Below are 64,619 nucleotides of genomic sequence, written 5' to 3' on the forward strand. Positions count from 1 at the left end.
AGGCTATCTGACCATTGAGGATATCACAGCCAAGTCTGATCCTGTTCTCACCAAAATCCACATACATCCACTTTCCAGCAGAAGTCACTAGATAGTGACCACGAGTGAGAACCTGGCTGATATTTTCCCCTCCCTGACACAGGAACACTGAGCTCAATTGTAACGTCCCTGCTGCTATCAGCAAAGATTGGGGATTGAACCCAGAACCTTCCTAGTCTTTATGGTGTAGTTCCACACTAGATAGGGAATTTACCAGTTGAACCATTGTTATGTTTAACAGTAAAACAACGCAAAATATACCACCACAAACAACCCATATTATTTTAGCAACATTTTATTTAGCAGTGCTTTCAATTTCAGAAACTGTGGCTTTGGAGTGTTTAGCTCATGTATCATTTTCGTAAAGTTTCAGTTTTCTTCCAGGAGGATAGTAAAATTACAAATAGATTTCGAAACAATGGCTAACTCATCTCTTTTATGAATCCAGAAATTTAATTTCATAACAGTCATAACTCATAAATATTTACCATAAAGATTTTTCTGAAGCTATACTTCAAAAAAAATTATGAATTTTAGAAATTCAAATTCAAATCCATAGCCATGATTGATTTCTCATAATTTTGCATAAAATCATAGTAGTTGCAATAGTACAAAACAGATTTTCAGTCGGTCTCAGTACAACACGGGATAGATGTCCAGCACTTACATCTAACAAATGATTCACCTGCACTGACGGTATAATGTCCACTTTCAAACAAGGAAATAACAGTGATGAAAAATGTACTCTCTGCCTATTTACTTCTTGCGAGCAACAGTATCTCTGACTTGTGTTATGCTGCTGAGTAATATGCTAGGGACCAGGCCCAGATCTCCTGTTACACATTTAGGGGAAAGATATTATGATATTTTTCTTTTCAAACGTGTTTACGATTTCACTTCAAGCAATTTCACTTCAAGCAATGACCAGAGGGAATCCTCAGGAATGCAGTTATATCAATATACATAGCAACCACAGCAATTCTTCCCCCTTCTCCACCATCACCACCCATTTTCATTATGTTAGAGAGATACCTGAAAATTAATAATTTCTCATATAAAAATTACCCATTTTCCAAATGCACCATGGATTTTGATTTGAGTGGGGTAATATGTCATAAAAAGGTCTCAATCAGAGGGTATCCAGAGATTCTATCCTTACACTACCAAGAGAAAAAGCAATGTAACAAATTAATATTAAACACATTTGACAGCTTAAAGTTTTCGAGTCCAACATCAAATGTTCACTAACGTTCACATTTTCCGCACACCCAAAAACTCACAGCAAAGTATTTTCATACACTGCTATAGTACTCATTTATTTCAGCATCTCATTCATATTTAATATCGAGGCACAATTTAGTTGGGAATATTGTTTCTTTTCAAATAAATTTAATTTTTTAGTTTCTGATGTATTAAACCCCACATTACTTTGAAAAATATTATTGGCATTTTGGCAAACATTTCCTTTAATAATATTAGCATCAAGAAGGAGCAAGTATACTGGTGATAGTCAAATATACATTGTTCTGTAGCATATAAATGTTAAAGAGACTATATCCCCTTTGTTAGTATAAATATCATGAAACTACATTTAAAAGTTAACCCCAACTACATATTTCAGCCTTGTTGATATGAATAAAAATCATGTAGCATGTTAATTCAAAATATTTTTGTTGTTTTTTTCTGACCAAACCAGTAGTTAATATATTGATCAGTATTTTAATGTTATCACAATATTCTCTGACACGTAATGGCACGTTTCTCAGTCGACTGCTCATTACTGCAAATGAACTCCACAGAGGTATGAATCATGCTATAGGAGATATCTACTTGAGCTGTATTTGCAAAATATTGCTTATTGTGATATGTAACAGAAAACATATAGAGGCACTAAGGAAAATTCGGCCTTTGAAGGATTCTGAACTATATTACTACTTGAGATGTCTAAGTACTTAAAAAGTAGATATTCCAAAAATATAAGTCTGATGGTTATAAAGCATTGATTAAGATGAGGGATATTATCTCTTTAATCACTACTCAAGCGCTAACGGCCATGCAATCAGTTATTTTTGGATTACTGGCCTGAGTTGTCAGGTGTTTGGAAGTACATGCAAACAATTGTTTTCCCAATGATGTGTAAGCAAATTTGAAATACATCAAGTGCCCCATGGCAACAAAGGAAGTTGAAATGATTACAAGAATGCCAAATGCTTCTGGATTTGGAGCCAATATCACCATGATAAAATGCACTAGGTCGAGAAGATAATTCATGGAATCCTGTACGCCATTAATGATGCCCCGTTCTGATTCATCCACGTTTTCTTGAATGAGCTGTGTGACTGTTAAGTCAAAGGACCAAAGCCCTGAGTAAAAGGTAAATAAAAGTCACTATTAGCTTCACAAATTAAAACAGGTGCACAACTCTACATGGAGTGAGAAAAGGATAGACAACCTATGAATTTTTTATTGTGCAAACTATGTGTAATGTCTATATAATCTCTCTCTCTTTCTCTCTCACGCATACACATATTTCACATTAATTAGGTTCCTATTACTTTATCAAACTTTTCTGTCATTTATGAACACATCATTTGAGGGGGTTAATGGCCTACTCCTGCTCCTTTTCTTATGTTCTTATCATTGTTCAACATTGTGTGCATTTTTTCTGATTTGTTCTATGAACTTTGAACTGTCCAAATAAAATTGTAGCTATGTCTCCATATGTATGTTAAGAACATTTGTTTTTAGCGACAGGAAAAGGCAATCAGGCCAAAGTTTGTCCCCCTTCATAGATTACCGTGTCTATTTACCTTCTCACCATAACCATCATTCCCTTCTTTCTCCATAAATATACCTAATGTCTCTGGAACTTATTTATACTGTCCATTTCAATGACCTTCCCTGATAATGTATTCCAGAACTCTACTATTTCTTGGGAGTAAAACTTCGGCATGATTCCCCTACTTACACCCAACATCCTAATTTTAAATAGTGTCTTATTGTTCGAACCCTTCATCATAGTGAACAATTTGCTGGATCAATTTTGTCAATTCACTTCATTAGATCACCTCCGTCTTCTCTTTTCCAAACAAAACAAGCACAGCCTCCATAATATTTATTCATAATTTAAATTCCTGTTACCTGGAATCACCTTTGTTGCTCAACTATATATCTCTCTCAAGACCAATAATATCTTTCCTATGATGATATGACCAGAATTACACAATCCTCCAGATGACCAATACCTTGTACAGAAACAATGCAACCTGTTTTGATTTTTATTCTGTCCTTCTGCTTTCGCAACTCTATTTATTTACCTTTTTTCGCTGCTAAGCACTATGCTGATAGTTTCACAGAATTATCCACTATGACCTCTAGATCTTTTTCGCCTTGGAATTACATCGTTACACTTAAAGTTTTAGTACACTATTTTAGCAGAAATTTTAACCTGCTCGAAATAAAAGCACTAGCACTTCATGTTAAAATAGAACTTAATATATTAAGTGTTAGTATGCTAATCATTGCATAGCAATTTCAAGGCCTTTGTGAACAACATTTTATACCACTTTCCATTTAACACATACTTGCTCTTTTGGTCTTTTGTTCCCATATTAATTATTTCCAATTATTTTACACTTATCCGCATTGCATCTGTCATCTACTGGCATCCCCAGATAGAATATCTAAATCCTTTTGAGTCTGGTTGCATTGTTCCTCATTATTCTATTAGATTAAGTTGAAATAATGTCACATATCAAGTGTATTGCACATACGTACGTAATCACAAGGCCAAGGTTAGCCAGCCTAGCAACTCAGATATTCCTTGACCTCTGTCCAAAAAGCCATGTAGTTTGAATTTTTGGTCTGCTTCTTATTTAAACATGATTGTCTCAATTGGTTGAATTTTCAGTTCTCAACCAGTGCTAAATGAGACATTCTGTCTCACAAGGAAGGAAAAACTAATCTAACTCATGCTAGTTCCTGCTGTCTAATCGTGGCACAAATTCTGACAAGTCCATAGTTTAGATTTTCATACCCTCCTAGTGCAAAAGGGTAAATGGGAGAGGCAATGTGATATTTTGAGTTTAAGTTTGGGGCTAAGAAGTTCTCTTTTTGAAGTAAAATTTAACTAACCTACAGATCTCTATAGTTAACCTTTCAGCTGAGTTTCATACTTACCAACTCTAGCAGCAATGATGCCAGCGAAGAGCAAACTCACTGAGATGTAAGATTCTGGTTGAACTTGCTCATCACTTGTGGATTCATTTGTTGAGTTGGTATATCCGACTGTAGTGAATAGCTGAGGTTCCATAGTTGGTATAACAGATTCGATCAAGGTATTCGCATCCATATATCTGCTGGCGAACTCATCAAAAGGTGATACAGATAAATCCAAAGGGCTTCCAGGCATAAACACGGAAACTACACACAAAATCAGACATGCAAACTGAGCCACACCGGAGATGAAGCCTGTGCGGATCAGGCCACATTTTCGGCGAATCCATGTAAAGGCAACAGTCCCCATAATTCCAGCAATAGCCGAGGCCCCCATCAGCAAGCTAAGAAAAGATCCACTCAAACCTTGGGTGTAGGCATATCCAGTTGTAATACAGTCAAAACCAAGGACGGTCATGTAGAGGAATGCGAGGCCCAGGCCAGCCCAGAATATAGGTTGGTTGTAATAAGCTACCCACCCATCCCTTAACGTATAGAAAGGCACAAGAACTTTATCACCACAACTTTTCTCTTTTTCTTGTTCCAGTGTCTTCACATTCATCAGATGAGCACCTTCGGTTGGATAGACTGATCCTGGTTTTCCATCAGTGTTTGTTTGGCCATACTCAATATCTGGAAACACATAACATCTTCAATCAATAATGAGTGGCAGTCTCATATCAATCTAGGTGGAAGTAGTGATCAAACTTCTCAGAACACACAGCTGGTTTAAATTTCCCAAATTTAATCAGTTTGCTGGACTACTGCAAAAGACACTCCCATGTCAAATGCAACACAGTTTTAATGTAAAGATCTCTCTGCTATGCCTCAACAAAGTCTCTTGATCCCAATCTCTTCACATACCAGTCATCCTGATGATCAACTTAGTGTCAATTTGTGCCACATTATAACCAGTTTTGTGTTGTGGACACACCTGGGCTGAGTCCGTCCACACTCGTTTCATGTGGAAACCTTACAGTCAGCACAGAGAATGTTATCTCTTCACTCAAATTCAAACTGAAATTTCAGAAGCCCACTTAAAGATTGTAACAGTACCTTTTCACATTTGTTACTGTCAACTATTTATCCTTTTAGATTTTTTTTACAGGATAATGTTGGCAGATATGACATGAATATCTACTTAATTTTAAACAATGAAATATAATAAAAATGTATTAATAAATGGTCAGACATATAAGTACAGTAACTCAAATCAAATGAAAAGACAAAAGAAGGCTGGTAACTTATTCCTAGGCCTCTGCAGCCCTTGAGGCAAATGCTAAGAGTGGTGATGGTGGACTCTCCTTCAGATTTGCTTTTCTTTCATTTGGGGAGGTGAATCATCATATAATCAAATCTGCCAATTAAATCCCAGGAATAGCAGGCAGGCTGGGAACAGGTTGGGAAGAAACTCCAATCCTGCAACTCGCGGATGCAATGCCTTATGCACCAGCAGGCTGTTCATCATATTATTGTTCCTAACCCTTCAGAGAACATGCTGATAATATTTCATATTTCTTTTATAAACCAGGGTTTAAGTCTCCTTTCAAATAAAGTTCATGGTATAGATTGTGATTGACTTAAACAAGTTAGATTGGAACTGCAGTTTTTGTTATGACTTATTACAGGAGAAAGAATAGAATTCAACAACAAAATAAAGCCTACACAATCATGTTAGGGAAATAGAATAACTCACATTAGTGGATACAGCATTAACTGTTGTCTTTCAAACTAACTGGCCATTAGTCATTGACAAGTTATTGAGTACCTTTTTGTTTATTCAGTGGTTTCATCTCCTGTTCATCCACCTTCTGACCTGATTTGATGGCCAGTGCAGGTGTTCTTTGGTAAATTTTCCACAGCAAATAATATTCAAGACACATGGAGCAGAGATTCCAACCAGAGATAAATCCACAGCCAATTACCGGGGAGCCAAATGTCATTATCTGTCCAACTGCCATCGGAGCCAAAATATTTGTCACCTGATCAATTCTGCGAACTGTGGCATTCATATCTATAGGAACAGAAAAAGACTGCAGTGTTTATATTGTCTGGACATAGAGTGGGTTTGTACGTCCGTTCGTTAATAACAAAAGAATACTCTTAATAATTATAATTGTAAACTCTTTTCATATTTTTATTTTACAGGCAGTTATAATTTCATTTTCTGGTTTTAACAACAATATTCAATAACATTATTATAGTTTCTTCAAATATGTTGATGAAGTAACTGTAGGTTAGATTGAGCTTTATAAATATGGAGAAGCAGCAGTAATGAGCTGGTTTACTGCTTAAAAATGACTCTGCAATTATGGATCTGTATAAAGGCCTTTAATAAGTAAGCCTTTTGTGATAATATTATCAACTTTATTGCTTTAGATATTTATTCCTCAGTAGCAACCACCTAATCTGTCATTATAAAAAGAATTTGATCTATATTTTAAGACACAAAAAGTACTTGCAACTACTGACTTTAAATAGAACTCCCTCATATTAACCTTTCACTTGTGAAATGAGGTAGAATTTAGAACATTTTCTCTTGGTATGAAAGGGCTCATTTAATTTGCCTATAAAATCACAGATGATAAAATAGGATTGTGATCTGAAGCACTTTGAGGTGTTTCTATCTTGAAAGGCATAAAATAAATGTAAGTATTATGAGCCAAAGCATTTCTAACAACCACAAGTGAATATACTTCATGCAAGCTAAGATTAAGGATTTATTCGGCCCTGAACCCCCAGCCCTACATTCCATCATGCTCATCTTCATTAATTTTCTAATCGTGTCTCAAGATGCCAAAATAAACATTCTATGTCACTTTCAAATAAGAAAAATGTTTTTAATCATATAAAAGTTTATAATACAACTATTGAACAGTAATAAAACTTGTAAAATTATTAAACAAATAATTCAAACAATAAACATGAGCATCTCAAAGCAGAATGCACAGTTCAATGAGTGAACATCTAAATAGAGACACGACATGAGCTTCTAAAACAAACGTGTACTGCAATATATGAGCGCTTAAAAATCCCAGCAGCGTGTTTTTCCCCATAACCAGCCATAATGGTGGTATAAGGGCTATGTGAGGAAGCAGACAGCAATGATGGACAGAGGACTAAGGGAGACTTGAATGGGGGGGATTGGTGTAGGCACAGGAACTAGGAGAGGATCGATGGAAAGCAGCAGGCCACAGAAAACATTGATGGGTTGAGGGCAGGCAGCAGGTAGTACGGAACAGGCAGTGCAGGATTTAAGTGCACCAGAATGTAACTGTGAAAATATACATGAAGTTCCAGGCTCAGTCTCTGCCAGTCAAGGAAACTTATGCTTACCTTTACTTTGTTTAGAGGAGGAGGGAGTTGGAAGAGTGTATGATGGTTATTCTACTAAGATTGATGCATCAAAGGAGTAAGCATGTGCAGTTCACTCTAAACTGTAACATCTTGCTAATTTGTCAAATGTTATACAACTAAGGTTGAACATCACGAGATTGCAACTTCACAGGTCAGTTTTGAACCTTCCTGTAACGTTCCAAGCATGTGTCTAGATTGACTATGCCTTAATCCAACCTTGGCTTCAATAACTCCTCATTATAATGTTCTCCAATAAACCACAAATTCAAATAGAACACCTAATATTTATGATTTGTTCATTAATTGAGAAACCGCAGAGAAACTTTTTCTATAGTGCACTGCTCTCTGCTCAAGATTGCAACCCAGTCAACCCTCTGTGGTAGACATGGTAATCTGATACCTGAGCAAGGCAGATCTACAGTGGTCCAGGGAACTGCTAACAATTCACCAACCAGCCTGACGTATTAATGGGATTTAGAGGGATTCACCTGTCACTGAGGGGCTGGGTTTCTTATGTCTATAAGCCAATGACCAACAGAAAGTGTTAACCTAGTTGAACAAGCATCTGGAAACTTATCAGCTGACTAAAAAGCTTTAACATGCTGTGCATGTGGGTCACTCTCAACAACAAACTTACAAGAAACCTCACTAAGACCTGTTCCTGTTATTTTTGGTGAAAATGTTTAGCCTGTTTCCATATCTCCCAATCTTTGAAAACAAACACTGCTCTATGAATTTCTATGAGTTCATAATCAATTTCACTCTTTGTGCTCATAAAACGTCAGTGCTGGTAGTGTAAAGTGCTCACTGGTATGCACGTATCAGTACAAGGTTTTTCTATTGGGCATACTCCAAGCTTTTATTAGTTATACTAGGACAAACTAGAGGTCAGACAGCGTGGTGTGACACTGCTTAGACTATGAACTTCCACAAAACAGATGATATGTCTAACCATAAATGCACTAACTTGCTTGTTCCTTGGTCTAATATTTTAACATCTCTTAAAGGATTACATTTCACTTGAAGGGGAGCTTTACTCGGGAACAATAAGCAGCAGAATGGAGGCCATAGACAAAAGGAGTATTCCATTAAAGGATGCTGCCCTCAAGATGTTGCTTCAGGAGGTTGTCCTCTTCACAGTAGAGAGGCATCCTCCTATCACAGGCAATATCCAATATGCCTGGGTAGATGTGACCAAGCAAGTTATTGCAATTTTCCAAATTCACAGGTCGTGGGAGACCATGAAAAGAAATTCTGCACTCAGGAAGCTTGCCAAAGTAAGAATATGCTGATTTGTCCAGTCTAGGTATATGAATGTAGGATGCATTACACAACATGTCGTGGCTTTCAAAAGGGAATTGGATAAGTACTTGAAGGGAAAAAATTTGCAGGGCTACAGGGATAGGGTGGAGGAGTGGGACTCGCTGGATTGCTCTTGCTGAGAGCCGGCACAGACTCGATGGGCTAAATGGCCTCCTTCCGTGCTGTAATCATTCTATGATTCTATGTTTGTTATTGACTTGGTGCAGCTTCACTAAGGCAGTACACAAAGGACTCAGGCAACTTTTCTGTTGTGTGGAAGTTATTGGAATCTATAATTAAGGATAGAGTGACTGAGCACTTAGAGATATTTGAGCTGATTAGAGAGAGCCAACATGGATTTGTAAATGATGGGATATGTCTAATGAACCTAATTGAATTTTTTAAGTAACTAAAGTAGTAGACAGGGGAAGGTCTTTGGATGTAGTTTATATGGACTTCCATAAGGCATTCGATAAGGTTCCACATAAGAGACTGTTAACTAAAATTAAACCTCATGGAATTGAAGGCAAATTATTGACCTGGTTAGGAGATTGGTTCGGCGATAGAAGACAGAGAGTAGGGATATTGGGTATGTACTCGAATTGGAAGGAAGTGACTAGTGGTGTCCCATAAGGGTCTGTGCTGGGGCCTCAACTATTCACTACATTTATTAATGAGAGTCACATATCCAAGTTTGCCAATAACACAAAGATTGGTGGCATAGTAAGTAGTTTAGAAGGGAGCATAAAATTACAGAGACATTGATAGATTAAGTGAGTGGGCAAAACTGGGACAGATGGATTTCAACACAGGTAAGTGTGAAGTCATCCATTTTGGAGCAAAAAAGGATAGATCCAAGTATTTTTAAATGGTGAAAAGCTAGAAACAGTGGAAGTCCAAAGAGATTTAGGGGTCCATGTACACAGATCACTAAAATGTAGTAGTCAGGTACAAAAAATAACTAAAGAGGCTAATGGCATGTTAACCTTTATTAATAGAGGGATAGAATATAAAGGGGAGGAAATTTTGCCGCAGCGATACAAAACCCTGGTTAGACCACATCTGGAGTACCGTGTTCAGTTCTGGGCACCGCACCTTAGAAAGGATATATTGGCCTTGGAAGGAGTGCCGTGCAGATTCACCAGAATGTTAACAGGGCTCCAAGGGTTAGATTATGAGGAGGGATTACATAAACTAGGCTTGTATTCCCTGGAATATAGAAGGTTAAGGGGTGATTTGATTGAGGTTTTTAGGATTTTGAAAGGAATTGATAGAGAGAAGCTTTTTCCACTGGTGGGGGTGTCTAGGACAAGGGGACATAGCCTTAAAATCAGAGCCAGATCATTCAGGAGAGAAGTTAGGAAACATTTCTTCGTGCAAAGGGTGGTAGAAGTGTGGAACTCTCTCCCACAAAAAGCAGGAGATGCTAACTCAATTAATAATTTTACATCTGAGATCGGTAGATTTTTGCTAGCCAAGGATGTTATGGGATATGGAGCCAAGGAGGGTGGGTGTAGTTAGGATACAGGTCATCCATGATCTCAGTGAATGGCAGAACAGGCTCAAGAGGCTGAATGGCCTACTACTGTTCCTATGCTCCTATGTTTTCAGTTCTTTCACAAATGCACGTTCATGCCCACATTGCTGCAGGGAAAATTTTGTTGCTGCCACCTGAATATATTTCTAGTGATGACGCACATAAATCTTGAAATCTAAGACCACCAAGCATGACGTCAGCAAAATATACATGGGAGCTCCATTTTCATGGGCTTGTATTGGTGGCATGTAGTCTGGACACTTGAGCGACATTGTCTATGCAGTGTTCTAAATGTGCAGGTGTAAACAGAGTGCAGGACCAGGCATAATGCAGTATTAGACTTGGAACCACTTCCATCACAAGAGGCAGGCAGTAACACCCAGCAATCAGTCACTACACGTCTTCCTCCCACTGGGGAATCACTAGGTTTGTAGTTTTACAAAGAGGTGGCACTGTGGAGAGATACATCAAGCATGCATACACTTCACATATTATTAGGGAAGAATAAAATGGGTTTATTTTATTTTAACTATGTCCTGAGAGTTCCCTTGGGATGGAGCAGAATAGTTGGCAGCAGAGCATCAAATCGATATCCATGGCAGTTGAGATAAGAAATGATGGGGATAATATTGGTCGACTCACTGCAAATGTCAGTAGGTCTGTTTGTACATTGGGCGTCACGGCACTTAAGTCACCTCCTCAGTTAGAGACTAACTTAAGATTCTTCCTGTCTGAAATTGGGGTTCAGTGGGTATATCTTAAGCTTTGGTCTCAGTGTCGTCCATGGCCATTTGTTGGGATTGGGCCTCCACTTTCACCTGATACATGTTAATGCCTCTCTGTATGGTTGTTTTGTGCAATATGCAACAGAATACTATTCGTTGAGACCTTGGCGATACAGTAAGGACCACACCCCCCTCCACCGCCGAGCTGTCCAAGCATGAGAACCTTTGTGTCAATATGTCGATGATATATTACACTATGATCCTGATGGACACATATGCCTCATTATATCGCTGTTCAACTCTTATTTCTAGCTGTCCAAAGAGGGTCATGTGCCAGGATGGAAGAGGGTCATGAGCCAGGATTGAAGAGGATATCCTTGTTCCACAAGGAACCATACATCCAGTCTTCCTGCCCCTTCAAATAATGATGAAATGTTAAGACTGATATAAAATGAAAGTGTAGTGATTACTGCCAGGATAGCAGGCAACCATATGCATAATTTTGTGCATATGGTCACAGACCAGCTGCACATTAATGGAATAAAGACTGGGGAGGAGCCTGTATTGCCCTATTGTGGAACTTGTCTGAAGGTTGACATTGCTGATTGATTAATTTGACATACATCCATTGCTGTTGCTTGAAAGAATCCAGAAGATTCTGGATTCAGAAGTGTTAAAGGCTGTGGTCACCTTGACAACCTCCAACCAGTGCCAATCCTGCTGTAGAACATATCTGAAAGTGTATGTTGAAGAAATGCCATAAATCCATAAAGATTGATAGTTATAAAGATAAATATAGACAGGTTAAATATTCTGTGAAACACAGAGGCCTGGATTTTAACTTGGATCCAGGAAGAGAGCGGTGGGGAACTTTATAGGACGTCAAACCCGGAAGTGAAGTTGGTGGGTCGGAATCTGCAATCGCAATTGAAGAATAACATTTTACTTCCGGGTTTCGTGCCTAGCAACCAGCCAGATTAACAGGCTGGCTGCCTGTCGGGCGGGAAAACAGCCAGGAGTGAAATACGAGTCTTCGAGGTTTGTATGGGGAAGGTCGTCAGGGATCGGGATCTTTGGGGGTTGAATGGAGGGGCCGATCGCGGGGGTGGGGAGGTAGGTGAGAAGTCAGAGATCATTGGGGGAGTGAGAAGTCGGAGATCGTTGGGGGGGGTGAGAAGTCGAAGATCGTTGTGGGGGGTGAGAAGTCGGAGATCGTTGGGGGGGGTGAGAAGTCGGAGATCGTTGGGGGGGGTGAGAAGTCGGAGATCGTTGCCGGGGGGGGGTGAGAAGTCGGAGATCGTTGGGGGGGTGAGAAGTCGGAGATCGTTGGGGGGGTGAGACGTCGGAGATCGTTGGGGGGGTGAGACGTCGGAGATCGTTGGGGGGGGTGAGACGTCGGAGATTGGCAGCTCTCGGACATCAGGGTCTCGGAAACTGGTGGTGGGGTCTCGGACACGGGGTGGGGGGCTCGGACATTGGGAGGGGCGGGTTGGGATCTCGGTCACCAGGGGAGGGGGGTCTCGGACACCGGGGAGGGGTGTCTCGGACAACTGGGTGGGGGGGGAGGGACGGGGGAATCTCTGACACGGGGTGGGGGGGGGGGGGCGAGTATCTGACACCGGGGGGGGGGGGGGGGGCGGTGTTTGGAGGAGTCTCTAATGGGGGGGAGGCTCAGACATAGCGGGGAGGAAGTCTCAGACACCTGGAGAGGTCTCAGACATTGGGAGGTGGATCTTGGACACCGGGGGTGGGTGGGTGGGCGGGAGGTCAGTTATCGCGAAGTGGGGAGGGGAGAGGTCTCGGACACCTGGAGGGGTATCGGACATTAGGGGATCCCCTGACACTGGGGGTGGGGACTCTCAGGCACTGGGTGGGGGGGGAGTGGGCTCAGACACCTGGAGGGGGGGGGAGGGGGTCTCGGACATCAGGGGTGGGGGGGTCAGCCGATTGCAACACGTAGGCTTGTTGGGCCTGGAGGAAACACTTCTGCTCCTCCTGGCCCACAAGCAGTGTAATAAAGGCACTTACCTGATGATCCAGCCGCTCTCGCCTCCTTTTCACTGGCGAGATTCACGAGCCCTAGGAAGCCCTCGTTGGAGGCGTTAAATTTAAAGGTCGGTAAAATTCAATTCAAAAAGACCCAATTAACGTCTCATAAGGACCCGGAAGTGGGCGTGTTGGAGCCAGGTTGCGGACACGCTCGATAAATCAATTATTTTAATTACCCACCCTCTCCCATCCCACCAGTTCTTGGGGGTTAAAACTCCCCCCAGAATGCCATCTGTGAACTACACTGTTGGGGTTAAGTAACAGACTGTAGAATTCGACTGAATGTTTGAGTTAATTTCACTCAATTATCTTCAATGAAGAGGAAGACTTTTACCTTCTTTGAAATTTTACCTGCAGTTATTCAACTCCTTCAAGAGATTGAAGAGATTGGAACAAATCCATGACAGTGCATATTGTACATGGGCTGTTAGGTGAAGTTGAATTGATGGGCCGATTGGCCTTTTCTCATTCACATTTTTAATATTCTTATTCACAGAATTAAAAATATAATGGGACTTGTAACATATTGGGAATGTCTCTTGGCATCTTTATTTACAGAAGAAGGAAGATCAGAAACAGGTTGGAAAAAGTAAGAAATAAGTTCTGTTTTCCTGCTAATTTCAATTCTTCTTATCCTTATGCAAGATATTACAGTTGGGGGTTCAATTCAACTTTGGAAAAACGGGCATGGTGTATAATGGGCGGCCAATCCACTACCGCCAGATTTGTGACCCCGCCAAAGTTAAATTTTACCCCCTGTGTGTCTGGAAATTAGTTATAACTGAAAATCTAAGTCATTTTCTGCTACCTGGGTGCCTCTTTAAAAATTACATCACCCTCCCCAGCTTAGATGTTTTAATAGGGAGCCTCTTGTTCTTTCAATAATATGCACTCATCTTTCTTAAATTATTCTTTGCCACTATTCTAATGTTCGTAAAATCAAGTTTCTCCATTGCACAGAAATAAAATGGTAATTTTGAGCCAGTGAACTTTCAGAGTGGCCAATTATCACTTCTTGTTTTCATAGGAGAAGAGCAGAGCTTTCAGGAGTTGGTTTTAACAGTACTGCAATGTATATACTTTTTAAAATTTAAAACTCAGGACACATGAAATAATTAAAAAAACAAAGAATTCTGTAAGGGAAAATATTATACATTGGTATTAAAGCCTAACATTCCAATTAAAACATTTTGCTGCTTTAAACATGTTCACTGAGGTCATACTAAACAATGTCTATTTTAGGACTGTTGTAAACTGATCTGTCACTATCTTTGCATTGCAGTCCTGTACTTAGCATGCTGAATGTGTGATCAGGGCTTTTAAATCTAACCTCATATTAAAGTAAATTAATATGGGTTATTTCATGAAGTTTGAAATCTTCTAACTTTAGAACAAATTCCGATTTACAACTGATTATTTTCTCTTTTCTCTCTTCCTCTTTTCTTGAAGGCGACAACCTTTGCTGGGGTGCAGTTCCATGGGGATATGGGGAAATGCCTCACAGCTAAACCCAATCCTCTCCTCGTCTGACATCTACACATGCGCACTTTCCAGCAGGGATCACTAGAGTGTGTCCAAAAGCAGGAATTATGTCTGATTTTGCCCTCCTTAGCCCAGGAGTGCTGAGGCCAACTGTAGCTGCCATCTCAGCTATTAGCTTACCCAGGACCAGGAATCAAACCTGGTCTGTATGGCTCCATTACATTCTGACTTTCCCAACTAAATCATTGTGGAACTAATATAACTGAAGTAAAAGGGGCTGTCTGGTCTATAATTGCCAACTCCCCTGCTAAAAGAGATCACCGTGGCTGTTTCACACATTGTGTACCTAGAACAGTTGAAACAACAAACTGCAACTTTTAACAATGCGCCATACAAATTCATTAATGATTATCCTTGAGTAAATCTATTGGGAAAGACTAGGACCTCGACTTGCAGTATAATTGATTTATTCTTTACAAAATGGTGCGAGATAAAAAAAAGAGGGGCCCTAAACAGAACATGATATCAAACAGTGCTGCACGTAACACTCTTGGTTGCACTAATCTGCAGATTCATCAGAAATGGTCAAATGTTTCTGTGCAGTTCCAGAATGCATGGTCTTCATGCCGCATTAGCATTAAAGAGTGCAGCATTGTGTTTTACCTGCCAATCTGCTTCTGTCTTCACCTGCAACGACAACAATCCAGTCTCTCTGAATTGTGATTCCCATAGCAGTGCTCGCTAGATTTGCAATGTTGGCAATGGTAATGACCAAAATGTAGCAGACCGTCTATAAAAATTTAAAAATAGCATTAGAGAAACAGTTGATTAAAAGACCCATGTTTATGTTTTAAAATGAATAATATCAATATTATATTCTGGATTGCTTCATTGAATACTAGTGTGGTTTCAATGAATGACACTTTTACGTTTGTGCTTTTGCTAACATGAGAAATATTAATTCATATTGAGGGCTTCACACAAACAGGTCAGGCACCCATGCATTTCCTGTTGATGTCTCTCATAGGGTTAACAGGTTTTGTTACTTGTAAGGCCTTCCAATTTAGAAGGCTCAACACCACTCTAGAGGAAGGCAGCATGATTTAAATAAAAGAACAGAGCAACCCAATCTATTACCATCAGCACTCTGTACAATTAAAGAAACCAGCAGAGATTTGGATCAATGATACAAAAGGCTGTTAAAAATATAACTTTCATCCGAAACTCATCAAACATTCTTACTGCTTGTGGCATGTTAGGATTCCTCCAGCCACCTTTAATAGTCCAACATCAACAGTAATTTGGAAACGTGCAAGAGGCCTCTGACAATGTATGCCTTTCAATTTAATACAAGCAGAGTAAGCTAGAATGACTTTTTATGTCAGTGTAACCTCTCTCGTGACCTCCACAGACAGCATTTTGTAATGACTGGGGAAACTGCTAGTTTGCTAAAACACTGGACAATTGACAACAGTTCTAAATGTTAGTCTGCACTTGCATTTACTATGTTGTTAAACGGTACAATGGTCTAAATAAGGTTGATTCAAAACAGTAAAACAAAAGTACTGGAAAGTATTAGAAACAATTTAAATGATCACAGTCACTGGTCTCACAGCTCTTGATGTCACTAGGGCAAAGACATCATCGGTTCTCAACGTTTAAATATTTACAAGTCCCCCATCTACTTGCGGCGGGCGGGCTTGATGCTCTCTAAAACATGGGCGTTAAAATGGCGGAGGCGCGAATGCCGTAGGAATACATCAGGTAGCGCTTGGCTGCCATTTTAACCCCCTCGCCTGCACCTTTCCTGCCGGACAGGCAGAGTTAACATCAGGGCTTACATTGTTTGAACTAACATATTGATGTATGTGTGTATATACATTAAATAAAACTATATAAGTCACCAAAATACATTATTACAGTCAAGGACTGGCACAGTTGAAAATTTCAAAACTGAAGCATTGAAAATTAATAATGAAAACTTACAAGTAACCATCCATGGAACATGCTGTTAAGAGGAGATTTAAATAGGAAAACCATCATCAGGATAACACCACAAATGATGACTGAGACATTCTGAACAATCAAGGATGTTTGGGCAACTATCTCAGGATTGAAAAAAGAATTAAGTTAGTTATATTGAAATGAATTGCAATTGTTCACAAAATGATTTTGGAAAATAAAAATCAATCAATATCAGTGCAGTGCTACTTGGCCACAATTTAGTTACTTATACCATGTCTAATGTTTCACAATTTTTATACACCGATCAACAAGTATAAATAAAATATCTTGTAAGTTTTCAGAAAAATACAACAAGGCTCTTTGGGAGTGAAATTCCTCTGTCAATAATTTTACTGAAAAAGCACAAGTGCAGAATGGGATTTCAGTAAAATTATCAACGGGAGGAATTTCACCCCCTTTAGGACTACTTGCATTGAAAAAACAGTTTTATGAAATCATGCTGCCAGCGGGGAACTTCACTGGGAGCATATATCAGGGAATTATTGTTACGCTTCCTCCCCCCTTCCCCACCCCACCCACCCCCCCTGCAGATTTTCCATACATTAAGTAACAGAAAAGATGGTAATAGATCATCTGATTCCTTTATTTATGGTTTCACAATAAATATATAGGGTGAGACTTTGCCCTTTCCGTATGATTTTCCCCCATGTCTTTTCACTACCCTACTTAGCTAGTTCATGTTTTTCTATATGGGGTAATTTTAACTTTGGGCGATAGTATAAACGAGTTGTTTAAGATCAGTCAGTTGTTATACTCCTCACCCTATTTTTGAGAAACAAGGTTCTCATGATACAATATAACGGCAATTGCAATGAAGGGTGGAACTGTCAACTTTGGCGAGGGCGTAAAACGGGCGGTATCGGATCAGCCACCCATTATACAACACGCCCGATTTTCCTTTCCATTTAAGTCAATAACTCTGAGATCCTACAGTAATCGTCCAGCAATGTTTTTTTTTGCATCGTACTGCTGAATAAAATGTGCATCTTTAGTGGCCTAGCACCATGAATCTCTTAGATACAGAATTATCATAGTCACAAACATCAAAAATAGAAGTGTTTTTAAACTGACTGACCACCATAGCTTTCATCTAGACATGTTGTAACAAAGATATTGCATCGCCTGAGGCGTGTTTACTGTAAAAATCACAAATGATACACTGCCATATTCACTTTTATAAAATAGGCTGCTGTGTAAACATAAATGTGGTTTTTCTTGTCAACCAGAGAATCATAACAAAATCGTGCTGGCACACAGCTTCTAAAGCTTAGGGAGTAATTTTAACCCCCAAGGACGGGTGGGTTGGGGACGGGTGGGAAGGTAAAAATTGTAAAAATGTAAAACCCAACCCCAACCCGCCCACTTTAATGGAGGCAGGTCAGGGGATGGGCGACCGATCCGTTCTCGGGAGGCTGGTCGGTGAGTAAAATCTTTTAAGGAGGCTGCGTGCCTCCATTTTAATAGATTTTTTTATTTTTAACTCTTGGAGGCCGGGATTCCCGGGACTTCTGATTCTCCCACGTAAGAGGAGGCGAGAAGAGGCGGGTCAACAGGTAAGTGCCTTTATTGCACTACTTGTGGGCCCAGAGGAGCAGGAGGGTTTCCTCCAGACCCAACAAGCCTACCTGCTGCGATCCGACACACTCAATTGGCCAACCAACCCCCCCCAGGATCTGTCCACGGCCCCCCCCCCATCGATATCCAACCCCCCCCCTCACCATGATGTCCACCTCCACTCACCCCCGAAGTCTCCATACACAAAAATTGATTTTTTAATTAATTAATTAAAAACATTAGAAAATACAAATTTAATATACAGATAATAGTGATAAATCCAGTTAACTATACTTGTAAATAGACATTGATAATTCATCCTTGGGATATCCGATCTTTGTTAATCATGGAATAAACTGGAGTGAATGTGAGGTTATCCACTTTGGATCCGAGAAAGATAAATCAGAATATTTTCTTAATGGTGAGACACTAGGAGCTGTGGAGCAGCAAAAGGGATTTAGATGTCCATGTGCACAAATCACTAAAAGCTAGTGCACAGGTACAAGAAGTATTCAAAAAGGCTAATGGAACGTTGGCTTTTATCTCTTAGGGGTTGGAAAACAAAACTGAGGAAGTGATGCTTCAGTTGTACAGAGCCTTGGTCAGACCCCATCTGGAGAACTGCATTCAGTTTTGGGCACCAAATGTCAGGAACGATATATTAGCTTTGGAAGGGGAACAGGACAGATTTGCCAGAATGGTACCAGGGCTTAAAGGGTTAAATTACGACGACAGGTTGCATAAACTTGGCTTGGGTTTAGAAGGTTGAGAGGTGATCTAATTGAGGTCTTTAAAATGATCATGACAAAAGGATAACGATAACTTAAAATGATAAAAGGATTCAATAGGGTAAATACAGAGAAACTATTTTCTCTGGTGGAAGAATCCAAAACAAGGGAGTATAATCTTAAAATAGAAGCTAGGCCACTTAGGAGTGAACTGAGGAAACATTTTTTTCACACAAAGAGTAATGGAAATCTGGAACATACTCCCCCAAAAGGCTATGGATGGTGGGTCAATTGAAATTTTCAAGACTGAGATTGATAATTTCAGTTGGGTAAGGTTATCAAGGGATATGGAGGAAATGCAGGTAAATTGAGTTGAGGTACAGTTCAGCCATGTTGTAATTGAATATCAGAGCAGGTTCAATAGGCTGAATGGCCTACTCCTGTTTCTGCATTCCCATAATAGAATACTGCAGTATTATTTAAAGTTATCCACATTATTGTATACTTTGCACTACATGGTCCCATAGCAATAAATAGAGAAGAAATGGGCTTTTTCAAAGCTGTACAATTAAAAAGGATGTACTACAGAGGTGAAGGTGCAGTGGACTAGGCCATACCTTTAAGCCTGGGGTTTTTGTCCACCCAGTCACCAATGATAGCTCCCAACAGTAGGACTGACCCTGCCACTACCAGTCCATAGACAGCAGTCAGAAGCAGACTGTTGCCGTAAAGCTCCACCAAAAACACTGATACAGCAAAGTGCCACATCCTATCTCCCTGTAACAAAACACAAAATCCATTTAGCACAAGTCAAAAATTAAAGGTGCGTTTTTTAACAAATGTTTATTCATCCACTTTCCATCTAAAAAAGTCTTCATTTTTGATTAAAATTATTGTTTCTTAAAATTTAAATTTGCTGAAGAATTAATTAGGATAGTGCACTCTCAGTGACACCAATTTGGAGCTGGTCTGCAGCCAAGTGATGCGTTCAGTGCTTATAGTCAGCTAGCTACATCTGTTACTGACCGTACATTATCCGTGGAAACTGGGGCAGAGTGTGGGCAGGTACAATGGAAGGGTTGTACCTCCCCCGAACTCAGAGTAGGTTAAAAGGCAGGTCCAGTAAGGGATGAAACAATGCACGTGTACCTCTTGTCTTCTGAAGATGTTTCATCTTCACTTTAATATTTGGGGGATTTGGGGAGTAGGACGATCATTTTTAAAAACATAATTTATTAGGTATGTTTGTGGTGGTTTAACTACTACTACTAACACCACTCAAAAAAGCTTTAGTGCGGCTTCAAAAGTCACCTCTCCGATGGAGATTGCTCTGTAATATAACTAATTACAATTTTGCCTCCAATGGTAAGCTTGCGTCCAACGGAAAGTACCACCAGTGACAAAGTTAAATGGCTCTCACTTTAGGTAAATAGCTTCAGGCTAACCATCTTGGCTCTGATCACAGGCAAGCTGGCCTCTATGCACCTTTTCCTGGCATCAGGGAACATCCTTGCCAGATTCACAAAGTGTACTAACAGTCCATGCATGACACCTTGCACATGAGCAGTTGTTCCACTGCTGCTGAGTCTGCCTTTCATTATAAACGGCACAGATCTGGCACAAATAGAATGGAATAATTTACCAAACCATGGTACTATTGTCTCACAGACGCTGAGACTCCTCTCAGGGGATGGTTTTCCAAATGCCTCCCTGAGGGAGAGCTTCATATGAGGCAAACATATGGGTCTGGCTCCCAATACTACAGGATCATACTGGCAGTCATTTTATCGAGGTGATGCAGGTCAGCAATATATTTTCCCACCGTTGGCATAAACAATCCTTCCTGTAAGTGTCAGCATGGCTCAATGGTAGCAATGTCACCTCTGAGGCAGAAGGCTGTGGGTTCAAGACCCACTCAGGACTTAGGCTGACACTATAGTGCTGCATTATCGGAGGTGCTGTCTTTCCGATGAGATGTTAAACCGAGGCTCCGTCTGCTGCTCTAGGTTGATGTAAAAGGTCTCAAGAGCAGGGAATTCATCCCTCAGCCAACACTATCAAATAAGTCATTAATCTCATTGCTGTTTGTGGGGCTTTGCTGCGTGCAAATTGGCTGTCATGTTTGTCTAAAAAACAAGTGACTATACTTTAAAAGCAACTCATTGACTGTGATGCACTTTACGACATCCTCAGGACATGAAAGGCGCTATATATAAATGCAAGTCTTTCCTTTTTCCCCCAACACTAAGCTAGATATATGGGCAGAACTTAAAGTTGTGATTGCTTTTGAATTAGTGCAGATGTGAGGTTGTTTCAGTGCTTCTGCATATTCTGAACAACCCTGAATTATAAACAAGGTGAATTCAGAATGCTTCACTACAACTGTACTGTGGAACTGCTTCTATTGCATTATAAATATGTTGAATATTTTATTTAACTGAAGTGAAAATCAGGTTATCTATACCAACTCAATATGCCACTCTACATTACCACTTGAATATGTCTAATATCTCCTATACTCAAATAATAATATAATTCCTGTATGTGTCACCTCCTGTTAAACTGTGCCAACAAAGTTTAATTTTTTTCATAAAATTATTGTTTGCATTACACCTGGACTTTAACACAAATTATTTTGCTAAATATTTCTGCTGCTATGTTATCTTGTAGTAATATAGATATCAAACCTAGGCAAAATAAATATGATTTAGCTCATCTCAAACATCAGTGCATTATAATTTTAAAATGTATATTTTCAGCAGGAGCTGTTACTGGCAGTGTTGCCTTGCTACTTTCAGTGGTGTAGACCAGTCAGGCCTATTTCTGGAAGATATCCCTCACTGGAGACATGCAACACAGATTAGCGGAGGCTATTCTGCTGCATTGAACTAGAAATGGAGCTAGACTGTTAGACCTGGGAAAAGAGGCCCATATTGCAGGCAGGCAAGGCCACAGGAACCACTAAAGCAAACAATGCTATGGCCATAGCACTTTTTGCCTTCAAATAGTCTGCTTTACCTCTTGAAAGAGTCTTCTGCACCACAGGAAAATAGTCCTGCCAGGCAATTGCAATTATGACATTTTCTGAGTGAGAGCCCAGGTGCAATGCAGACTGTGTAGATCTCCACGCAGATAAGAAAAACATTTTAAGCAAACACCCACTAGCTGTTCCTTTTTTTGCCAAAAGATAAGATTTGAGGCAAAACTAATAATTATAAAAAGAGAAAAGGCACAGCACGGAAAAAGCGGCAAATACAAGCAAAATTTAAAACAAGCTTCCATAAAGAAACTAGATTGAAACACAGCTAAAATTGTCCAAAATAAGAGGAAAAGAGAATCGGAAAAAGTTAAGATAAAGGAAAAAAAGAGTTTTGAAGAGCAGATGAAAGACAATCCACCAAGATAGACTCTGTTGTGACCATTCCCATTACAAAATCCTTCCTGTGCCTTGCCTTTTGGGTCTGAATGTGGAATTAGGTTAAAATTTGTTGGTGCCTTAAAGTCTCTTTTTCTTAGGAAGAGTTAGAAAAGAATAAAAGAACTTGCATTTACATAGGGTCTTTCACATCCTCAGGGCTTCCCAAAGTGCTCCACAGTCAATTAATTACTTTTGAAGTGTAGTCACTGTTGTTCTGTATGCAAACATGACAACCAATTTGCGCACAACTAAGTCTCACAAATAGCAATGAAATGAATGACCAATTAATCTGTTTTGGTGGTGTTGGTTGAGGGAGGAATGTTGGCCAGGAACTGGGAGAACTCCATGCACTTCTTCGAATAGTGCCGTGGGATCTTTTACATTCACCCGAACATGGAGACAGGGATTTGAGTTAACTTCTTATCCAAAAAACAGATCTGATAATGCAGTACTCCTCAGTACTGCACTGAAATGTCAGCCTAGATTATGTGCTCAAGTCCAAGAGTGGGTTTTGAAGCCACAACTTTCTGATTCAAAGGCAAGAGTGAGCCAAACTGACATTTAGGCTACTGTATGTTAATTGTATCAATAATAAAAAATTAAGATTGAGATGCAAAGTAAAACATTTTTGGTTTAAGTGTTCAAGGGCTTTTGAAACTGAATAGTGGTTGGAGTTCCTAAGTGTAGCCAAATTACTAGGAAATGGGATGGAATACTGCGTTGGTATATTCAGTCAGGCTTACCACAGCCACAAAGCCACCTTCTCAAGATGACTGAAATTTTCATTTCAGTGAGAGGTTGGTGAGTCCTCTCCTCCTATGAAGTCTTTCCTGACCACCATTCAGTCTTCCATCCCAATTGCTGCCTCAGACCTGTGGTTCCATAGACTGCACCTGAATTTCACCTTTTTAATTTCAGTTTACATATTCCATAGACTTGCATCAGAACACCAGGTTCGGACAACAAAAGACCATCCAGTCCATATCTTTCGACCCCTGTCCAGGATTTTCTCCCATTTAGTTTCTGATTGTTTCAACTAGGTCACATTATCTGTACTTAGAAGCCACCTGTTTCATACCTGGAAGTGTGAACTGATTCAGTTCTATATCATTACAGTTATGAAATGTCACTGGGATAAGATTTCCTCTGGTCCCTATGTGCAGCTGCATTATAAATGAGTTCGTGAAGATTTCCTCTGTTCACCGTTTCTAGCAAAATCCTAAAACACATTCTGAAAGAAACACAGTTACAATTTCACTGGAAGTACTGAACAGAGAAAATCTTCACACTAGTCCATCTACGATGTTGCAACACAACAGCTACCAGGGGAATCCTTACCTCACTAACTAGTTATCATATGATGGGAGCAAAACATAAATAATGTAAGCGGCAATCTGAGCTTTGAAGCCGAACTTACCCACGTAGACAGTCCATGGCACAGGTAAATAAGAAACCCGGTGGTCTTGAAGTATCCCACAAAAGAGGCTGTAGTTAAGGAAGGACGACAAAAGTGTGTAAGTTTCAAGTTACATCAATTAAAAATATAGGCCAACTTAACATACTCCATCAGAACAGTGATGTTTGTTGGTTGAATATATTAAATATTCTCAAATAATCACTAAAAGTTGCATCAAAAGTTCAAGTGTAAAACTGTCCAAATAATGTATGGCCAAAACACTTACCGCAGCAACCCTTCTTATTAGCCCTGGTTTCAGTCTTCTCCATGTTTAAAGGTAGTTTTCGTTGCCCTTGGCGGGTTATTTTCTGTCCGATAATATCTCTTACTACACTAGGTTTGTTTTAAAATTAAATTATGTTTTAAAAAATTTCTAAGAAGCAGTTTCTGAAATAGCAAGCGCCGCTGGTGGTTTTATTATTCGGATTTCCAGACTTAGCTAGCACTGTAGCTGAAGTCGGAAAAGTGTTGTCGCTAAAATGCAATGTTAGGTCTGAACCCGAACACTTCCATGAGACCAGCCGCACGGTCCGGGTCCCAAATTCGAACAGCTCACATCATTTGGGAGTTTTGAAAGCTCTGTTCAAAGGTATTTCCTGAGGAGAGAGCCCGGCCCCGTGACGTGCATGTAGACAGAAAACTCCAGCTAGCTGATAACGGAAGCCATCCAAGTTCGGAGCTGGAGCCCCAGCACTGCACAGAACAAATGTACAGTCACTGGATCAGCACTACTCCCCCCCCACCGCTTCCGTTTTTTCTTACACACGTATGGCTGCACCAAGATGGACCGGACCTTCAAAAGCAAAATACTGCGGATGCTGGAAATTTGAAATAAAAACAGAAAATGCTGGAGAAGCTCAGCAAGTGAGGCAGCGTCTGTGGAGAAAGAAACAGAGTTAATGTTTCATGTCAAAGACCTTTGATCAGAACTGGAAGACGTTAAAGGTGTTAACGTTTTTGAGCAAGTACAGAGCCAGGGGAAGTGGGGGGGGGGGGAATAAAAGGGAAGGTCTATGATAGGGTAGAGGGCACCAGTGATTAAATGATAAAAAGGGATAATGGTGCAAGGTAATGGGACCGGTTAAGAAACAAAAGATTGATCAGGAGTAGCTGTAAATGGCAGCAGCAGAACCATTACCAGCACGAGCTGACCGAAAAAATGGGAGCAGTGGTTATGATCTGAAGTTATTGAAATCAGTGTTGAGTCCGGAAGGCTATAAAGTGCCTTATCGATAGATGAGGTTCTGTTCCTCGAGCTTACCTTGAGCTTCATTGGAACAGTGTAAGAGGCCGAGGACAGAGAGGTCAGAGTAGGAGTGGGACAGGGAATTAAAATGGCAAGTGACCGGCAGGTCAGAGTGGAGGTGTTCAGCAAAGTGATCACCCAGTCTGCGTTTGGTATCCCCAGTGTAGAGGAGACCACATTGTGAGCAGCGAATACAGTATACTAAATTGAAAGAAGTACAAGTAAATCACTGTTTCACGTGGAAGGAGTGTTTGGGGCCCTGGATGGTGGGAAGGGAGGAGGTGAAGGGGCAGGTGTTGCATCTCCTGCACTCGCACGGGGAGGTGTCGTGGGGAGGAGAGCAGCTGTTGAACTTTACACTCTGTGTCAAACTACAGCTGAGTACTGCAAGAATAAGAAAAGAACCAGGATTGTAACATCACCAATAACATCAATACTTTGGTATGTGAAACAAGCAAACCATCAGTGTATGTGGAGGGTATACACGTGTATATATTAAAATATATATATATATTTGCTGCTTGTGGGACCTTGCTATGTGCAAATTGCTGCTTTTTCTACAACAGTGACATTTCAAAAGTACTTAATTGGCTGTAACGCACTTTGGGATGGCCTTGAAAGACACTATATAAAAGAAAGACTTGCATTTATATAGCGTCTTTCAGGACCTCTCGGTGTCCTAAAGCCATTTACAGCTAATGAATTACTTCTGAAGTTGTAACGTAGGAAACACGGCAGCCAATTTGTGCACAGCAAGGTCTCACAAACTGCAATGTGATAATGACCAGATAATCTGTTTTAATGATGTTAGTTGAACGATAAATATTGGCCAGGATACCGGGTAAACTTCCCTGCTCTTCTTCAAAACAATGCCGTGGGATCTTTTATGTCCACCTGAGAGGGCAGATGGGACCTCGGTTTAATGTATCATCCGAAAGACGTATAAATGCGAGTTCATTTAAAATATAGCTGGATGCTAAAATAAGAGTTTGCTGAGCTTCCTTGGATCAATTTTCTTGTCATCTCTGATATATCCCTGTGTTGTCATAGAGTCATAGAGTTATACGGCACGGATAGAGGCCCTTCGGCCCATCGTGTCCGCACCGGCCATCAAGCCCTGTCTACTCTAATCCCATATTCCAGCATTTGGTCCGTAGCCTTGTATGCTATGGCATTTCAAGTGCTCATCCAAATGCTTCTTGAATGTTGTGAGGGTTCCTGCCTCCACAACCCTTTCAGGCAGTGAGTTCCAGACTCCAACCACCCTCTGGGTGAAAAAGTTCTTTCTCAAATCCCCTCTAAACCTCCCGCCTTTTACCTTGAATCTATGTCCCCTTGTTATAGAACCCTCAACGAAGGGAAAAAGCTCCTTAGTATCCATCCTATCTGTGCCCCTCATAATTTTGTACACCTCAATCATGTCCCCCCTCAGCCTCCTCTGCTCCAAAGATCCCTCGGCACAATTTAGATAAGAGCAGGGAAGTTCTCCCTAGTGTTCTGGACAACATTTATCCCTCAACCAACACCAAAAACAAATGGGCTGGTCATTTATTTCATTGCTGTTTGTGGGACCTTGCTGTGTGCAAATTAGCATCCAGCTATATTTTGAATGTTCCCAATGTTTTGCTTCCATTACCCTACTTGCCACATTACCCCAGATATTTTATAAATGTACTTTTCACTATTTAGCCATAAAAGTTCCTAAACATAAAAGATAAACATTAATAAACATAAACATTCCTGAGCTCCAAAGCTTGCATATTGTATGAGTTATTCTTGCCAGTTGAAGTTGAATCCTCATTAAATAGCACTGAGCTAACCAACATGAGAGAAGAATGAATGAGTAAATAATAATTGGGTTTAATGTGCCCAAACGTGGCCTTAATGTAACACAATCGAGTACCCAATGTAATCCATTGACTATCCTTCCACATTAGCTACAGATATAACCCCTAACAGTCCTTTAAAGTGATGGTTAGGTGACTTTGCAGTTTTTTGTTGGGTAAAAAAAGTTTATAAAAATCAACATTATAATAATCTATTATTTTACTAATATAATCAAATGTAGCAAGATAAATAAATCATACATAGGAAATAAAAACTGAAAATGCACAACAGCTGCTCAGTATTTGAAAGAGAAAGTAGGGTTAATTCTTCAAGTGTCATATACTAAATGTTAAACCTCTGGCCTCTTTAAGATGTTGATCCATCTGCTGTGCATTCCTAACATTTTATTTTGCTGCAACAAATGCTTTAGATTATGACCACCATTTTGTCAACCAGAATACATTGCTATTGGCTCCAGATAAACTGAACTAGAAAGTCCTTTATGTTTCACTGACATTTAGTAAACTCACTACATGTTGAGAAAGTGTTTCAATCATGCTTATTAGCCAGTGAAATTTGCCTTGAAATTTAAACATTGGGGTAAATTTTCACCTTAATGGACAAAAAAAATCATTATTCCTGATATGCACTCCAGGTGCAGGGGAGCGTTAAAGATGAAAATGTATCCCATTATATGCTGTTGGTGGGTTCCTGAAGGTGCTTGGGAAGATTTTCACCTGTCCATTAACCCCTGATGTTGCTTTTTTGGGCTGCATGTGAAAATTGTGTGAGCTTCCACCTGCACAGTAGGGTGACCGGTGGAACATCGGGAATAATTAGGTGGCACAGCAGTAATGAAATGGCTTAAGCAGCCACTTTCATAGGGGAAGAGGTGGGCAGAGGTTTCCTGCTGTAAAATGGAGGTTTCCTGAGCGAGAAACGTTTGCTTTGATGATCGAGCACTGTGGCTCCTAATCTAGGAAGTTTGATAAAGGAGGAATGTCCTGCACAAGAGTACCCGTCTCAAAATCAGCTACTCCCAGCAAGCATGGTAACAGACAGAGTCAATGTTGTTTGTGGCACCCAGCGGATCCGAATACAGGTTAAGAAGAAGATGGAAGATGCCAAATACCTGCCCCAAATATGCATGCCAAAAAACCATTCCTTCAGAAGCTATTAACTTACTTTGTGCTGTCCCATCCCAAACGTTCATAGAGGCTTATTCTGTGTAGTCCTGGTTGGTGAGAAACTACTGACCGTGCATAACTATATTACAGAATGCACAAATATAAGTAGTAACTTGTGAGACAGAACTGTCAAGGGCGTTTGACACAAGAAATTCTTGCAAGACAACCTTGTTGCATTAAGGTTGTTCATTTAATGTCAAACAAGACAGGCTGCAGGATGGGCAGCTTTATCTCACTATCAAAATGTCAGAACCACTTCTCTGCTTTTAGGACAAGGTAGCACAGTGTGACGAAGGAGGAAGCCTCCGAAAGCTTGTGAATTTAAAATAAAATTGCTGGACTATAACTTGGTGTTGTAAAATTGTTTACAATTGTCAACCCCAGTCCATCACCGGCATCTCCACATCAGTGTAAAAGGGAGCACAGCAGCACTGGAGAGGATTCCAGGAATTTCATGCCCTCAACCCCATTTGAGAAGGCCACTCTGGAGATTATTGGGCAAGAGAACACCGAGGGAGTAGGTAGGGGAGGGTTACGCCTGAGACCTTCCCCAAGCTCAGGACTAATACCTTCCTATTGTCATGTCTTGTCCCCTGTTCACTCATCAACATACAAGCAAACAATCAACAACAAAATCTCAAACATACTATGCATGTACTGTTGGAAGGTACTTCTTGGGGGCAGCATTTGACATATGTTCCTTTTCTATGTTTGTAGGACTAGAAGAACATAGTAGGTGTATAGTCAATGTCCATGAGCAAGCCAGCTTCACCATATATGCCAACTTTCCATGTTTGACATGGACAGACAGCACAATTGGGACATTGTCTACATGTCTGTACTCACAGATAAAAGTAACTGCTTCTCTCCTCAAAGTGCCACTCCTGGTTTCTCTCCTACCATCCTCCTCCCACTCCAAAGTCCAGGTCCTGCTATCACTATTACTGAAAGTGATTGAATGTTGCTTCACACTCTTGGTGGAATTCTTTCAAGATAAGAAATTCCCACCCATAGCGTGCAGTGGAGTGAATCACTTACAGCAGCAGTAACAATAGGAGATAGGAGACTACCTTTGAGTCTCCTTTGCTTTGAGACAGAAGGGGATGGGAGGAGATGGGAGGAGGCAAGAAGGGAAGAGAGGAGAGAATCTGGGAACAGCACTTTAGAGGGAGAAAGGGAAAAAAAATATCAGTTTTAACTGAGGGAGGGGGAAGGAGAGTGCAAGCATTGACTGACTGGGGAGAAGGAAAGTGCCAAATGAATTGGAGGGGGTGTGCAGAGGCAGAGGAATGCCAGCATGACCTGGGAAGGTTGGAAGGGGTACGGTATCTCTGTGAACTAGCTCCAGGGGGAATAAAGTGACTTTTTTGAAATGGGAGAGGGAAGTTGGAGAAGGAAGATACTGTTTGAGGTATCTTTTGGAGATGCTTAATCTGCCTGGTCTGCTAAAAGCCCAAATATCACTTTGTCCTGTTTTATGGATTAAAAATATATCGGTTGTGAAGCATAAATGTGTTCAAAATGAACCATTATGCACTATTTTTAATGTAAAATTTCAAAATTTTCCAGGAGAGCATGTCCCTGGAGAAGGGAACATTTGTAAGAAGTGTGTACAATTTTTAAATTTGGATCCCATGGTCAAGAAGATCAGGTTTAAATCACTCATTAGCCAACTTTTTTTAAAGAATCAATTAAAATTATTTTCCTTCCAGTAATAGATAATCTATCTGCTGCTGTTGAAAGAAGTAGATTTTAGTATGAAAAGAAAAATAATTCCTAAAAATAACAGAGAGTAGTTTTCAATAAAATCGAGCAAAAGTCACTTCCTTTTTGGATGAAAAAAATTCTATGTTCTAAAATGTTGGAAAATGCACCAAATAAAGTGTCAACATCAAAGTTTTCAGGTGGGAGTATACCTCCTTAGAAAATATATTTTGTACCTTCAATACTTGTTTTCCTCCAACTAGTCAATCTTGCACTTTATCTGAATAAAACTTCTGAAATTTGTTCCTTAGATTTTCTTCAAATAATTTTGAAAAACAACTGCGCAGAAACTGCTAGCATCTAAAGAAAAATATTCCATCAGTTTAGCTGACTGAACAAACTAATGCATTGTGGGACATTAGGTATACAGTACATGCTCAGATTGCACAATCCAAATTCACCTTACAGTGTCATAGCTCTGGGCAAAAATTTCAAGCTCAAGTCCTGCTTTGGCAGAGGCTGAGGCCTTCAAGTAAAAGCTTTAATGAAGGCATTAAAATATACAAAAGGCAATTCAATTGATAAATGTTATCATATTATGAAATATGTAATTTTTTGGTTTCTTTTAAATTTTGTTTAAACTCTTATTTTGGACATTAGAAACATCAGTTATTAAGAAAAAAGCAAACAAAAATTTTCAGATGAAAAATTCAGCATTCTGCATAATTGTGGCTAAATTGCCCAATTATAGGTGACAAGTTTATATAGGCAGTTTCCATTATAAATGTGAACATAGGAATGTATAATGGAAAAAGATGACACCAAACTTTGACAAAAGAATGTAAGGTTTTGTGGGCAGAAATTCCTGGCAAACCTAAAATTTTTAATAAGATATAATTAGATATGAGTGACCTTCAGCTTAAGTTACAAGTGTGTCCCACTGCATTTTTACATGTTATAGGTTTATATGGAGGCCTGTTTTTTGAATTGTCAGCTTTTCTGGAGCTGTAACAGCTTTTTCAAAGCTTTTTAAAAGCTTTAACAACTTGTCCACCAATTTTTAAAGATTTGTGTATCTGATTAGAGTGTTGCAGGTATGTGATTGTAATGCCTTCGATAAGGTACCGCATAGTAGACTCATGACTAAGCTCAGAGCATGTGGAGTCAGGGGACAAGGAGCAGAATGGGTAGCAAGCTGGCTATAAAACAGAAAACAGAGAGTAGGGGTTAAAGGTAGTTAGTCAGACTGGCAAAAGATGGGAAGTGGTTTTCCACAAGGATCGGTACTGGGACCACTATTGTTCACCATTTACATAAACGATTTGGACACAGGAATCAGAAGTACAATTTCAAAATTTGCAGACAACACCAAATTGGGGGGTATAGCTAATACTGAGGATTGTGACAAAATACAGGAAGACATTAATAAACTTACAGAATGGGTGTATAAGTGACAAATTAATTTCAATATAGATATGTGTGAGGTGGTACATTTTGGTACGAAGAATAAGTGGGCCACATACAGCTTGTACAGAAAGAGTCTGAATGCTGTACAGGAGCAGAGGGGGTACAAATACACAAATCACTAAAAGTAGCGACGCAGGTTAATAAGGCCATAAAAAAGGCAAATCAAGCACTGGGGTTAATTTCTAGAGTGATAGAATTGAAAATCAGAGAAGTTATGTTAAACTTATATAGAACCTTGGTTAGACCACACTTGGAGTATTGTGCACAGTTCTGGTCTCCATATATAAAAAAGATGTAAAGGCATCGAAGAAGGTGCAAAAAAGATTTACTAGGATGATACCAGAACTGAGAGGTTATACCTATCAGGAAAGATTGAACAGGCTGGGGCTCTTTTTTCTAGAAAGGAGAAGACTGAGGGGTGACCTGATAGAGGTATTTAAGATTATGAAAGGTAAATGTAGAGAAGATGTTTCCACTTGCAGGGTAGACCAGAACTAGGGGCCATAAATATAAGATAGTCACTAATAAATTCAATAGGGAATTCAGGAGAAACTTCTTTACTCAGAGAGTGTTAGAATGTGGAAGTTACTAGCACAAGGAGCAGTTGAGGCGACTTGGATAGATGCAATTAAGGGGAAGTTAGATAAATGCGTGGGAGAAAGGAATAGAAGGGTATGCTGACAGGGTTAGATGAAGTAGGGAGGGAGGAGGATCATGAGGAGTATAAAAACCAGCATGGACCTGTTGGGCCGAATGGCCTGTTTCTGTGGTGTCCATTCCGTGTAATTCTACGTAAACCATCTCTAACGCACTACGCACTGGTATGCCAACTTGCCATCCACCAGGCCGTCCAATACAACATTTATAAACTAAAATGAAAAAAACAAATACTAAAACTTTCAGAAACAACATACTACAGCGCTTTTTTTAATGATCCAGTTTCTACAATTGTTCCAGTTCAGTGTAATTCTGTTGATTCACGTTGGTAACCTATAGTTAATTTATCATGTTGCAACATCATTGCGTGTCAGATACTTTGGACTATTAATGAGTTTAACTTTTATCAGTTAGGACTTAATGGTATCACGCATCCTGAATATTAATGAGAAAATTGCAATTAAAAGTAGATTTATAATCAAAATTTTCCATTCCGCTAATATATCTATTGTATACTGAATGAGTTATATCTGGACACATTTAGAACTCAGTATCAATTCATTCGAAATAGAAGTGATAGTTTACCCCCAATATTTCATGAGGCATTGAACATACAAAACTATCAGTTATTATAATGGTGATTGAGAAGAAAGAAAGAACTTGCATTTCTATTGCGCCTTTCGTGACCTCAGGACGTCCCAAAGTACTTTACAGCCAATGAAGTACTTTTGAAGTGTAGTCACTTTTGTAGGGAAACGCAGCAGCCAATTTACGTACAGCAAGGTCCCACATACAGCAATGATATAATGACTAGATAATCTGCTTTAGTGATGTTGTTTGAGGGATAAATATTGGCCAGCACACTGGGAAAATTTCCCTGCTCTTCTTTGAATAGTGCCATGGGATCTTTTACGTCCACATGAGAGGGCAGACAAGACCTTGGTTTAATGATTCATCCAAAAGATGGCACCTCCGATAGTACAGCACTCCATCGGTACTGCACTGCAGTGTCAGTCTAGATTATATGCTCAAGTTTCTGGAGTGGGATTTGAACCCACAAACTTCTGACTCAGAGGTGAGAGTGCTACCACTGAACCATGGCCAACACTATTAAAACAAGTATCTGCTTAGAAAACAGTTATTAATATTTCCACAAAATACATACTTATCAGGACAGGCAATAACTTGTACTTTTAGTCAGGTTCACCCATGTGCTTACACATAACCTGAGCTCATCCAGTCACTCCATTTATCATCATGCACCTTAGAATTCAAACATACTCAAACAAATTAGTTTCTCAATCAATGGAGTATTTCTTCTGGCTTCTGTTAAAATTACACAAAAATATAACAGTCGCAATATTCCTTTCTTACCAGGATCTTTGAAAGAACCTGATTCAAGGCTAATTGGTGAATTCAGGGTCCCAGCACATATTGAGAATTTGGGTGTGGACCACCCATGATTTTCTTTCCATTATAATGAAAAATCATGAAGACATGGTCCCAACGTCCTGATTAACACTCCCTTTACTTTATTTTAGAGAATAAAAATTGTACAGTATCCATGGCACCAAAAATTGGTAGGATATGGGTTCACACCCACTTTTCTCTGCACAGTGAGTTCTTAGTATCCTGATTAGAGTTGAGCTGTCAGCAAGGTCAAAAGGCCGGATTTTAATCTAGCCTACCCCGAGTTACGTGGGGCTAAAGGGCTTTCCCACAGTGCAATTGGAGGGTCAGTCAAAGCAGCTCATTTCTACAGATGCCACTGAATGCTCTTTTTGAGACAAACTTGCTCAATTCGTGGGGACCATATTTATTGGCCCAGACCGATGCCTAAAATAGGCATTAGGAGCTTTAAATATGTTAATGAGGGGCCTAATGCCTTTTAAAGGACCCCTCTACAGAATTAGTCACCGATTATTCTTCAGTGTCCCCTGTGACCACCAACTAAAAAATTTAAAACAAAAATACGCCTTTCTGTGGCGCAAGGAGGAACAAGAGTGATCCCCCGACTCCACAGTCCTGGCAATTGCCACCCCCCCCTCCCAAAAGATGTCGATGAGGCCCGAGGCCCAACTTTGGAACAGCCTCAGGCCTCTCTGATCAGGCACATGCTGACCAAAAATAGGCCCAGACTAATTTCTACCCCATCGTTTTCAACTGGCACAGAATAGGGGAAGCTATTAAAAAAACGAATGCAAACTAGGATATATAGCCAAAACAACGCTGCGTAAGTCTACAGAAGCTGTATGCAGGTTTTACAATACATTGGTCCAACTACACTTACAAGAAAAATATTCTTGCTATTCAAAGAGTACATGAAAGATCAGAGGAGCTTAACCTTTAACATCTAGAGAGAAGATAGCACTTCAAAGTATATAAAATATTAAACTGGATAAATAAGGTAAACCCAGATTATACATCAAAGTATATCAGGGAAAACTTCTTGACTCAAAAAGCGATACATTTTTGAAATAATCTATCAGCAAAGTAATGGAGGCAAATCCATGGTGGTTATTCAAAAAAGGACCAACCTCTGTGATGGGAGAATGAATGTACTAGATATGGAAGGATGGTCCTTTCTCATCTCTGGCTTTTGTACATTCTTTCCTATGAGTCTAGGGAAAGAAATATAGTAAGAGAAAAAAAAGGGCAACAGGGCTAGCAAAAGTGTTTAATTTTTTTTTCATCGGTATGTAAAATTGTGTTTCTCTTGTTTATTAGTTTACGATAAATATTACAGTAATAAAACTGTTCATGTGTGACTGATTTTATTACTATAATATTATCTTATCAGTGTTAGTGTATGAACTTGGTTAAGAGGTAAGAATTTCCCTGAACCTGCCTTCACACCTATCATTGACCTTTCAACCTATACCTAGCCTCTTCCTCCTGTCATTCATGCAATGTATGTGAACTCGTTTGACTCCAGTTTCCACTTCGAATAACTGGGATATAGATTTTTAGCTGCCCTGATTCAATTACTTTGTAAAATAACCATTCTATAAACACTGAAATATCTCAAAGCAAATGAATTTTTAAAATATCTTGTTTTATTGGGATAGTTCTGTTGCTATTGCATTCTTAATGTAGAATGTGCCTTAATCAGATAAAGTTAACAAATTAATAAAGAAAGGAAGAACGTGCATTTAAGTTGTGAAAGGTGCTATATATATGCAAGTTTTCTCTTTTTCTTTTTTTATGTGGTGCTTTTCATAACCTCAGGATGTAGTCACTGTTGTAATGTAGGGAAATGCAGCAGCCAATTTGTACCTAGCAAGGTACAACAAACAGCAATCACCAGATAATCTGTTTTTAGTGGTGATGGTTGAGGGATAAATTATTCCCCTGCTCTTCTTCAAATAGTACGTCCACCTGAGAGGGCAGACAGGACCTCAGTTTAATGTCTCACCCAAAAGACGGCACCTCTGACAATGCAGCACTCCCTCAGATCTGCACTGAAGTGTCAGACTAGATTAGGTGCTCAAGTCTCTAGAGTGGGACTTGAACCCACAAACTTCTGACTCAGAGGCGAGAGTGCTACCTACTGAACCAAGGCTAATAAGAAAACATATATTTATAAGGCTAATGATGTATGTTTTGACTTTGTGCCTTTTTGAGCCATATACTGGGCTCGATTTTGCCTCCTGTGTGGGAACGCAGCCTAGCGAGCGGCCAGCCCGTCCGAGAACGGCAGCAGGGGGACTTGTCCAATTTTAATGGCCGGGCCTCCTTAACATGCCACTTGGCAACTTCCTGACCAGTAGGCCCAGTTAGTCAGCAGGAAATGGTTGCCCAGCCGTTAAAATTGTGCGTCTCAGAAGTCGCGTCAGCAACCTGCGGGAACGGCACAAGGTAAGTTGCTGTGAGGGCTTGGGGACAGGAATCACAGTCGGCAAAGGGGAGTGGAAGCCCTGGGCAGGGTAAGTCCAAGGTTTTCTTGTGGGGAACATTCCTGCTCCTCCTGATCAACAAGGAACCTGACAAAGAATGTTATAAACTTACCTTAATGGTCCTCTTTAGTGCCAAGCTTCTGTTCCCAGCAGATTTAGCCTGACGGGGAAGCCACCACTGCTCCCCCACTCAGGCCTTAGGTAAAAATAGTGGTTGAGCCTTGATGTCATCAGAGCCAGATCTGCATATTTAAAAAGGACCCCACTGGCTTCAGAAGGGTTTCATTGCCGCCTGCAATTTAAAATTGCAATTGGCCACAGTAGGTTGGAAATGGAGTGGGTAAGTTCCCGCCAGCTGCTCGGAAAGCTCCACCTTTGACTTTCCTTCTTTCCAGATGTTTCTGAATCTATATAGAGCTCTTAGAACACTGATGTATAGTTATTTTTTAGCAACATAGTAACAGGAGTTGGTCATTCGGCCCCTCAAGCCTGCTCTCCCATTCAGTTAGATTATGGCTGATCTGTACCTCAACACATTGCTGTGGGTCTGGAGTCACATATCGGCCAAACCAGGTAAGGATGGCAAGTTTCCATTTACCCGCCTTAGCTCCATTTCCCCTGATACCCTTACCTAACCTAACAAAAATCTATCGATCTCAGTCTTGAAAGCTCCAATTGTCCCAGCATCACAGCCTTCTGGGGGAAGAGAATTCCAAATACCTACTTCCCATTTGTGTGAAAACATGCTTCCTGATTTCCCTCCTAAATGGCTTAGCTGTAATTTTAAGATTATGTCTCCTCCTAATAAGATTATGATTTTTTTTAATTCATGGGATGTGGGCATCACTGGTAAGGCCAGCATTTATTGCCCATCCCTAATTGGTGGTGAGCCACCTTCTTGAAGCAGGATTGTATAACTGAGTGGCTTGCAAGGCCAGTTAAGAATCAACCACATTGCTGTGGGTTTGGAGTCACATATCAGCCAAACCACATAAGGATGGCAGGTCTCCTTCCCTAAACGGGGATTAGTAAACCAGATGAGTTTTTACAACAATCCAGTAGTTTCATAGTCACCCTTATTAGTACTAGCTTTTTTTATTCCAGTTTTATTATTTAATTGAATTTAAATTCCCCAGCTGCCATGGCAGGATTTAAACTTATATCTCTGGATTATTAGTCCAGGCCTCTCGATTACTAGTCTAGTAACATAACCATTATGCTACTGTACCCGAATCCTTTTAACATTTTAAATACCTCGATCAGATCACCCCTCAATCTTCTATACTCAAGGGAATACAAGCCAAGTTTATGCAACCTGTCCTCATAATTTAACCCTCTAAGGCCCGGTATCATTCTGGTGAATCTGCGCTGCACCTCCTCTAAGGCCAATATATCCTTCCTGAGGTGAGGTGCACAAAACTGATGGGATCTGACCAAGGCTCTGCATAACTGAAGTTGTTACAACGCTTTGTGGCTGAGATTCAAAAGTACAATGACAATGAATGTGGTGCGATGACTTTCTTTTTACCAGCTTTAAACTACAAGATTTGGGAGGAGAAAAAAACACCACTTTAAATAACAATATTAGTGACCCTTGGAAATATGCTGCAGCAGGGCAGAGATAGAAGTGATTTGAGTAGTTACTTCCCTGATAGCAAAACTAAATGACTAGCTTACAACAGTTTTAGAACATAAAGATAATGTAAGGTAAATATAATGTAAAACAATGAGAAAGGAACAGAAAATATTGTCAACATGAGATGATTCAGCAATAATTTAATCAGAGAAATGAAGAAAAGATACTTTACCTCATAGGAAGTGCCTGAGAAATCATGTGATGTAGTCATGGGAGTAGGTTACATTCTTTGTTTGCTCCTCTAACTTTGATTTAACTTATTGTTTGCTGACTAAAATTATGTAACATCTCACTATGGAACCTAGAGCTGAATTAGGATATGAATTCACTCTTGCATCTACTTACAACAAACATGACTTGAAAACTAAAACAAAATAGGAGAAAACTTTTGCATTATAGTGCTAACAAAGAACAGTGAAAAAGATAGAGGCAATTTTAACCCCACCCACCTGACAGAAACCCAGCGAATGGGCAGTTAAAATGCCCCTGGTGATTTACATGGCGTAAAGCCGCTTGGATCCCACCAACTGCGATTTTTACTCAGGCTTCTGGACGGTATCAAGTGCTGTATCAAACCTCTATGTGGGGGAGCATGTGGTCAGCTCTAATCATAATATAATTAGATTTAATCTTAGGCCAATCTAAGGCTGCAGCCAATCTAGTGCTTGTCCCAGATTTTAAGAGAGTTAACTTTACAAAAATGGTTGAAGATCTGGCAAAAGTTGACTGTTTTTCTGGTCGGGTTGCACAATCAAGTACTGAGGATAAATGGATTCTGTTTAAAACCTTTCTCAAACAGAATGAAGCCATGTATGTCCCAATGGTTAAAAGAAGGGCACGTGGTAAAACAGAACCATTATGGTTGACAAGGAATGTACAGAGGCAAATCAGATTGAAACAGAAGGCATTCTACACACTTAAGGAATTTAATTCACAGGACAACAGGGAAAAGTACTGCATGGAATTGAGGGAGACAAAAACAGCCATAAGAGTAGGAACATAGGAACAGGAATAGGCCATTTAGCCCCTCGAACCTGTTCCGCCATTCAATGAGATCATGGCTGATCTGTGACCTAACTCCATATACCCACCTTAGCCTTATATCTCTTAATACCTTTGGTTAACAAAAATCTTATCAGTTTCAGATTTTAAATTAACAATTGAGCTAGCATCATCTGTTGTTTGCAGAAGAGAGTTCCAAACTTCTATCACCCTTTGCGTGTAGAAGTGTATCCTAACTTCACTCCTGAAAGTCCTGGCTCAAATTTTTAGGCTATGTCCCCTAGTCCTAGACTCCCCAACCAGCGGAAATAGTTTCTCTCTATCTACCCTATAATTTCCCCTTAATATCTTGAAAGCTTTGATCAAATTGCCCCTTAATCTTCTAAATTCCAGAGAATACAACCCTTGTTTGTGTAATCTCACCTCGTAATTTAACCCTGGGAGTCCAGGTATCATTCTAATTAATCTACGCTGCACTCCCTCCAAGGCCAGTATATCCTTCCTTAGGTACGTTGCCCAGAACCGAACACAGTACTCCAGGTGTGGTCTAAAAAGGGCTTTGTGTAGCTGCAGCTTAACTTCTACCCCTTTGTATTCTGTCCTCTAGATATAAAGGCCAGCATTCCATTAGCCTTTTTGATTATTTTCTGTACCTGTCCATGACACTTTAATGATCTATGTACATGGAACCCGAAGTCTCTTTGGACCTCCATTGTTTTGAGCTTTTCACCATTTAGAAAGTACTCTGATCTATCCTTTTTAGGTCCAAAGTAGGTGACCTCACACTTACCTACGTTGAAATCCATCTGCCCCAGTTTTGCCCATTCACTTAATCTATTAATATCTCTCTGTAATTTTATGCTTCCATCTACACTGCTTACTATGCTGTCTATCTTCATGTCATCAGCAAATTTGGATATGTGGCTCTCTATCCCATCATCTAAGTTGATAATAAACACAGTGAATAATTGTGGCCCCAACACAGATCCCTGTGGGACACCACTAGTCACATCCTGCCAATTTGAGTATCTGCCCATTATCCCTGCCAGTTCTTGAATGGGGCAGAGATCACATTATATAGAAGGTAAGTGTCTTTATAGATAACACTTGGTCCATGAGGAACAATACTGAGTAAGGGTTTTTAACTGAGAATACAGACAGAAAACAAGTAAACAGATACAAATTACATGAGAAGAAGGAAGATGTGGTAAGAAAGACATAGCTATGAAACACTTGCAGCTGTACCTCTTCAGAAAAACAGTTATAAATGATAGACTACCAAAAAATAACCAACAGATTTTGCAGTGTTTTGAATCATTGTGAAAACATTTTATCAAGAACGTTTTTAATTGAAATCTTTACAGATAGAAAGGAGGTGCTAAATAGGTTGGCATCACTCAAAGTTAACAAGTCACCCGGTCCAGATGGGATGCATCCCTGGTTGTTGAGGGAAACTAGGGTGGAGATAGCAGAAGCTCTGACCACAATCTTTCAATCCTCCTTGGATATGGGAGTGGTGTCACAAGACTGGAGGATTACAAATGTTACACCCCTGTTCAAAAAAGGGGAGCAGGATAAACCTGGTAACTACAGCCCAATTAGCCTAATGTCAGTGGTGGGAAAACTACTAGAGACCATTGTCAAGGTCAAAATTAATTCTCACTTGGAGAAGCTTGGGTTAATAAGGGTCAGCCAGCATGGATGTGTCAAAGGCAAATCGTGTCTGGCTAACCTGATTGAATTCTTTGATGAAGTAACAGAGAGGGATGATGAAGGTTGTACAGTAGATGTTGTATATATGATTTTCAAAAGGCATTTGATAAAGTACCACATAATAGACTTATTCGGAAAATAGAAGCACATGGGATTAAAGGGACGGTGGTAACTTGGGTACGTAATTGGCTAAGGGATAGGAGGCAGAGAATAGTGGTGAACAGATGCCTTTCTGACTGGAGAGAAGTACACAGTGGGGTCCCCCAGGGATCGGTAATAGGACCATTGCTTTTCTTCTTCTATATAAATGACATGGACTTGGGTATAGGGAGTACAGTTTTGAAGTTTGGGGGTGATACAAAACTTGGCAACGTAGTAAATAGTGAGCAGGATTGTAGCTTCAGGAGGACATAGACAGACTGTGAAATGGGCAGATGCATGGCAGATGCAATTTAATGTGGATAAGTGTGAAGTGATGCAATCTGGGAGGAACACCATGGAGAGGCAGTATAATATAAATGGTACCATTTTGAGGGGGGGTGCAAGAGCAGAGAGACCTGGGGGTGCATATTTACAAATCTTTGAAAGTGGCAGGGCAAGTTGATAAGGCAATTAAGAAAGCGTATGAGATACTTGGCTTTGTAAATAGGGACATTGAATACAAAAGCAAGGAAGTCATGCTAAACATTTACAAATCACTGGTTAGGCCTCAGCTGGAGTATTGTGTACAATTCTGGGCACCACACTTTAGGAAGGATGTCAAGGTCTAGGAGAGAGTGCAGAGGAGGTTTACCAGGATGATACCAGGGATGAGGGATGTCAGTTATATGGAGAGATTGGAGAAGCTGGGATAGTTCTCCTTAGAGCAGAGAAGGTTAAGGGGAGACCTAATAGAGGTATTCAAAATTATGAGGGGTTTCAATAGAGCAAATAGGGAGAAACTGTTTCCTCTGGCAAGTGAGTCGGTAACTAAAGGTCATAAATTTATAATAATTAGCAAAAGGAGTAGAGGGGAAATGAGGACAATTTTTTTCACAGAGGGTTGTTAAGATCTGGAATACACTACCTGAAAGGGTGGTGGAATCAGATTCCATAGGAACTTTCAAAAGGCAATTGGACATGTACTTGAAGAGGACTAATTTGCAGGGTTATGAGGAAAAAGCTGGGGTATGGGACTAAATTGGACAGCTCTTTCGTAGAGCCGGCATAGGCATTCTGGGCCGAATGGCCACTTTCTGTGCTGTAAGATTTTATGATTCTATCCTATGATTTTATATTGTCTACTAAGAAGTACACAGGTTCAGTGATTATTGCTTAATTCACTAATTTGATTGTTTTAAAGTTTTAAAGATCTGTTTATAAAAATGTACGAATGTATTATTTTCGTAGGTCTGGTGTTATGTATATATTGGGTCCTCAGTTTTCTTTGCTCTTTTCGCTTGACCATATACATTCACCTAGCAGTCAGCTCATTTACTGTTTTGCATTGCTAAATGGGACATAGCCGTCACTTTCCCCAGTGTGTCCTTCCAGCAGAAAAAAATTGCTTTATAGAATCATAGAAAGGTTACAGCACGGAAGGAGGCAATTCGGCCCATCGAATCCGGGCCAGTTCTATGCAAGAGCAATCCAACTAGTCCCACTCCCCCGCCCTATCCCTGTAGCCCTGCAAATTTTTTCCTTTCAAGTATTTATCCAGTTCCCTTTTGAAGGCCATGATTGGATCTGCCTCCACCAACCCCTCGGGCAGTGCATTCCAGATCCTAACCAGTCGCTATGTAAAAAACATTTTCCTCATGTCACCCTTGGTTCTTTTGCCAATCACCTGAAAACTATGCCCTCTGGTCTTGACCCTTCCGCTAATGGGAACAGTTTCTCTCTATCTACTCCATCTAGACCCTTCAGGATTTTGAATACCTCTATCAAATCTCCTCTCAACCCAAGCTTCTCCAGTCTATCCATGTAACTAAAGTCCCTCATCCCTGGAATCATTCTAGTAAATCTCTTCTGCACCCTCTCTAAGGCCTTCACATCTTTCCTAAAGTCCGGTGCCCAGAACTGGACACAATACTCCAGCTGTGGCCAAACCAGTGTTTTATAAAGGTTCATCATGACTTCCTTACTTTTGAACTCTATGCCTCTATTTACAAATGTAAGGAGTCTTACAACACCAGGTTATAGTCCAACAGCTTTATTGGAATCACAAGCTTTCGGAGATTTCCTCCTTCGTCAGGTGAGTGGAGGAAGGAGGAAAGCTCCGAAAGCTTGTGATTCCAATAAAGCTGTTGGACTATAACCTGGTGTTGTAAGACTCCTTACATTTGTCCACCCCAGTCCATCACCGGCATCTCCACATCTATTTACAAAGCCCAGGATCCTGTATGCTTTTTAACCGCTTTCTCAACCTGCCATGCCACCTTCAACGATTTGTGCACATATTCTCCCAGATCTCTCTGTTCCTGTAAGCCTTTTAGAATTGTGCCCTCTAGTTTATATTGCCTCGCCTCATTTTTCCTACCGAAATGCATCACCTCATATTTTTCTGCATTAAATTTCACCTGCTACATGTCCACCCATGCCACCAGCCTGTCTATATCCTCTTGAAGTTTATCACTATTCTCCTCACTGTTCACTACCCTTCCAAGTTTTGTGTCATCTGCAAATTTTGAAATTGTGTCCTGTACACCCAAGTCCAAGCCATTAATGTATATCAAGAAAAGCAGTGGTCCCAGCACCGACCACTGGGGAACACCACTGTACACCTCCCTCCAGTCCGAAAAACAACCCTTCACCACTATTCTCCATTTCCTGTCACTTAGCCAATTTCATATCCATGCTGCTACTGCCCCCTTTATTCCATGGGCTGCAATCTTGTTGACAAGCATACCATGCGGCACTTTATCAAACACCTTTTTGGAAGTCCATATACACCACATCAACTGCATTGCCCTCATCTACCCACTCTGTTATCTCACCAAAAAACTCTATCAGGTTAGTTCAACACAAATTGTCTTTAACAAATCCGTGCTGGCTTTCCCTAATCAATCCACACTCATCCAAATGACTGTTAATTCTGTCCCGGATTATCATTTCTAAAAGTTTCCCCACCACCAATGTTAAACTGACTGGCCTATAGTTGCTGGGTTTATCATTACACCCTTTTTTGAACAAGGGTATAACATTTGCAATTCTCCAGTCCTCTGGCACCACCCCCGTATCTACGGATTTTTGGAAGATTATGGCCAGTACGTCCGCAATTTCCACCCTTACTTCCCTCAGCAACCTAGGATGCATCCCATCCGAACCAGGTGACTTATCTACTTTAAGTACAGCCAGCCTTTCTAGTACCTCCTTTGTCAATTTTTAGCCCATCCAGTATCTCGACTATATCTTCCTTTACTGAGACTCGGGCAGCATCTTCTTCCTTGGTAAAGACAGATGCAAAGTACTCATTTAGTACCTCGGCCAGCCCCTCTGCCTCCAGGAGTAGATCTCCTTTATGGTCCATAATCGGCTCCACCCCTCCTCTTACTACCTGTTTACTGTTTACACGCCTATAGAAGACTTTTGGATTCCCTTTTATGTTGGCTGCCAATCTATTCTCATACTCTCTCTTTGCCCCTCTTATTTCCTTTTTCACTTCCCCTCTGAACTTTCTATATTCTGCCTGGTTCTCACTTGTGTTATCAACCTGACATCTGTCATATGCCCTTTTTCTCTTCATCTTACTCTCTATCTCTGCTCAGGATCAGAGAGTGATGTAATGTTATACATTGATTCTCCTATAGCCAACTCCTAGAGGATATTACTGTGCTGCTGAAAGAATAGCCTCCAATTGCTCGTCAACAAATGCCACAATTAAGGTCTCTTCCCCATATCTATCCATGAGCATATGGAGCTTCTTCTATTCAGTGAAAGGAGGATATCAATTTACTTTCTGGTAAGACAGTTATAGGAGCAGATTTTCCTGTTACTGTGTCCAAGCATCCAATTTCTTTGATTCCTTTTAAGAGGTACACACTTCTCTCAGTTTACATACCTCATACGTACTTGGAGTTACATCGAAACTACAGCACAGAAAAAGGCCATTTGGCCCAACTGGTCTATGCCAGCGTTTATGCTCCACACGAGCCTCCTCCCTCCATACTTCATCTAACCCTATCAGCATACCCTTCTAGTCCTTTTTCCCTCATGTGCTTATCTAGTTTCCCCTTAAATGTATCTATGCTATTTGCCTCAACTATTCCTTGTGGTAGTGTGTTCCACATTCTTACCACTCTTTGGGTAAACAAGTTTCTCCTGAATTCCCTATTGGATTTATTAGCAACTATTTTATATTTATGACCTCTAGTTCTCGACTCCCCACAAGTGGAAACATTTTCTCTGCATCTACCCTATCAAACCCTTTCATTATCTTAAAGACCTCTATCAGGTCACCCCTCAGCCTTCTCTTTTCTACAGAGAAGAGCCCCGACTTGTTCAGCCTTTCCTGATAAGGATATCCTCTCAGTCCTGGTATCATCCTTGCAAATCTTTTTTGCACCTTCTCCAATGCATCTATATCCTTTTTATAATATGGAGACCAGATCTGTGCATGGTACTCCAAGTGTGGTCTAACCAAAGTTCTATACAAGTTTAACATAACTTCTCTGCTTTTCAATTCTAACGTCTTAGTGATTTGTGTATCTGTACCCCTAGATCCCTTTGCTTCTCTATCCCATTTAGACTCTTATTATCCAAGTAGTATGTGGCCTCCTTATTCTTCCTGCCAAAAATGTCACTGTAGAATCTACTAACTAAGAAGTGAAAAGATTTCCCTCAGTCGTCCTTGTCAAAGAACTTTCCGGAGCTAACTGTATCTATGGGTATTCTGAGGTCGAAGATTCAATACCACAGTGACAAGGTCTAACAGTGTTTATTACTTCATGTACATCAGATGGATCAGAGGCATTGACTAACAAACTGTGTGGAACCAAGTGTCAGCTGGAAAGACTGTAGCTTGCGGTCAAAGATTCCTTTATTGGCAGACACGAGTACAAGCTGGAATAGCTTTGGAAAAAGTGTAACACCCAAGCTCTTTTCCACATAGCATGTACAAGTACCTCCACTGAAACAGTGCTGAAGAAAAACTACTAGGTCGTAGAAGAGTCTGATACTTTCTCCGCAGTCACATAAGATGATATGAGCCCACCTTCTCCAGTGCCTCTATATCCTTTTTATAATATGGAGACTGTTCACAGTACTCCAAGTGTGGTCTAACCAAGGTTCTATACAAGTTTAACGTAATTTCCCTGCTTTTCAATTCTATCCCTCTAAAAATGAACCCCAGTGCTTGGTTTGCTTTTTTTATGGCCTTACTAACCTTTTATGGCCTTAATAGCGTCACTACTTTTAGTGATTTATGTTTCTGTACTCCCAGATCCCTCTGTTCCACTACCCCATTTGGACTCTTATTTTCCAAGTAGTATGTGGTCTCCTTGTCCTTCCTACCAAAACGTACCACCTCACACTTATCTATATTGAAATTAATTTGCTAATTATATGTCTATTCTGCAAGTTTATTAATGTCTTCCGGTATTTTGTTGCAGTCCTCCTCAGTATTAACTATACCTCCCAATTTGGTGTCATCCGGAAATTTTGAAATTGTACTTCCAATTCCCGAGTCCAAATCGTTTATGTAAATGGTGAACAACAGTGGTCCCAGCACCAATCCTTGTGGAAAACCACTTCCCACCTTTCACCAGTCTAAGTAACTACCTTTAACCCCTACTCTCTGTTTTCTGCTAAAGAAGTTATTTTTTAAATATATTTCATTTACCATTATAGGTTTCAAAACAGCTCAATTCGGAATATTTTCTCAAACAAAGTAATATACACACTAGAATACATTAATGTATCGGAAAAGTCAATTCCAAGATGCTGGAAATTCACCAAATAAAGTGTCAAAAATCTAAATTTTCTGGGGGGGGGGCGGGGCGTGGCGTAGTCCCAGACTCCCCTAAAGAATAAATTCCATATGCGATGTAAAGTGTACGGACCTTTACACTTGTCACTAAATCACTATACTGGTACGCCAATATACCCATCACGGTACCAATAAATTATTCATGTATGTTATTATAGAGTACAAAGCAATGCCTGTTCATTTCAAATGTCATGTTTTATGATTTTTTTTCTCTACTGAAAATACTAAGATGAATAGGCCATTTGTCAAGAATCCAAAGGACGCCTCCCCATCTATTTAAACAGTTTGTATGTATTTCAGATGTTTACTGATTTCAGATGTTTATTAAGAATCTTATTGTTATGAGGAAAAAAGAACCTTTGTTTCTGACCAAATAGATGAAAAATTATGCCTCTCTTGTCTGGGCCAATAGAGTGGCACCGGGGCAGGAGCCCAATGTCATCAGGACGAGAAAAAAAAAACAGTAACTAACAAGTGCCTCTCTCAAGAGGAAGGCACCATTAATACAGGTGGCTCTGTCCAAACTAAAATGTATGCATAAGTATTAAAACAAGACCTAGTTATCTACATTGACAAAGCATGGTATGTCGAGTGGTGCCCACCAGTCATGGAAAGTTTCAAGCAAACCAGAGGACACTCTGCGATCCCGTTCCAAGGTCCCCCAGGCAAGCAATCAGATTAACCCTCCCTGTGGATTCTACGCATCCTGCAGTTTTTGCTAGGCCCAGGATCAGGCCCACCAGGAAGCCCTCTGATCTGCTCACAACCCACCCAACACTCTGGATGATCAAAGATGAAAAGTGTTGGGTAAAATGAAGCCAGAAGTTGAGGAGCAGCTCCCTCAGGAAATAAAAATGGGGCTGCAACTTCTGACACTAAGCATGAATATGAAAAACTGTTTGACATTGGTTACAAAATGGGTATGTGGCCAGGATGTGAGTAAAAAATTAAAAATTGTGAAACATAAAGACTGTTACTGTTTCCTTCTACTGTTAGTATTATGAAAGTAAGGTTGTTACACTCTCCAATTACATTCCGTGACGTGACGTATAATTTTTCACAATACAGTAATACTTCAGTTTCGACCAGATAAATGTGCAGCAAATAATCTCCCTTCCTAACAGCACTGTGGGAGAACCTTCACCACACGGACTGCAGCGGTTCAAGAAGGCGGCTCACCACCACCTTCTCAAGGGCAATTAGGGATGGGCAATAAATGCCGGCCTCGCCAGCGACGCCCACATCCCATGAACGAATAAAAAATAACCCGCCAAAAAACACGCACGACCCAGAGTCATCTGGGTGCTCACGCCCTTCCCGAACCCGGAAGTCCCGCCGGCGGGATGATATTTAAAGCAGTAAATCAAGTACTTAAAGTACTTGCAATGTCCATAAATCCAATTAAGAATGAAGGCAAGCGATTTCAACGCTGCCTCAACGTGTTTCCCGTGCTGTGTGAAGCATGGCTTGGGAAAGTAGTCGGGTTTCAGCCGGCAGCCAATTGGACATTTAAATTCCTGTTTGACAGATGGGGATAAAAGGTCAGTTATTGCAGCAGGGCACTCAGATAAACCTTGGGCTGGCAGATCTTTGTGTTCAGACTGAAAATTTTTGGTTCACACTCAGAATTTTTCTGTTTACACATATTTACTAACTTTTCGGAACTCCTCAAACTGACACCATCGGGATGGGGGGGCGCGATGGCTGCATTCACTGGTACATCTGAGGACGAGGAACATCACCATTCTCGCCAGGGATGGTGTGGACTTCCACCACTTGTAGCTCCACAACACAGTGCTGCACCACAGGGACCTGCACAAGAGCAGAGGGCAACAATAGAGAGAGAGACGTCGCAGGAGGCACTACCATCATCAGAGGATCTACAGACCAAGGCTGAGCTAGCTGGACCTCTATGAGGAGCAGTGCCTACAGAGTCTGAGAGTGAGTCGCCAGATGGTCACAGACATCTGCAGCCTCCTTCATGCTGAGCTGCTCCCGATTGGGCCTGGCGATATCTCATTACCCATCGCAGTTAAAGTGACCACTGCCCTCAACTTCTTTGCCTCCGGATCGTTCCAGGGTGCCACTGGTGAGATCACCAGGGTCTCTCAGTCGTCTGCCCATAAGTGCACAAGACAGGTCACCAACGGTTTGTTTTGCAGGGCGTCGCAATACGTCAACTTCCCCATGGACGACCTCAGCCAGACGGAGAGGGCAGTGGGTTTCCACTCTGTGGCTGGCTTCCCGTGGGTACAGAGTGCAATTGATTGCACGCATATAGCAATCCGAGCACCTCCACATGAGCCAGGATTGTTCATCAACAGAAATCAACGTTCAGCTTGTTTGTGACCACTGTAAAAGATTCCTTCACGTGTGCACCAGAATCCCTGGCAGCTGCCACGATTCCTTCATTCTGAGGGAAGCCAACATCCCGGTCCTCTTCCATGCACCAAACAGCCTAAGCTGGCTCTACGGGGATCAGGGATACCCCCTGCACACGAGGCTCGTGACACCTCTGAGGAACCCCATCAGCGAGGAACAGCGTTGATATAACAACAGCCATATCGCCATCAGGTCTGTAATTGAACATGCGATAGGACTGCTGAAGATGCAATTTCTGTGCCTCGATCATTCTGGGGGAGCACGTCAATACGCACCAGCGAGAGCGGGTGGAATTATAGTAGTGTGTTGTGTCCTGCACAACATGGCGCAACAGGGAGGGGTGCCAGTTGATGAGGCCCCATGCCCTCATCCAGCATTCACATCTGCAATCAACACTGAGGAGGAGAAGCAGCAGCAGGAGGATGGGGGGCGGGGAGGGGGGAGCAGCAGAAGGAGGGGTGGAGCAGCAGGAGGAGGAGGAGGAGCCCATCGGGAGAGCAGCAGCTCACCTGGCTGCTCATGAGGCCAGGAAGTCACTAATAATTGAACGATTCTCATAAGGAGATCACAAAGTGAGAATAGTCCAGTCCTCAGACCACCTGGAAAGAGCAGCGTCCCCATTTCCATGTCCCCTTTCACCATCATCCCTCTCCTGGGCAAGGCCCACATCACTCCTACCACCCTATTGGAGAACAGTTTGGAGGACATGTGTAATGCCTTGTAAGCCCATTTATAAAGTTTCTGTCTGCCTGTTTAAGGCGGCAGAATGTTGTTCACCCTGAGTCCAAACGGATGTTGTCAGGGCCTGAATGGTCTCATTTGTGAGCCGTGCTTGAAGCTCAATGGAGGCTAGCCTTCTCTGTATCACAGACATTTCCGCATTTACCTGCGACACTATCTCGGAGATTCCCTCACATACCTGTGCCACCATTCCACTAATGCAAGAGTTGGATTCCTCCATCCTCTGCGCTATTGTGGAGAGTGTGCGTGGCAACTGTTCCAGTATCTCGCAAATGTGCTGCTGTCCCTCAATCATTCTCCTTATAAAGGATGGCCCCCGGGGTTCAGCATCTGCATCCAGCTGAGCAGAGCCTGGAGAGGAGTGCTCCCACCGACATGGACTCTCCACAGCTGCCCCTGCCACCAGTGTCTGCTTGTGCTCACTTGTGTGTGGTGACTCACCAGGTGCCAACCCAACTAACTGACTACTAAGACCAACCGAGGTGCGAGTATCTGCATTGGTGGATGGCTCACTAAGATGTGATGCTGTGCCCTCAGGCCAAGAGCTCCTCTGAGGAATCGCCCTCTCCCATCACTGTGGTCGTTGAAGGACCTGTAGGAGAACAGAAGGCAATATTAAGCATCATCACAGATGTGTCATGTTGCGATGAGCATACTGAGCCGTTCAACATGGTAAGCATTGCTAACATTAATTCATGTTGTGTGTGATGAATGTTAAAGTTATGGGGTGCCAGTCTCGGCGTCCCCGACGGACGGACGCTCAAGGATGCGGCTGATCTCCAACGCCTCCTCCTCCGTCTCTGAGCACTATTTGTTGTGGCCCCCCCTCCAGTCCTCGCCCTCTCGCGTGCATTTTGCGCTCTCTTCTACAAGAGGAGTGAGTGATGGTGAAGTGGTCAGCTGATGAATGCATTGCTTTGGGAGAGGCTGACCGTGAAAGAGATGCATCAGAGGGTGAGTATGAGACAGAGCCATCACATTGGATCAGGATTGGAGTGAGTGGTAGTGGTGGGGTCACAAATGGGGAGGTGAGGAAGTGCACAGGAAGTGAAGATAAGTTGAGGATGAGCCTTAAGTGGGTGTGAGGAGTGATGTGATGGAGTCGTCTTGGCAGCACGAAATTATGTTGGGGGTTGGGGGGGGGCGGGGTGGTGGTTGATGTGCGACAAAAAAGAATCAGTAAGTGTACTCACTTTTGCTGACCTAGTTAGGTCATTGAAACGCTTCCTGCACTGGACCCAAGTGTGGGATATGTTGCTCCTGCTGGTGACCTTCTCTGCCACTTCGAGCCAGGCCTTCTTGGTGGCAGAGGCAGGGCGCTTCCTCCTGTCGGCTGGGAAAAATAGTTCCCTCCTCCTCCTCCTCACCCCGGCCAGCAGCAACTCAAGTGAGGCATCGCTGAATCTTGGAGCTGCCTTGCCTCTGTGCTGCTTGCTCCAGCAAAATCCATTGGAGCAATGGCCCTTTAAATCCAGATGCTCCAGCTGACAGGAGGTCATGCGGGCGCACAGTCTGCCCGCTGCGCAGCTTTCGGACGCCAAACCCGAAAACAAAGTTAATGGCCAACAATTAAGTTGCGATCGCCTGGGGAACGGTAAAGTTTTCTTATTCGGGTTAGCCGCGTGCCCGTTCACCCTCCCCCGCTGCCATCCCGCCACCCTTTTAAAATTGTGCCCATAGTCTTAATAATTTTTATTGACTGAACAAGTAACTAATCCAGGAACATTAGAAATAACACTGTTAAGTGAGAGAGATCCAACAACACAAACCTGGGAATCTATGCTATGGGCCAACAGCACAGCAGAATTCTATACCAAAATAATCTGTAAACTCATGGCCCAGCATATCCCTCACTCCTCGCCATTAAGCCAGGAGACCAACTCAACGATGCCATCAAGTGACACCCGCTCGCCAATAATGTGCTCAGTGGCGCTCAGTTCAGAGTCCAGCAAAACCATTCAGCTTCAGACCGTATCACAGCCTTGATCTGAATGTGGACGCATGAACTGAATGCCAGAAAAAGTGAGAGTAGCTGCTCTCAACATCAAGTCAGCAATTAAACCAAGTAAAGCACCAAGAGCACTAGCAACATTGAGGTCAAAGAGAAAACTATCCAGTGGCTGGAGTCAGACTTGACACAAAGTTGGTTGTGCTTGTCATAAATCAATCATCGTATCCCCAGGAGATCATTGCTGGAGTTCCTCAGGGAAGTGTCCTCGGCCTAACCACCTTCAGCTGCTTCATTTATGACCTTCTCTCCATCATAGAGTCAGCAGTGCAGCTGTTCACTGATGATTCCACAGTGTTCGGCTCTATTCACAACTACTCCGATAATGAAACAGTCCATGCCAGCCTACAGCAGACCTGGATAACATCCAAAGTTGGGCTGACAAGTGACAGGTAACATTTGTACCAGGTAATGACCATTTTGAACAAGAGAAAGCCCAAGCATCTCCCGCTCAACTTCAGTGACACCACCATCAAAATCTTGGAGGTCATCATTATCCAGAACCTTAACTGGATCAGCCTTACCAAGAGCAGGGCAGAGGTTAAGCAGTCTTCAATGAGTGGCTAACTTCCTGATCTCTCAAGCCTCGCACTATTTACAAGACTCAAATCCGGAGTGCGATGGAATACTTGCAACTCGCTTGGATGGGTGCAGCCATTAAAATACTCAAATAATTCAACACTTTCCTGGACAGAATAGCTCACTTAAATGGTGTCCTTGCCACTGGTCTCATTTTCCCCCCTCCATCACTGGCACGCTGTAGCTGCAGTATGTAGCACCAGCAACGCACCAAAGTTACTTCAACAGCACCTCCCTCCCCTGCAGCATCTACCACCAAGAAGGGCAAGAGCAGCAATGTCGTGGGAACAATGTCAGCTCCAAGTTCTCCTCCAAGTCACTCACCATCCCAACCTGGACATGCAGTGCTGTTCTTTCATTGTGGCTGGGTCAGTATCTTGAAAGTCCATACCTAACATCACTGTGGGAATACCAGCCCCACAAGGAGATAGCCCACCAGTGCCTTGTCAAGGCAACCAGGGATGAGCAATAAATACGGCCTTGCCAGCATCATCCACATCCCGAGAACAATGTATAATATAACTTGATAGGGAATTTCATACAATGTGAATCAGAAATGATTTTTACTTTTAATTCCATGTTTGGATCAGAATTATGCTTGAATCTACCTGTTTATATTCCCCATACTGTATTGACAAGAGAAGTTGCTTTTATCTTTGTTAGTAGGTCTGATTTTTAAAATTGTAAATGCTTTGTAAGCAATCCCTGAAAAAGAATTGATTGTGAAGGCAGTATGAATGTTCCACTTTGAACCTGGCGCAGTGTTTAATGGCTCCACACCCTTTTAATGTAGAGCATAAACATCTTAACTGTGTAGCAACAGCAGACTGCAGGGGTAAAAAGGTACCATGAAAATATATTATGTTCCCTTTTCGTACTAGGCACTGCAACAAAGAAGACTGTCAGATTAGAGTCTGATCCACAAACACCGGCACCCCACTGCAAATCTTATTACTTCATTTATGGCTTTATTAACTACTATTATGGAATAATGAATTTTTTTATTATAGTACATAATTACTGAAGAACAATTAGAGCATTTCCTTCAATCAGCTCCTAAGAACTACATTTTCAACTTTCAAAATTCATAACTATTTAAAGCAACTAAAGTGATTTTCTGCAGATGTTTAGGAAAACTATCGAATGAGATTAGATAAATGAATTCATACTATTTTTGGAATAAACTTGTGAAGACGGCCAATCAGGCCTGAAGCCAACGTTAAGTCTTCAGGGTTGTTGATCAAGACCTAGGCCTGGGCCTCGGTGGCCCCACCTGCCAGCCAAGAGGTCAGTACGCCTTTTACCAGGCCGAGGCCAAGCCTGGGAGCCCGGTCCCTCAACCACACCCCCTCTGACTTAGGAGACCATTTTTGGGGTGGATGGAGGCTCCACCCCAAACAGGACCCCACAGAGAGTAGCAGCGCCGGCAAGTAACTGATGTATACATGTTCCGGTTTACTTCCCAATTTATAGTGAGAGTGAGCCAAAATGCCTGCGGAATTTCAGATCCATATTCTCCAGCAATGGAATCCTTTACTTTGATTCATATATCTTAAAACTGTTCGACTTGGCACCACTCCCGTTTTTCAGGTGCAAAATGGGCACCTAATCATCCAATACGGCAGGTGGGGTAGGGTACACATGCTCATTACGTACCAGAAGTATGGTGCCCACCATATTGGTCAAGGTAAAAAAAGTGTCCAGGGCCTGTGTCTGAAGCAGGTGTTAGGCCTTTTGCACATAAAATAGGGGGCCTAACATTTGTTTGAGGATTCTTTGTAAAATTGGGCTGCCTTGAATGTAGCTGGCGTTCAGGAAAGCATGGTCTACATGCAACCTAACCAGTGGTCCTTAAAGAGGCCGTCACCAAAAAGGTACATTTTTAAAAAATTACTTACCTGAATGCAGAGCTGGGAGGTGCAGGAGTACTTATCCCAGATGCACTACAGTGCCAAAGACCACTGGCAGCCCCCACTCAGCCCTCTCCCGATCGCTGCCCCTCTCCCAGTCGCCCCCTCCCTCCTGCTTTCCCTCCCCCCACCTTTCCCATGACCTACCTGAAATTTAAATCTTCTTCACCGGCAAGCTGCCTGGGGATGCCCAGCAGGTGTCTGCAGCTCGCTGATCTCATGTAAATGAGGCCTGAGGCCCAATATCGGGGACTAGGCCTTGTTCCCTACGCCCAGTTCACGCCGGCGCAAAACAATTTCTACGCCCGTGTATTTCGATCAATGTTAATGAGGAGCTCATTCAAAAACTGCATTTGAAGCACAAACACGGAAGTATTTATCACGCATTTGTCGTCTCTATTCTCCTATATGGACATGAAACCTGATCATGAATTTGGAGCAGCAATGAAGAATTACTGGCTTAATGTCAACCTAAGAAAACACAAATGTATTGTACCAAATTGTACCCTGAAGACAGTATATCAAATCATCCATCACCATTAATGATAATGGGCTAAATGTAATAACGGATTCACGTATCTGCTTTCAAACGTTGCTCTTATTGGGGTAAATTTTGACTTTGTATGAAAGTGTAAAATGGATGATAGCGAATTGACAGCCCGATGGCACTCAAAACTACAAAGTAGACAACTTTGAACTTGCAGGTCCATCGAGAAACATAGACTGCAAAGCAACGAGCAGGTCCACAAGAAATGAATAACTCCTAATCAGCCGCCTTCGCTATCAATGATATAATAATGCACACTCAGAAAAAAATAACTCTGAGAGGCTAATTGTTCTGTGTAGGACTCCACTTGCTGCCAGTTCTGGTAACTATATTCATTCATACATTCCTTAGCACAAAGAGTTTGTTAAAAATAGTTGGCTCTTTTTAAATAAGGAAGATTGACCCCACTAACCCCACAACATGATCAGGTTCCAGATGCAAATGATCATAGCCCTTGTTCCAAATACTATTATGCAGTAATTCCTCTTATCAGGGTTCATTTTATCAATGTTTGAGCTCCTTTATTAGCTGTGACAGAACTTCTGTTGGGAAAAGGAAATAAATATTATGCTAAAAAAAGATTTATAATAAATGGATGTAGTAATTACAAAGAGGTATATTTTCCTCTCTTGTGCAAAAACCCAATTTCTTTTTTATGGATTTTATTCAAATTTGTTAGCAAATGAGCAGAAAACCAGCCACCTATAATAATGCTGCTTTTGCACTTCTCAAAAGCAAATTAGTACTTAAGTGTAGAAATTATGAAAAGTTCATTCAACCAGCTATGGAGCATAATACTTGTTCTTAATGCATACACAATAATAGAGAAACTCTTGATTTACCCACAAAGTTTCCCATGAATTCCAGTTCCAGGTCAAAATGGCTTTAATGGTCCTTAAATATTCAAATTCATATTTATATCATATAGAACTCCTTGCACATAAATCTGGGCTGATGCTTCAGTGCAGTACTGAGGGAGTGCTGCAATGTCAGAGGTGCTGCCTTTCAGATAACGTGGTAGAAATTAGACTGGGCCCATTTTTGAGCCCAGACTCGGTGCTGCACGAGCAGCGCACGCCCAAAACAAGAGGCCCGAGGCCCTCCCAAAATTGGGCCTCGGACCTTATCTACACGAGTGGGGCGAGCTGCCAATGCTTGTCATGCCTCCACAGGCAGCTCGCTTCATAAGAAAAAATAATTTTGGGTTGCCGGCAGCAGCACTCAAGTGAGTTCTGGGAGGGGAGTTAGATCGGGCAATTGGTGGTGGGGGCAATTGCTAGGACTATGGATTTGTGTGGAGCACTTTTGCTCCTCCTAGCTCCACAGAAAAGTTTTTAAAAACATTTTTGAAAACTTACTTTTAGTTGGTGGCCACTGAAGAATCCTGATCAAGGCAAGCCCAACCTCTGCCTGCTCATCAGAAATACATTTTGTAGAGGAGTCCTTCAACAGATGTTAGGCCCTTCATCAACATATTTAAGGGGCCAACGCCTGTTTTGGGCGACCATCCAGCACATCTAAACAATGGTCTCCACCAATTTAGCAGTGGGACCAACGCCTGCGCAAATTGGGGGCAGACTGTCCCACTGCTAAATTGGTATGCTTTGCTCCTGTTTTACACCTGACAACATTTAATGTAAATTGTGAACTGTACCTGATTGTCAAGTTTATTCAGCTGTAGTGCTGAAGACTTGTGCTCCAGAACTAGCTGCGCCTCTAGCCAAGCTGTTCCAGTACAGCTACAACACTGGCATCTACCCAACAATGTGGAAAATTGCCCAGGTATGTCCTGTCCACAAAAAGCACGACAAATCCAATCCGGCCAATTACCGCCCCATCAGTCCACTCTCAATCATCAGCAAAGTGATGGAAGGTGTCGTCGACAGTGCTATCAAGCGGCACTTACTCACCAATAACCTGCTCACCGATGCTCAGTTTGGGTTCCGCCAGGACCACTCGGCTCCAGACCTCATTACAGCCTTGGTCCAAACATGGACAAAAGAGCTGAATTCCAGAGGTGAGGTGAGAGTGACTGCCCTTGACATCAAGGCAGCATTTGACCGAGTGTGGCACCAAGGAGCCCTAGTAAAATTGAAGTCAATGGGAATCAGGGGGAAAACTCTCCAGTGGCTGGAGTCATACCTAGCACAAAGGAAGATGGTAGTGGTTGTTGGAGGCCAAGCATGTCAGCCCCAGGGCATTGCTGCAGGAGTTCCTCAGGGCAGTGTCCTAGGCCCAACCATCTTCAGCTGCTTCATCAATGACCTTCCCTCCATCATAAGGTCAGAAATGGGGATGTTCGCTGATGACTGCACAGTGTTCAGTTCCATTCGCAACCCCTCAGATAATGAAGCAGTCCGAGCCCGCATGCAGCAAGACCTGGACAACATCCAGGCTTGGGCTGATAAGTGGCAAGTAACATTCGCGCCAGATAAGTGCCAGGCAATGACCATCTCCAACAAGAGACAGTCTAACCACCTCCCCTTGACATTCAACGGCATTACCATCGCCGAATCCCTCACCATCAACATCCTGGGGGTCACCATTGACCAGAAACTTAGCTGGACCAGCCATATAAATACTGTGGCTACGAGAGCAGGTCAGAGGCTGGGTATTCTGCGGCGAGTGACTCACCTCCTGACTCCCCAAAGCCTTTCCACCATCTACAAGGCACAAGTCAGGAGTGTGATGGAATACTCTCCACTTGCCTGGATGAGTGCAGCTCCAACAACACTCAAGAAGCTCGACACCATTCAAGATAAAGCAGCCCGCTTGATTGGCACCCCATCCACCACCCTAAACATTCACTCCCTTCACCACCGGCGCACTGTGGCTGCAGTGTGCACCATCCACAGGATGCACTGCAGCAACTCGCCAAGGCTTCTTCGACAGCACCTCCCAAACCCACGACCTCTACCACCTAGAAGGACAAGGGCAGCAGGCGCATGGGAACAACACCACCTGCACGTTCCCCTCCAAATCACACACCATCCCGACTTGGAAATATATCGCCGTTCCTTCATTGTCGCTGGGTCAAAATCCTGGAACTCCCTTCCTAACAGCACTGTGGGAGAACCGTCACCACACGGACTGCAGCGGTTCAAGAAGGCGGCTCACCACCGCCTTCTCAAGGGCAATTAGGGATGGGCAATAAATGCCGGCCTCGCCAGCGACGGCCACATCCCGTGAACGAATAAAAAAAATTTTAAAAAATTCACAGCTGACATGGCAACAAGCAACACAGGACGACTGTCTGACAAATTATGGGGGTAATTTTCAATTTACTGCTGGAGTGTAAAACTGGCGTTGCAGATCAACCAACCATTATAGAATCCACCGGATTTTCCTTTCCATTGATATAATTGGAAAGGAAAATCAGGCGATTTCGATAACGGGCACCCAACCTGCAACGCCAGTTTTACACTCCAACAGTAAGTTGAGAATGACCCCTGTGCTCTTTTTTTCTTTTAGAATCCTAGAAGGATTGTACTTTTCTCATTTTTGTGCTTATTATTAACTCTAAGGACAGATTTATACTTTGGACTTAAATCTGTTAGCATCTGGACTGAGTAAATTAATTTCTCCTAAGACCCTTAAATTCCCTCATATCTGATTAGTCTGAATTCTAATCCAAGCCCCAAAGCTAAAATGGTAGTGTTCTAATCCTATGTACCAACCAGTTTACCATCCAAATATAATTAGTTTCTTGCTTGTACAAAGTGCAATTAAATTGTGATTAAGTTGATTTATTCAAACTTTCTTCATACAGGGAATCATTGGGACTTATTCAACACTACCATTTCTTATCTTGGTGCTTTTATAGGCCTATATAAAAACAACGGGGTGCAGGGGGGAGGGGAATCACCTATTTGAGCACGTGAGCACAGTCTTCTGCCATGTCTTTGTATCAGTGCAAACAGAAAATTAGATGACTTTTGCAGACCAACAAATAACAATACAAACATCCATAAACATATGCTCTGTGATGTGACACTATAAGGGAAGAAGGGTTAGCCTGCCACCTGACATTCCATATCGACAGAGTCCTGACATGCCTTTACCCAGGTTCCTGTCGTGCCTTTACCCAGGTTCCTGTCGTGCCTTTACCCAGGTTCCTGTCGTGCCTTTAGCCAGGTTCTTGTCGTGCCTTGTACCCAGGTTCTTGTCGTGCCTTTACCCAGGTTCCTGTCGTGCCTTTACCCAGGTTCCTGTCGTGCCTTGTACCCGGGTTCTTGTCGTGCCTTTACCCAGGTTCCTGTCGTGCCTTTACCCAGGTTCCTGTCGTGCCTTTACCCAGGTTCTTGTCGTGCCTTGTACCCGGGTTCTTGTGGTGCCTTGTACCCGGGTTCTTGTCGTGCCTTTACCCAGGTTCTTGTCGTGCCTTGTACCCAGGTTCTTGTCGTGCCTTGTACCCAGGTTCTTGTCGTGCCTTTATCCAGGTTCTTGTCGTGCCTTTACCCAGGTTCTTGTCGTGCCTTTATCCAGGTTCTTGACGTGCCTTTATCCAGGTTCTTGACGTGCCTTTATCCAGGTTCCTGTCGTGCCTTTATCCAGGTTCTTGTCGTGCCTTTATCCAGGTTCTTGTCGTGCCTTGTACCCAGGTTCCTGTCGTGCCTTTACCCGGGTTCTTGTCGTGCCTTGTACCCAGGTTCTTGTCGTGCCTTGTACCCAGGTTCTTGTCGTGCCTTTACCCAGGTTCTTGTCATGCCTTGTACCCAGGTTCTTGTCGTGCCTTTACCCAGGTTCCTGTCGTGCCTTGCACCCAGGTTCTTGTCGTGCCTTTACCCAGGTTCTTGTCGTGCCTTGTACCCAGGTTCTTGTCGTGCCTTTACCCAGGTTCTTGTCGTGCCTTGTACCCAGGTTCTTGTCGTGCCTTTACCCAGGTTCCTGTTGTGCCTTGTACCCAGGTTACCCAGGTTCCTGTCGTGCCTTGTATCCAGGTTCTTGTCGTGCCTTGTACCCAGGTTCTTGTCGTGCCTTTACCCAGGTTCTTGTCGTGCCTTTACCCAGGTTCCTGTCGTGCCTTGTACCCAGGTTCTTGTCGTGCCTTTACCCAGGTTCTTGTCGTGCCTTGTACCCAGGTTCCTGTCGTGCCTTTACCCAGGTTCTTGTCGTGCCTTGTACCCAGGTTCCTGTCGTGCCTTTACCCAGGTTCTTGTCGTGCCTTGTACCCAGGTTCCTGTCGTGCCTTTACCCAGGTTCCTGTCGTGCCTTTACCCAGGTTCCTGTCGTGCCTTTACCCAGGTTCCTGTCGTGCCTTGTACCCGGGTTCTTGTCGTGCCTTTACCCAGGTTCCTGTCGTGCCTTTACCCAGGTTCCTGTCGTGCCTTTACCCAGGTTCCTGTCGTGCCTTTACCCGGGTTCTTGTCGTGCCTTGTACCCGGGTTCTTGTCGTGCCTTGTACCCGGGTTCTTGTCGTGCCTTTACCCAGGTTCCTGTCGTGCCTTTACCCAGGTTCTTGTCGTGCCTTGTACCCAGGTTCTTGTCGTGCCTTGTACCCAGGTTCTTGTCGTGCCTTTATCCAGGTTCTTGTCGTGCCTTTACCCAGGTTCTTGTCATGCCTATATCCAGGTTCTTGACGTGCCTTTATCCAGGTTCTTGACGTGCCTTTATCCAGGTTCCTGTCGTGCCTTTATCCAGGTTCTTGTCGTGCCTTTATCCAGGTTCTTGTCGTGCCTTGTACCCAGGTTCCTGTCGTGCCTTTACCCGGGTTCTTGTCGTGCCTTGTACCCAGGTTCTTGTCGTGCCTTGTACCCAGGTTCCTGTCGTGCCTTTACCCAGGTTCTTGTCGTGCCTTTACCCAGGTTCTTGTCGTGCCTTGTACCCAGGTTTCTGTCGTGCCTTTACCCGGGTTCTTGTCGTGCCTTGTACCCAGGTTCTTGTCGTGCCTTGTACCCAGGTTCCTGTCGTGCCTTTACCCGGGTTCTTGTCGTGCCTTGTACCCAGGTTCTTGTCGTGCCTTGTACCCAGGTTCCTGTCGTGCCTTTACCCAGGTTCTTGTCGTGCCTTTACCCAGGTTCTTGTCGTGCCTTGTACCCAGGTTTCTGTCGTGCCTTTACCCGGGTTCTTGTCGTGCCTTGTACCCAGGTTCTTGACGTGCCTTTACCCAGGTTCTTGTCGTGCCTTGTACCCAGGTTCTTGTCGTGCCTTGTACCCAGGTTCCTGTCGTGCCTTTACCCAGGTTCTTGTCGTGCCTTGTACCCAGGTTCTTGACGTGCCTTTATCCAGGTTCCTGTCGTGCCTTTACCCAGGTTCTTGTCGTGCCTTTACCCAGGTTCTTGTCGTGCCTTGTACCCAGGTTCCAGTCGTGCCTTTATCCAGCTTCTTGTCGTGCCTTTACCCAGGGTCTTGTCGTGCCTTGTACCCAGGTTCCTGTCGTGCCTTTACCCAGGTTCTTGTCGTGCCTTGTACCCAGGTTCTTGTCGTGCCTTGTACCCACGTTCTTGACGTGCCTTTATCCAGGTTCCTGTCGTGCCTTTACCCAGGTTCTTGTCGTGCCTTTACCCACGTTCTTGACGTGCCTTTACCCAGGTTCCTATCGTGCCTTGTATCCAGGTTCTTGTCGTGCCTTTACCCAGGTTCTTGTCGTGCCTTTACCAGGTTCTTGTCGTGCCTTGTACCCAGGTTCTTGTCGTGCCTTGTACCCAGGTTCCTGTCGTGCCTTTACCCAGGTTCCTGTCGTGCCTTGTACACAGGTTCTTGTCGTGCCTTGTACCCAGGTTCTTGTCGTGCCTTTACCCAGGTTCCTGTCGTGCCTTGTACCCAGGTTCCTGTCGTGCCTTGTACCCAGGTTCTTGTCGTGCCTTGTACCCAGGTTCCTGTCGTGCCTTTACCCAGGTTCTTGTCGTGCCTTGTACCCAGGTTCCTGTCGTGCCTGTACCCAGGTTCTTGTCGTGCCTTTACCCAGGTTCTTGTCGTGCCTTGTACCCAGGTTCTTGTCGTGCCTTGTACCCAGGTTCTTGTCGTGCCTTGTACCCGGGTTCCTGTCGTGCCTTGTACCCAGGTTCTTGTCGTGACTTTACCCAGGTTCTTGTCGTGCCTTTACCCAGGTTCCTGTCGTGCCTTTACCCAGGTTCTTGTCGTGCCTTTACCCAGGTTCTTGTCGTGCCTTGTACCCAGGTTCCAGTTGTGCCTTTACCCAGGTTCTTGTCGTGCCTTTACCCAGGTTCTTGTCGTGCCTTTACCCACGTTCTTGACGTGCCTTTATCCAGGTTCCTGTCGTGCCTTTACCCAGGTTCCTGTCGTGCCTTGTACCCAGGTTCTTGTCGTGCCTTGTACCCACGTTCCTGTCGTGCCTTTACCCAGGTTCCTGTCGTGCCTTGTACCCAGGTTCTTGTCGTGCCTTGTACCCAGGTTCCTGTCGTGCCTTTACCCAGGTTCTTGTCGTGCCTTGTACCCAGGTTCTTGTCGTGTCTTTACGCAGGTTCCTGTCGTGCCTTTACCCAGGTTCCTGTCGTGCCTTTACCCAGGTTCCTGTCGTGCCTTGTACCCGGGTTCTTGTCGTGCCTTTACCCAGGTTCCTGTCGTGCCTTTACCCAGGTTCCTGTCGTGCCTTTACCCAGGTTCCTGTCGTGCCTTTACCCAGGTTCTTGTCGTGCCTTTATCCAGGTTCCTGTCGTGCCTTTACCCAGGTTCTTGTCGTGCCTTTACCCAGGTTCTTGTCGTGCCTTGTACCCAGGTTCCAGTCGTGCCTTTATCCAGGTTCTTGTCGTGCCTTTACCCAGGGTCTTGTCGTGCCTTGTACCCAGGTTCCTGTCGTGCCTTTACCCAGGTTCTTGTCGTGCCTTGTACCCAGGTTCTTGTCGTGCCTTGTACCCAGGTTCTTGACGTGCCTTTATCCAGGTTCCTGTCGTGCCTTTACCCAGGTTCTTGTCGTGCCTTTACCCACGTTCTTGACGTGCCTTTACCCAGGTTCCTATCGTGCCTTGTATCCAGGTTCTTGTCGTGCCTTTACCCAGGTTCTTGTCGTGCCTTCACCAGGTTCTTGTCGTGCCTTGTACCCAGGTTCTTGTCGTGCCTTGTACCCAGGTTCCTGTCGTGCCTTTACCCAGGTTCCTGTCGTGCCTTGTACCCAGGTTCTTGTCGTGCCTTGTACCCAGGTTCTTGTCGTGCCTTTACCCAGGTTCCTGTCGTGCCTTGTACCCAGGTTCCTGTCGTGCCTTGTACCCAGGTTCTTGTCGTGCCTTGTCCCCAGGTTCCTGTCGTGCCTTTACCCAGGTTCTTGTCGTGCCTTGTACCCAGGTTCTTGTCGTGCCTTTACCCAGGTTCTTGTCGTGCCTTGTACCCAGGTTCTTGTCGTGCCTTGTACCCAGGTTCTTGTCGTGCCTTTACCCAGGTTCCTGTCGTGCCTTGTACCCAGGTTCTTGTCGTGCCTTTACCCAGGTTCATGTCGTGCCTTTACCCAGGTTCTTGTCGTGCCTTTACCCACGTTCTTGACGTGCCTTTATCCAGGTTCCTGTCGTGCCTTTACCCAGGTTCCTGTCGTGCCTTGTACCCAGGTTCTTGTCGTGCCTTGTACCCACGTTCCTGTCGTGCCTTTACCCAGGTTCCTGTCGTGCCTTGTACCCAGGTTCTTGTCGTGCCTTGTACCCACGTTCCTGTCGTGCCTTTATCCAGGTTCTTGTCGTGCCTTGTACCCGGGTTCGTGTCGTGCCTTTACCCAGGTTCTTGTCATGCCTTTACCCAGGTTCCAGTCGTGCCTTTACCCAGGTTCCTGTCGTGCCTTGTACCCAGGTTCCTGTCGTGCCTTGTACCTGGGTTCTTAACGTGCCTTTACCCAGGTTCTTGTCGTGCCTTGTACCCAGGTTCTTGTCGTGCCTTGTACCCAGGTTCCTGTCGTGCCTTGTACCCAGGTTCTTGTCGTGCCTTGTACCCAGGTTCCTGTCGTGCCTTGTACCCAGGTTCTTGTCGTGCCTTTACCCAGGTTCTTGTCGTGCCTTTACCAGGTTCTTGTCGTGCCTTGTACCCAGGTTCTTGTCGTGCCTTGTACCCAGGTTCCTGTCGTGCCTTGTATCCAGGTTCCTGTCGTGCCTTTACCCAGGTTCCTGTCGTGCCTTTACCCAGGTTCTTGTCGTGCCTCTACCCAGGTTCCTGTCGTGCCTTGTACCCAGGTTCTTGTCGTGCCTTGTACCCAGGTTCTTGTCGTGCCTTGTACCCAGGTTCCTGTCGTGCCTTGTACCCAGGTTCTTGTCGTGCCTTGTACCCAGGTACTTGTCGTGCCTTGTACCCAGGTTCCTGTCGTGCCTTGTACCCAGGTTCTTGTCGTGCCTTTACCCAGGTTCTTGTCGTGCCTTTACCAGGTTCTTGTCGTGCCTTGTACCCAGGTTCTTGTCGTGCCTTGTACCCAGGTTCCTGTCGTGCCTTGTATCCAGGTTCTTGTCGTGCCTTTACCCAGGTTCCTGTCGTGCCTTTACCCAGGTTCTTGTCGTGCCTCTACCCATGTTCCTGTCGTGCCTTTACCCAGGTTCTTGTCGTGCCTTTACCAGGTTCTTGTCGTGCCTTGTACCCAGGTTCTTGTCGTGCCTTGTACCCAGGTTCCTGTCGTGCCTTTACCCAGGTTCCTGTCGTGCCTTTACCCAGGTTCCTGTCGTGCCTTTAGCCAGGTTCTTGTCGTGCCTTTACCCAGGTTCTTGTCGTGCCTTGTACCCAGGTTCCTGTCGTGCCTTGTACCCAGGTTCTTGTCGTGCCTTTACCCAAGTTCTTGACGTGCCTTTACCCAGGTTCCTGTCGTGCCTTGTACCCAGGTTCTTGTCGTGCCTTGTACCCAGGTTCTTGTCGTGCCTTTACCCAGGTTCTTGTCATGCCTTGTACCCAGGTTCTTGTCGTGCCTTTACCCAGGTTCCTGTCGTGCCTTGTACCCAGGTTCTTGTCGTGCCTTTACCCAGGTTCTTGTCGTGCCTTGTACCCAGGTTCTTGTCGTGCCTTTACCCAGGTTCTTGTCGTGCCTTGTACCCAGGTTCTTGTCGTGCCTTTACCCAGTTTCCTGTCGTGCCTTGTACCCAGGTTACCCGGGTTCCTGTCGTGCCTTGTATCCAGGTTCAAGTCGTGCCTTTACCCAGGTTCTTGTCGTGCCTTTACCCAGGTTCTTGTCGTGCCTTTACCCAGGTTCCTGTCGTGCCTTGTACCCAGGTTCTTGTCGTGCCTTTACCCAGATTCTTGTCGTGCCTTGTACCCAGGTTCCTGTCGTGCCTTTACCCACGTTCTTGTCGTGCCTTGTACCCAGGTTCCTGTCGTGCCTTTTCCCAGGTTCTTGTCATGCCTTGTAC

General features: G+C 42.7%; 1 protein-coding gene across 1 annotated transcript; it reads right to left on the reverse strand.

Annotated features, from left to right (window-relative positions):
• Positions 1 to 318: 318 nt before the first annotated feature.
• slc40a1 (solute carrier family 40 member 1) lies at positions 319 to 24,595 on the reverse strand. The gene is made up of 8 exons (XM_067987710.1): positions 24,114 to 24,595; positions 23,849 to 23,916; positions 19,631 to 19,790; positions 16,693 to 16,808; positions 15,370 to 15,496; positions 6,023 to 6,268; positions 4,219 to 4,887; positions 319 to 2,402 (listed from the first exon to the last, which is right to left on the reverse strand). The coding sequence occupies exons 1-8, from the start codon at positions 24,154 to 24,156 to the stop codon at positions 2,077 to 2,079; spliced, it is 1,755 nt and encodes a 584-aa protein (XP_067843811.1). The 5' UTR covers positions 24,157 to 24,595; the 3' UTR covers positions 319 to 2,076.
• Between the last annotated feature and the right edge of the window lie 40,024 nt (positions 24,596 to 64,619).

The sequence above is a fragment of the Heptranchias perlo genome, chromosome 7 (assembly GCF_035084215.1).
Source record: "Heptranchias perlo isolate sHepPer1 chromosome 7, sHepPer1.hap1, whole genome shotgun sequence".
Classification (NCBI taxonomy): domain Eukaryota; kingdom Metazoa; phylum Chordata; class Chondrichthyes; order Hexanchiformes; family Hexanchidae; genus Heptranchias; species Heptranchias perlo.

Bases quoted from the DNA above. Each gene is read 5' to 3' on its own strand.
- slc40a1 (XM_067987710.1), bottom strand. From the start codon at position 24,156: ATGGAGAAGACTGAAACCAGGGCTAATAAGAAGGGTTGCTGCG. The intron at 16,809-19,630 runs GTATGGCCTAGT...ATCCTGAGATAG, and splicing joins CAAAAACCCCAGGCTTAAAG to TTGCCCAAACATCCTTGATT. The intron at 4,888-6,022 runs GTACTCAATAAC...ATGTGTTTCCAG, and splicing joins ACCACTGAATAAACAAAAAG to ATATTGAGTATGGCCAAACA.